The 71,854-nt window shown below is 41.9% G+C and overlaps 3 protein-coding genes and 1 pseudogene across 3 annotated transcripts; 1 reads left to right on the top strand and 3 right to left on the bottom strand.

Annotated features, from left to right (window-relative positions):
- Nucleotides 1-1,372: 1,372 nt before the first annotated feature.
- LOC149320993 (vomeronasal type-2 receptor 26-like) lies at nt 1,373-13,833 on the bottom strand. The gene is made up of 4 exons (XM_089488989.1): nt 13,552-13,833; nt 5,838-6,065; nt 4,619-4,745; nt 1,373-2,283 (listed from the first exon to the last, which is right to left on the bottom strand). The coding sequence occupies exons 1-4, from the start codon at nt 13,831-13,833 to the stop codon at nt 1,373-1,375; spliced, it is 1,548 nt and encodes a 515-aa protein (XP_089345115.1).
- Nucleotides 13,834-19,877: 6,044 nt separating this feature from the next.
- Nucleotides 19,878-31,973, bottom strand: LOC149320992 (vomeronasal type-2 receptor 26-like; annotated as a pseudogene).
- A 5,790-nt stretch (nt 31,974-37,763) lies between these two features.
- Nucleotides 37,764-48,013, bottom strand: LOC149320991 (vomeronasal type-2 receptor 26-like). The gene is made up of 7 exons (XM_089488726.1): nt 47,985-48,013; nt 46,201-46,492; nt 42,627-43,132; nt 42,350-42,521; nt 40,803-41,030; nt 39,305-39,431; nt 37,764-38,662 (listed from the first exon to the last, which is right to left on the bottom strand). Exons 1-7 carry the CDS (start codon nt 48,011-48,013, stop codon nt 37,764-37,766), a joined length of 2,253 nt encoding a protein of 750 aa, XP_089344852.1.
- A 7,196-nt stretch (nt 48,014-55,209) lies between these two features.
- Nucleotides 55,210-71,322, top strand: LOC149320990 (vomeronasal type-2 receptor 26-like). Its single transcript, XM_089488595.1, has 6 exons — nt 55,210-55,500; nt 63,909-64,241; nt 64,578-64,736; nt 66,286-66,513; nt 68,749-68,875; nt 70,415-71,322. Exons 1-6 carry the CDS (start codon nt 55,210-55,212, stop codon nt 71,320-71,322), a joined length of 2,046 nt encoding a protein of 681 aa, XP_089344721.1.
- Nucleotides 71,323-71,854: the final 532 nt, after the last annotated feature.

Here is a 71,854-nt window from a genome sequence, read left to right as displayed (position 1 = left end):
TGTCCTTGGCATTTAGGACTTGCTAATTGTATTACCTTTTACACCTGTGTGGCTTCTATTTACTTCTGCTGAGTCATCCTGACTCTCACATACAAGTTTTATTTCATTCACTGTATATCCCATGTTGCTTTTTCCTTAACATAACACGCATCCTGATTCGGGTCTGCCCTGCTATTGTAATTGATTGCAAAAGGCCATGCGTTCCCACTATAAAAATGGGGCCTCTATGGAATTTATTCTTTGGGAGGGTGCGCTTGTCATTCCCACTGGAGCTGGAGAAAACAGGCAGCCCTCCACTGGACCCTTTCTCTCCCTTCTCTCTTCTTTCGCTGCCCTGCCCTGCCCTGCCCTGCCCTGCCCTTCCTTCCTTCTTCTCCCATCCTACCTTCTTCTTCTTCCTACTTCCTCCGCTGGGCACCTGCAGCTTCCCTGGGGCTGGCGAGGCTGTTGGTACTGCTGCTGCTGCACTGCCACTGTTTGCCCTGTGCTGGCCGGTGTGGCAGCCCCGGAAAAGCAGCAGGTGCGCGGCTGAAGCGCTGGTGGTTTGCCAGCCCCAGGGAAGCGGTGGGTGCCCGATGGAGGAAGTAAGAAGAAGGTGGTAGGATGGGAGAAGGAGGAGGGAGGGAGGGAGGGAGGGAGGGGAGGGGAGGGGAGGGGAGGGGAAGAAGAGAGAAAGGGACAAAAGCACCGGCGATAGGAAGAAAGGGAGCTGGGAAAAGGAAAAGAATCCATCCCAATCTGACTTTCCCACATGTTGGACGCAGGTTGGAATAGATTCTTACCAAAAGGAGCATAAAATAACTGCTAACAAAATACCCCGGCTTTTTTGTGTTTACTCAGTTTTTTCCCCACTGGAATTGATGAGATGAAGATCTGAATTGATTTTCAGTGGAAACTGGAGCCTTTTAACTCGATTTTGGATTCGAGGCTTTAGGTAGTGGGAATGGGTTCTAAGAATCATAAAAATGTACAGCCTTGCTTTGGCAGATCAGTTTTTAAAGCTGTAACTCTGTGGCTGCCTATTTAGAGATCACGTCTTATTGGATCAGAGATCAAATTACTTCAGTTGGGAGCCTTTCTAGACAATTCATAGTTTGGGATGTATGCAAGTAAATACAGAATTGTTATTCATTTTCATGAGCACCAATGATCTTGCCTTAAGATATCACTTCGATTGCATCTCAGTTGAATTTCTCATTATTCTAATTTGTAGTATTTTATCACTGGAAATGGTCACTCCTCAGGCCTTTTCCTCTTCTCTGAAGCAATGAGTATTGAGTAGTATAGGAAAATAAAACAAAAGAAAAACCTATACAACAGACATGCTGGACCAAGAAGTGTCAAATTAAAATGACCAAATTAAGATGAATTATCAAGTGCCATCTTTTGTTTTCCACATCAGAAGATTCTTCGTATTCAAGTCAGGCCTAAACAATATAATGTAGCATTTGGGAATGGAAATGCAGCCCAGTAACCCCAGACTGGAGGACAAAATGGAGAAGACCTGCACAGCTGCCATGTATTTCCCTTTGGTGCTCAGATAGGTGGGCACAAAGGACACCCAAACACTGCAAAACACCAACATGCTGAAGGTGATCAACTTGGTTTCATTGAAGGCCCCTGGCAGCTTCCTGGCAAAGAAAGCCAGAGTGAAACAGATGGTGGCCAGAAAGCCCATGTAGCCAAGGGCAGTATAAAACATGGCTGCAGATCCTTCATTACATTGTAGTATGGTCTGCCCATGATGGGAGTGCATGTCAGCATCTGGGAAAGGGGGAGAGATTCCCAGCCAGATCGTACAAATGGCCACCTGAACACCAGAACAAGAAATGACAATGGAGTTGGAAAAGGTCTTCCCCAGCCATTTCCTCATCCTGCTCCCTGGCTTTGTGGCCATAAAAGCCACCACCACCATGACGGTTTTTGCCAACAAGGAAGAGACAGCGACTGAGAAGATGATGCTGAAGGCAGTTTGTCGGAGAAGGCAAGTCACCATGTGTGGTCGACCAATGAATAGAAATGAGGATAGAAACGAAAGCAGGAGGGAGACAAGGAACATGTAGGTGAGATCACGGTTGTTGGCTTTGACCATGGCAGTCTCTCGATATTTCAGGAAAGTTCTTAAAACAAGCCCTGTGGTCAGTGATAGGAACAGGGCAAGGGAAGCTAGGGCAATCCCCAAAGATTCTCCATAAGATAGGAAGCTGACAACCTTGGCAACACATTGGTCATGGTCCTTATATGAATATTGATCATCTGTACACTCATGGCAATGGTCAGCATCTGAAAAGAAGAAGAGCTGTGGCATTGGTATTGTTTTAAACAACCTCTAGATTCTGGTTTTACCCTACCATCTTTGTGGTCTCTTAAACTGGGGAGAAGGGAAGGGCATAAAGGGGAGGCATAGCACAGGAGAAGTTGGGGCAAGCTGGGGAGAAGGGATGGATAAGACATGCAATATGTGAGTGCAGTTTGGTATCAGCTCTCCTTGGGCTCATTCCCACTGGCATTATAATCCGATTTCCAATTTGGCTTGGCTCCGTGTTGTGGTGGAAATTCCTTGTTGAAATAAAATAGCTATAGAAAGATGGAGTCACCTTTGTCAGCCAGAGAGATGGTTTTTGAAATAAAGGCTTGGAGTTTAGAAAAACTAGAGCAAAGGAATAATGAGTGCATCTTGACCTGGATGGAAGCTGGCACCAGTAAAAAAGACATAACATAAACTACTGAGATAAGGACACATAGTTGACATTCAGAAGCAAGGTTAGAAGGAAGGCTACAGGAGGGGGTAAGGAGTGATGGTGCAGTTTTAATGTATGCATGTATTTCTGTTCTGATTGTAAGAATTCTGTATGTTTAAATTGTAATTAGCCAATCAGGTGTATTGAAGAAGCTTCTTTGTCTTCAATAATATAAAAAGAGCCATTTTGTCTTGTTCGGGGCCTCAGCTTTTTGGAACTTGAATTCCACTGAGTTCATTGTTTTCCTTTGTCGACAATTGGAAATAAACTTGTGGATTTTCAATTACTAGGTCCTCTTGCCAATTCTTTTGCTCTGTCAGTCCTAGATTTTTAAGTTTCCTGAAATTTCTGTTACAGTGTCAGTAATTGATTCTAAATGGTCCCTTGTTCCCACTACAAAAAAATATCTTTTTGTGGAATCACTTTTTGGGGGCATGATTGTTGTCACCATTAGGTTGCACATTTCAAAATAGAAAGTACTGTCAGGAAAACTCGTTTTTTTGTGTTTACCCCGCTTTATCGTCACTAAAATCGATTGAATAAGGATTGAAATTGATTTCAAGTGGGAACGAGGGTCATATACCCCGATCTGCTATTCGCTGCAAATTGTAGTGGGATAGAGCCCCTTGTATTCAGTGGCAATGCAGAAAGTCACAGTTCAGTATAACCATCTCCTCCCTCTTGGCTAAAAAGACTGCAACAGAGACTTTTCTGCCATCTAGGTGGGCAATACTGACCTAATGATAACAGCAGTAAGTAACAAAAGAACTGTAGTGAGCTCAAACTTACCCCTATTCTGTTTTGCCATCATTCAGCATGACTGATAGCTCCCTATTCTTCTTACTAAACTGTTTGATTTTATATATTTCTAGTCTGTCATCCACCATAGGACTCTAGAAAGCATGAAATGCAGCTATTTCCTTTTAATCCTCCCATCTGTGTGGTCTCTTAAATTGAGAACCTATTAGCAAGTCCATCAACAGTAAAGCAGTACATCTAACAGCTAAACAAGATTTGAACACTGGCCTCCCTATGCAAGAAACCCTTCTGTGCACTGGCTAGTTCCAAGTAGCTTGTGTGTAGTTAAATTCAAATTATCTGCCAAAAGCTGAAATAATCCTACATGAACCCCTGACACAGTGTCTCCCATTCTATGTGCAGCTGACAATGTGTAGGTGACTGAAAGGCCCCAAAGGGGAAGACATGTGGCTCAACCTAGACAGCTATAAAAAAGCTGTCAAGACAGATTTCTTCAGGCAGGCCTTTCCTGAATAGAATCCCTCAGCCAAATAAAAACATAAATGAACCCCCCTTCCTATCACGTATCGTGTATCACTCAGCCATTTTGATTACCTTGTTTACTGTTTATTATTTGATTTTAATAGACTAATTTCAGTTGTACTATATTTAATTCCTTTTTAGCAGGATATGGGGATATTATATATACAATGTATTGTGTATTAGACTGATTTTTAGATGTAAGCTGTTTTGATTCTTTGGCAACACAAAAGTGGGATACAATAAATAATAATAATAATTATTATTATTATTATTATTATTATTATTATTATTATTATTATTATTATTATTATTATTATCCTCTCTCTGGACTACATGCCCTGAGGCAATTTCTTTCCATTTGCTTACTATTTGATCACATGGACACCCATTGCAATGGTCAGCATCTGAAAATAACAGCTATGGCATTGGTATAGTCAGTAGTATTTTTAATTATAGTCAGTTAATTAAGTACTGTAAATGCACAACCAAGAAGGGGTCCATGTTCAAAAGGATCTTTTACAAACCTTCCTGGGCCTCATGAGTCTGAATGTTTGTCCCACTCCTCAAGAGCAGTTCTTTGCTCCAGGGTTACCTACCTTCCTGAGTGGAGACTGTTCCTTCTGGACATGGAGCACAGTCATAGCAGCAGACAGGCTCTCCTTCCTTGGCCAGCTTGGAATATCCAGGGCGACAGCTTTCAGTACATCTAGAAATGGGCACAGTCTAGCCATAAAAAGAAGGAACAGCCAAGGAAATGTGCTAACTGGGAGGTTTTTGGGATAGAATGGGATGTCTGATGAGAAAGAGGATTCTGGACAGTACTGCCTGAGAGTTTGTGTGGATATTGTGCAGTGTCTTTCAACCATGAAAAGGGCTCAAGGGTGTCTAGATTCAGCTAAGCACATTTATAACACTGGCAATGCACGTTCACCATATATTTGTAGTAGGATTCCAGTCTAGTTCTTATCCCTCAGATCCAGAAAGGCTGAAGCTGGATTAGTAAACTTGCCTGGTGGAAGATGTTTTGTACCACAGAGGGAAGCCTTGTCCCATCCACCACATGAGTCTAATTCTCAGGGTATTCTGTCCATCTTGTCTGGACTGAACTTCAGTCCTTTATCCATTACTGATCCATTAGTGCATCACTAATCACTGGTGGCACAGTGGTTAAATGCCTGCACTGCAGCCATTCACTCAAAAACACCCCACAAGTTTGCGAGTTCAAGACCAGCAAAAGGGCCCAAGCTCGACTCAGGCTTGCATCCTTCCAAGGTCGCTAAAATGAGTACCCAGACTGTTGGGGGCAAATTAGCTTACTTGCTGTTCACTGCTATGATCTTTGGAATAGCGGTATATAAATAAAACAAATTATTATTATTATTATTAATTACTAATCCCATTAACTCACTTCTTCTTTTTCATTTGCCCCCTCCCTTCTTTCCAAAACTTAATTGTTCTTCTCACTTGACTATTTTTGTATGACTTGATGTCCAGAAAGTTAACTCTCCTTCTGGATGTCTTCTCAAAGATATGAAACTGATTATTCTGCCTAAGAACAAAGGAATCATTCTACACTAATATTTCTTCTCCTGAGACAGTAGGGCTTTCTATGTTGCTGACAGTAAAATAGCACTCAACTCTCTTTAGAGGTAAAGCTGACTAAAACAAGGATGTCATGCGTTGGCTATATCACCACATAATGTGACCAAGTGGAAAAGACAATAAACATTTGGTAAAATAGAAGGTAGTAGTGGATAAAGTGGAAATTGCTTCTGTGGACAAATAGAATGAATGGATAGATTTTGTTATCCTCACCCGATTAAACCACTTGGACCATGCAACAGCATTCTGGTCAATGGTGAATTTGATCTCGGAGGAGGTCTGTCTCTCTATGCTTCCAACTTCCACACCACCAGTAGATTTGTTGGGAAAAACGACCCAGTTCATGATACTGAAGTCAGCTACCAGAACTCCATGCTCATCCAAATAAACTCCATCCATGGAAGTATTATACAGCTGGAAGTTCATCAGGAAAGAGTGAAACTGAAAGGAAACAGGAACATGTTTGCACCTTACAGACAAGAAATCCTGTTTTACATCTCACCTCTCCCTATTTGGAGTTCGCATTTCCACTGATCATCCTAGATTCATGGAAGCCATTTAAATTTCAAAAAGATAAGCTGCTTAGAAAGATATTGGCAACCAATGCAGCTGTTTCAGAATAGGCATACAGTGAGCCCTTGGTATCCACTGGGGATTGACTCTAGGACCTGCAGTGGATACGAAACTCTATGGATGCTAAAGTCCCATTAAATACTATGAACAGTAAAATGGTGTCCCTGATATAAAATAGTAGAATCAAGTTCGTGTGTGTGTGTGTGTGTGTGTGTGTGTGTGTGTTCAAGCTGTGGATTCTTGAATCCATGGATAAATAATCTGTGGATATGGAAGGCCGACTGTACTTTAAATAATATTATGGGTGAATGAGCACCAATACCTAATTGCTGTTTCACCTACCAAGTGATCTTTCCAGCCTTACTAGAGCATATTGCCATCAATTGATATGCTTCGTAGATACCAGCTTGACCATTCAGGAATGGTGATGGGTGGTGTGCTAGTCTTAACTGAGATAATGCACATCAACTAAAATGATCCATTTAATCAAAGAAAAGATGGGCACTCATAGCCATGGAGCATCTGGGGCAGAGCTTGCTTTAGATAGTTGGCCACCCTAGGCGAGAAATATTTTGGCGTGCCCCCCCCCCCCCGGTAACCCCTCAAAATGTAGGAAAAATGTAGGACATGATGTACGACAAAATGTTGGACAAATTGTAGGACGTTCAAAAATGAAGAACACAACCAACTAAAAGCCAAAAACATTAATAGAAAAGAATATAAATTCATGTTTCTCAGTCATGCTCAAAATGGAGAACATTTTGACATTCTTCCTGGATAGGAGGTTGGGATATAGCTTAGTTTGTTAGACTAGGAGGAACTTCCTGACAGTAAGGGCTGTTCAACAGTGGAAGATAGTCCTTCCTCGGAGAGTGGTGGAGTCTCCTTCTTTGGAGGTCTTTAAGCAGAGGCTGGATGTCCATCTGTTGGGGATGCTTTGATTGAGAGTTCCTGTATGGCAGAATGGGGTTGGACTGGATGGTCCTTGCAGTCTCTTCCAACTCTACGATTCTATGACTCTGGAGACCAGGATTCAATGAAAATCTGATTCTCTCCAACAGAGAAGGCTAAACATCTTACATGGGGCACTTGTCGATGACATGGCTCATGTACCATGCCCAAATGGTGCGGCACACAAGGTACGTCACAGTGCTTGTCATACTCTCTCAGCCTTAAGGGAAGGTGAAGGCAAATCCCCTCTGAACAAATCTTCCAAGAAAACCATTGGGCAAGTCACACTCTCTCAGCCTCAGAGGATGGCAAAGTCAAACCCTCTCTGAACAAAGCTCCCAAGAAAACCTCTTGAAGGCGCACACTCGCACACACCCAAGTCACCAAAGGCAGACTCTCTGAACAAACCAAGAAGACCCACTAGGCAAGTAAGTCACACACTCTCAGCCTCAAGGAAAGGCTGGCAAAGGCAAACTTCTGAACAAATCAAGAAAACCCACTAGGCAACTAAATCACACACTCTCAGCTTCAAGGAAAGGCTGGCAAAGGCAAACTCTCTGAACAAACCAGGATGTTTTGAAATTCCTCCTGGGCAGAAATGTAGGACGTGTCCCAGATAAAGGATGACGTCTGGTCACCCTGGTAAAATGGAGGACGTTTTGACATTGCTCCTGGGCAGGGCTGAAATGTGTGCCGTATCCTAGATAAAGGAGGACGTGTGGTCATCCTACCAAAAATGGAAGACATTTTTACATTCATCCTAGCCAGAAGGTTGAAACATAGGACACGTCCTAGAAAAGGAGGACATCTGCTCATCTTACAAAAAATGAGGACGTTTTGAAATTCCTTCTGGGTAGACGTCTGAAATGTAGAATGTGTCCTATAAAAGGAGACCAGAAAAGAGTCAAGCCTTGATATCTGGGCCCCAGAACATACTCCAACTCCCAGAATTGCATAGCCATGAGCCAGAAAAGAGTCAAGCCTTGATATCTGGACCCCAGAACAAACTCCAGCTCCCAGAATTCCATAGCCTTGAGCCAGAAAAGACTCAAACCTTGATATCTGGACCCCAGAACATACTCCTACTCCCAGAATTCCATAGCCATGAGCCAGAAAAGAGTCAAGCCTTGATATCTGGACCCCAGAACATACTCTAACTCCCAGAATCCCATAGCCATGAGCCAGAAAAGAGTCAAGCCTTGATATCTGGACCCCAGAACATACTCTAACTCCCAGAATCCCATAGCCTTGAACCAGAAACGAGTTAAAACGTGCCAAACCTGGTTATTTCTTCAGTGTGGATGCAGCTTGATGCAGCCTCTCGTCCCTCCCTCCCTCTCCTCCAGGGCTTTTGGCTCCTCCCCCTTGGGCCCCACAAAAAGTTTAGGGGCGGCACTTGCGCTCCTCCTGACTTTGCCAGGGCCAGTAGGAGAGGAAAGGGCGCTTGTTGGAGCTCACACATGCACGCGTGGAGCCCCAAACAAATGCCAGGGTGCCAGTTGCACTCCTCCTGAAGCCTAGAGGAGTGCAAGTGGCGCCCTGGCGTTTGTTTGGGGCTGCGTGCGTGAATGCGCGCACTCCAACAAGCGCCCTTTCCTCTCTTCCTGGGGGTCCACAGTCCAGCAAAGCCAGGAGGAGTGCTTTCAGTGCCCTGGGGCTGGAGTTGTGTGTGTGCGCGCACGCTCACGCGCATGCTCCAAAAGGAGCGGAAATTCCGCCCTTGATCTTTTTGGGCCCCTAGGCGACTGCCTATGTCACCTATATGCTAGAGCCGGCCCTGATCTGGAGGCTTTCCCCACCTCATTATTTCCAGGATTTTTGTTTTCAACAGGGACCTCACATCCCTCTGAAAGCAACGTGGGACTATACCTTCTTTTAAGGTTTCATTGACCCCTCCCCTTGCCCAGTCTTCTCTAGACACTTGAAGCCAGCAGGATGGGGAGAGATCAAGGGTAATAAGGGGGAAAATTGAATTTTCAAGGATCTTCAGCACATGTTTGGCTACACAGACTGATGTGAGTTTTCATGGGAGAAAATGCAGGTACCAAAAAGTACTTTATTATGGCCTCCTGTCTTTATGGCATCAATGGCAAATAACTTTTTCTAGAAAAATATCCTCCTCAAATTAATCAATTTTGAGAAACAATTCCCTTCAGTACTTGGCAAAGCTTTGCTGGATAATTCAGGACCAATGCAAACACTACTTAGCTATCATCATCATCATCATCATCATCATCATCATCATCACCACCACCACCATCATTATCGACAACAAACAGTACTTAACAGTGTCTTCCACTTATGTATGGTTGCAATTGGACTGGGGAGTGCCTCTCCTTGCCATTTTATCACCTGAATCATTACAGAAAACTAAAGAGATCTCTTAGCAGACAGAAGACACCCATAGATAATTGGATCAACCACCTGGGCAAATTCCCTCTTCCAAACATTATCCAGGGCTTCACCGGAAGAACAGCAGGCAACCTGTCAAGAGTAAACCATTTGAGGGCTGATGGGAGAATGGAGTTGGCAGACAATTCCCTGCTCACTTCCAATCCAGAAAGTAATGACTGAGGGTCTGTCAGTGGGACTGCATATGAAGGCAAAGGAATACCTGCCATGGCTGGAGCCTTCGAGAAGCCAGTCTGCCTCTACCCTTCGTCTGCATCTGTTTTGATCGGGAGAAGTATGCATCATGCAGGGTCCATGCCACAGCCTGGATGGTATTGTAAATACTGTAAGTATCTTGGGAAAGGATCCTCTTCATCATATCCTGATGCAGATGCATCAAAGTGTCTTTTTCTGTGCATCTCTTCCAGAGTTTAACAGAAAGCATTGGCGCTAAATATGAACAATGAAATGCTGCTCGCCCAAACTGCTCAAGATCAATTAGAAATTGATCCAAATTGTCATATTGTGTCCTTTTGTTTGTCTGGATTGAGAAAGACAAAGAAATGTGGGTGTCCTGGAGATCCACCAGTTTGTACAAAAGTCTTAGACTGAGATCCTGCAAAGCTGTTGCTATCAGCACTTTCCCCACTGCTTGTTTATTAGCATTTTCGAATGTTCTTATTATTAATCCTAGTGTAAGTATGGTCTGAGTGTCCAACTGACAAACAATTACACTGACTTTCCTGTCCTTAAGATACAGAAATATGCTGAATGCCCTGCCTTTTGAGTTCATCACAGGAATTGTCTCAGAGAAAGCAATGCAAATCCCATTTGTTCTGGCCAGAGAAGTGAAGGTGCTCCTGAACTTTTCCCCACTGTCATTCTCTAGAGCAAGTAGACCAATCCAAGTCCATCTGAAATGCAGGAGCAGTTTGACAACCGCTTGGTATGGAGGCTCTTGCTTTGGGATCATCCGGTGGAAAAAAGGGAACAGACTTTTCCCACTGAGCGCATGGGTAAAAAAGCTGTAATTGATCTAGTCAAGAAAAGAAGGGATAGGTGATGAGTTTTGCATTCAGGGTGAATCTCAGATATTTTAAATGTAACTTGGGTCTATGGGTCTATGAAGCCAATGCCTTAGGCTTTTACTGTGTTATTATATTGTTACTGGAAGCTTTTGTGGACACCACTTTAGCAAACTCTTTCAAACCTCTTTAGCATCCTTCAGTCATCCTTTAGAGGCACATTCTATTTTCTCTTACAATCTGTTCAGCGCATACAAGTGAATGAATCAAAAGCACAATATTCCCTCAGCCTGCCGCCACTTGGCCCAGATTAATATGTCTCCTAAAATCCTCTAGAACAGCAGTTCTCAAATTGTGGGGTGGGAACTCCCAGGGGGGCAGAAGAGTTAGAGGCTCTGATCCCTCCTGGTCCTCAGCCCCCAGGTTTTTATGTGTAACATTTACGCATTTGCTAAGTTGAATATTGAATATATTTAAATAAAACTATTCTAATTTGAATTATGTTAAAATATGAATATACATGAGTGTGCAAATAAAAATATGCATACTAAATAAACAAAATATTTTTATTCAGATGCTATATCGAGAGAAGCATGCAATCTCCAACTCTATGATTCTATGATTCTAAAGAGGGGATTCTATGGGGAAAAATCTGCATGCCATTTCTCTAGAAGGTTTGCTGAAGTCAAGAATGGAGTCCAAGGCCAGATGTATTCGAAAAAGAAGTTCTACAAAGTCCATCCCCAAAGACTTAAAGGGAAAACCCAAACTATCACTGCATCCTTCCCCCATTCATTCCTACAGAAATTAAAGCAGAGACATCAGAAATATGTCTGTCAGCAAGGAGTTACACAAACAGAATAATGACAAGGAAGAAAGACAACCACAGCATTTTTAAAAGTAGCATTCATACGAGGAAGAAAGAGGAAAGAGGGGTCTTAAACCGAAGCGGAGATGGGGACATTGAATACATTCCAATGCTTGACTATCCAGATTGCTTCTCTCCCCTCCCTCTAAGATATTTACTCATGTGCCTCAATACATGAATTCCCGATATCTCTTCTAACCCTTGTCTCCCCTTTCTGAACCTCATCCAAATTTTCTATATCCTTGATAAATAAGATGCCCAGAAATTAATGCAGGACTCCAGTTCTGGGTGCCTCCTTTAAGGTAACTATATGAGACAAAGAATGCTGGGAAATCAGAGTCCTAAAGTAAGAAATAGCATCCAGACATCTCAAAGTTGCAGACAAGCATTTGCAATCTGTGTTGCCTCCCAATAGTATCAACTCGGATTGTGATCAGTTCAGTAGATAGCAGAAATTGGCTTTGAAAAAGGATAGGGCATCATGGGAAATGAGGGGGGAAGTGGAGAGGTCTGAAATACTGGGAAAGAGTTGCAGGGAAACTCAACAAAATGAAGAAACTATGTCCCAGAAAACGTAATGGCTAAGTGCACACAAATGGAGGCAGTCAGCTGCTTGGGAAATAGAAAGAGAATGGAGATCTGAAGTACTGGAAGAGGATTAAAGATTACAGTTCAAAAGTGAAGATACCAAGTCCCAGAAAAATTTACTGGCTAGATGCACACAAAGGGAGGCAATCAACTACACTCCCGCACCTGGTTACACCTGATGCCAGGAGCAAGACTTCTGGGGTAGGGTGGGACTTCTGGTGCCGAGACGTCCGGTGCCATTTCTGGGGTGAGGCCTGCATGGAAGTGCATGTGTGGACTGCTCTGCCCCGAGGAGCACCCACATGGCCCTGAGAAGCTGCCACAGGGGCAGAGCAGTGCCCACGATCCCAAAGAGTGCCCATGTGGCCCTAAAGAGCTTCCACAGGGGTGCAAGCAGCACCCGAAGGGGGCAGGAAGCTGACCAGATCGGGGTCTAGGAGGATGCAGGGGATGATGTGACAAGAGGATAGCTATAGATATATGTAGCTGAAATAGATGAGGGGAATGACAAGAGGATAGATATAGATGTGGATGAAATGGATGGGGGCTCTGACATGGAGGACCCTTTGAATTTGGCTGCCAGGGATGGGAAAATAGAAGGGAGGAAGAAAGGTGCAGCTGTCATTCCCGTGAAAGTGGAGCCAGGCTCCCTTCTTCACCCCAAAGGTTCAGGATGCCTTCAGGGCCCCACTGAGCATGCACAAGGGTCCCAATTCGAATAGTTGAATTCCCATGATATGCACTGGTGTGGAAATACAATTTGCACTCACTCCGCTTTGCCTGAATCTGCATCACGGGACTCCTGGGATTCGATTCCCCCTCAGTTCAGAAGGGTAACGGAAGGGCAACCAGGTTGATAAAACAGTCACGTTATAACGTCAATTTGAATCATTCGACCTGCACTCACCCCTGATCTTAGCTCCAATAACCTCAGTGTGATACGGTCCATTGCAAAAATATAGCAGGGGGAATGGAGACTGTGGGTAGTAATGACTGACATTAACTCTGAGTTGTATGGGATTCTCAGACAGGATTGAGATGGAGGGAACAACAATCCACCTCATGTAGTGAAATTAAAAGTTTTGGTTAGTACTGGAAAAATCACAGAAAACACAGCAGGATAATGAAAATGTCACATGTATTTCAGGGGAAAATAGCAGTAAGTGCAGCTATAAAGCCCATCAAATCTTGGGACTTTTGATAAGTCTAGATTTGCCTTATGTCTTCATCCAGAAATACCTTTCTCATCATCGTTGCTGTTTTTGTATCTGTCGTAGTTGTTGTTATTAATTTACTACCAGAGAGAGATGCCTGGGTGGCTTTCTGCCTTAGAAGTAAGAGTGTTTCAGGCAGAGCCAGGTTTGGAGTACACCTTGAATTAGGGTTGGTGGAATCATGCTATTTGCTCTCTCCTTTGTTGTTCAGTTTGCAAAATGCCTTGAGCAAGTTCTGGGTGCAGTGCCTGAATCTGAACTTCTCTATATATAGATTGCAAAGTGATTCAGCCTACACTCCATTGCTTTATTCTTACCTGTGGGGTTTTGTAGATGCCCAACACAGAGGAAATAAGGCCAGATATTTCAGAGTTGGTCCCTTCAAGAACTGCCAAGAGGTTATTTTGTCCTCCACAGCTGTAGTTTGGAATGTTCTCCCGTCCAAAAGACAGCAGGTCGATCATGGCCTCATAAGTCATTCTTTCATTGAAAGAGTTCTCGTAGATGTTGTAGCCCAAGGTGATGTTGGGCAAGAGCCTTGGATCCTGGTTGATCTCATGAATGGCAAATAAGAAGGGCAGAATCTGCCAGTAGTACATACTCTCAATACTGTAGGAAAATAGAAGATGTCAGACATTCACCCTCTGATTAATGAAAACATATGCTATTTCTGCCTGCTTTATGATAATAGGATTCTCAGGATTTTACCGTGATAACTACTGAACAATTTTATGCTGCCTGTACTTAATTCTTCACTCTCAGATTTAAAGCATCTGAACAGAATCCCAACATTATCTGTGAGTAGTAAATGGGGACTCCTTGTCACAAAAAGAGGAAGGGAGGATAACAGAAAAAGGAATGAGGGTACACCGTTAAGACTACTTGGTTGTTATTTTGGCTTTAGTTTGCATGGATATAAACCCATTTCTTGAGATGAAGTACAGAGTGATATTAAGCCTCAGGTTATAAAACATATTTGTACACTTGTGAGAGTGTGATGGAATATAGTAGGATTCAGAAAGATACAAATCATGTCACTTGCACTAAATTTTCAAAGGGCTGAGCAAGGTGATACAGGTCTTTCAGATCTTTACAGAGGTCAGTTAGTGTTGATGTGTGAAAACAATAGATCTGCTTTCACGCAACAACCTTATGTGTAAGGAGGTGAGACCTTTTTCTCAAAGGAGGAAAAGAAAAGGGTTTTGGTGGGATAGATGAGAAATTAAGTTTTGAAAACAATTATTCAGCCATTTCCATTGCTCTAAGGCACAAAGCATGGGCAGAGGATGTTCGAGTCAAAACATGGGTGGCATTGTTCAGCATAATCCTGGTATGGCCTTCAGTTTAGATGGCAATATATCATCTCCTTGTTGTTCAGTTTTTAAATGTAAGTGGTGGAGGGATTATGAACAATTAACTAAATACATTAACCTCTTTCTACTAACTTTATTATCTTGAAAAGGATAAAATCAATAAAGACTTACGAGACAAAGTGAGTATAAGGTGGCTCAACAAAAACGAATGGGTAAAACACAGCATTTGCTGTAGACGTGATCCCACTAATGACATAATCTCCTGGTCTGTAGTAGTTAAGTGGGGTGATTCGATCCGTCCTTTGTTTCAGGAGACATTTTCTCTTCAGCTGCCTATAGAGTCCACAGTGCAGCAGCAGCAGCACTAACAGCAGCCACAATATCATGATGGAGATGAACACTGCAGCCACTTTCCTATGCTCTGATTCTCTCAGTATTCTCCTGCACCTTCACAGACAGACATCCATATTCTTTGGGTCTAGTCAGGGAGACAAATACTTTCCCAAGGAGAGGACTGCAGTGATTGACTTTACTAATACAGACAGAATGCTGCCTGGGTCCCACTCCTGAAGGCGGCAATATTACTGATCCTCACACTGGCACAGTCCCTCCCTTCCCTCAGTCTTAGCCCTGGCATCTCAGGGTTGCAAGAGGTATTTAAAACTTGTCAGATTCCATATGGGCAACATTACCAAGTGTTGTTCTTGAGGTATAGGCTTTCACAGTAAATTCAAAGGGGAACCTGGGGAGGAAAATATTCCTTGAGTTTTGGTGAGAGGTTGAATAAATTACCATGATTTTGATAACTGGCAGGGGACAAAAATCACTTGAACAATATCATTAGCTTTCTGTGTGGCTCCATGTGCAGGTGCATAGCTGGCAAAAACATGTTTACACCACTCTCTGGTGCAGTTCTGTTTCATGGGTGAGAGATGGAACAGTTCAGGCAAAGTTTGGCTGAACTTTAGTCAAGAAAGAAACTCATTGGTTGGTGCCATTGGTTCTATCACTAATATGAGCACTTTAGCAGACTGAAATGGAGCATGGGATGAAGGTGTTTTAAGTTTTAGGCAAAACCAGTTCTGCAGTCACTTCATTTGCAAGTCTTTTAACAACAAATGGTCCCATATATTTTGGCACAAGTTGTTTGGATGACTGGTGGCTTTTTAAAAGGTTTGCAGACAAACATACTGCACTTTTTGTCACACTTTGAAATCTCAGCTGGCCTCCAGTTTTTGACTGCATTTTCCTTATAAATGTCTTTTGCATAATCCAGAACAGAAGAATATAGGACCAGGCAGTGCTGACCCGCTGTGCCCATTCTGCCCAACTCACCAGGAAGAATTTGACCTCAACTTAATTTTCATTTCATTTCTGCCTTTCTCCCAGAAAGGGACATTTCTAAAGTACGCATCCCATATAAAAGCCTCCTTAAATGATTATATATTAAAAGTCAGTATTCTATATAGTTAGCTAAATAATATTTTTAACTTAAGAAACTCTCCTGGATTGGCTCCTTTCCTAAACCTGACCAAAACATCATTCATCTATGCTCCAACTGCTGGCAGAATGGACCTCTTTTTCCTCATGCAGCTGATGCCCAGTAAAATAAGTTTGGAGGGATGAATTGCAACTGTGACAAGATTGTCACAATAGTGATTAAATAGCAGTTGTGGACATGAGTTACCTAGATTAACTCATCGTAACTGTTATGTATTTATGATTACTACTTAGTTATCACTGTGACAATGTTGGCACGAGTGTAGCTCCTGTCTGAAACCTAGGCCCAGAACAGATGGGCCAACAGAAGCAGCTTCCAGACACTTTGGAGCAATGATGTTTAAATTATGCATGCCTCCAATGTAGGGTTGCCATAACTGTCAACCTCCAAACCAGGACAAATGTAAAAAAATGTAGGGCAAATGTAGGACAAAATTTAGCCCCAAATCTAGGACATATTTTTAGAATGGAGGACATGCGAAAAATTTTAATAATTTAAAAAAGTATTAATATAGACGCATGTTTCTTAGGCATGCTCAAAATGGAGGACATTTTGGCATTATTCCTAGACAGATGGCAGAAATGTACTTCCCTTTCTGGCCAAACACTCCCCTCCATTTCAAAACACACACGAAGCACATATGGGCACTGAACATGACTTTATTTAACATGGCCTCTTGCATATTTCAGATGCTTATTCCATAACCAAACTCTTTGGGTTTCACACTGAACATGGGTTCACATGTCTATGCATACTGAATATGTCAAGGTAGTTTAACAAGAAGTGGATTTGCTCTCGGTTTCAGGTGTCTTGCACCAACTATACTTCTCAGAAGTGTGTACTTGGTCAAGGGACTTTAGTTTTTCTTCACTGTGCATGAGTTTGTAAAAATTCGAGCAACTTACCTTGGCCATGTTTCAGAAGCTGGCTGATATCAATATCACCATCATCATCATCACTATCATTGTTAAAACAAGGCAGACCTGTTAGCATTAAAAGGACCAAAATACACAGAAAAGGCACTTTGGAAAGTCACACTGTCTCGGCTTCAGAAAGAGTGAGTGCATGCCTCAGAAGCTGGCTGATATCAATATCATCATCATCATCATCATCATCATCATTGTTAAAACAAGGCAGACCTGTTAGCATTAAAAGCACCAAAAATACACAAAAAAGGTACTTTGGGAAAAAAAAACTTAGGAAATGGACACCCACCTCTTCCTCCTGCTCCTGCTCCTCCTCCTCCTCTTCCTCATCCTCCTCCACCTCCTCTTCTTCTCCTCCTCTTCCTCCTCCTCTTCCTCTTCTTCCCCCTCCTCTTCCTCTTCCTCCTCCTCCTCCCCCTCCTGCTACTCTTCCTCCTCCTCGTCCCCTCCTCCTCCTCCTCCTGCTACTCTTCCTCCTGCTACTCTTCCTCCTCTTGCTCTTCCCCCCTCCTCTTCCTCCGCTGGCCGCTGCTGCCTCGCTGGGCCTGGGCCAGCCCACGTGGGGACCAGAGGAGGAGCTCCTCCTCTTGCGCTGGCCAATAGGGGCAGACTGGAGCTACAACAGCCCCGCCCCCTGCCAGCAGCCACTGGCCAGCCAGCCTCAGGAAGAGGAACTCCTCCTGCTTAGCCCTGTGTGTGGCCCTGCAAGAGTGTGCAGGGCAAGCGGAAGTGCCGCGCGCGCCACTGCTGTCGCACTGCATGCTGCGGCAAGGCCGTGGTGATAGTGGTTGCAGTGGCGGTGGCGCTGTCAGCGCAACTGCTGGGGTCCAACAACCACTATCAGCAACTCAAATGAGTCCTGGGGTTAAATCAGACCCTTGGAGCAGAGCTGGCAAATTTCCAGAAGCCGAAGTGTGGCTCCGAAGTCCAATTGGGATGACAGCAACTGGATGTCTTCCAGGAACTGCAGCAATGCAGGAACCTCCGGGGACACACAGCAAACCGATGCTGTAGCTTCTTCTGATAAACCACCAGAGAAACAAAGTCCCCAAAGTGCTCTTTATTAACAGTGCTATAATACAAAACTAGATCTCTAAAACTCCAAACCATACCAATCCAACTCCTTCTACAAACTCACAAGCTACCCCTTGCAACCCCTGGGTTTATATAGTCTCCAGACCATGTGGTCTCCCAAACCCAGTGAGTTCAGGTGTGTAACCATGTCATCTGTCTCCTGTGCAATCCAGACACATGTTTCATCATCCATGGCTACGTGCACTTAGACACTGAAGTATCCTTGAGCCAATGAGCTTCAGCTGTGCTGATCAGCCTTGTCACTCTGCTGAATGCTCATGGCCAAACACACACACATGAAGCATTTCCCTGTGTGCTGTGTTTTAACCCTTCAAATCCCTGACAGGCGCACGGCATGGCGGTGCGCAGCGGCCACATGGAGCGGCAGCCGCAGCAGCTGTCATTGCCACCCGCAGCGGCAGCTGACTCAGGGCAAACCCGGGTCACTGAAGGAACTGGGACGGGACAACCCCGCCCAGTTGAAAAGCGGGATTGTCTCGCCCCCAGGTGGGACATAGCAACCCTACTCCAATGTAGCCAGGACTGGAGTGAAAAGGAGCCAACATTATCTGGCTACTGGCAGCACAGGTTGGGTCCTATGGCTGCAGCCCGCTTTGGAGCAGGCCATGCAGTTGGTACACACCTGATCCACTTGCAGCCAGAGAGGACTTGGGTCACTCTTTCTTGCCAGTCTGCTCCAGCCCTTACTTTACCAGGCATCAGCTCCATGGAGATAAGGAGGTCCAGTCTGCCAGTGATCAGAACATTGCTATACAATGTGCATGTAAGAAATTTTACGTGGCATGGACCACAAGATCAGTAAAATGCAGAATAGGGAAACACCTCTCTAATTAAAAAATAGCAAAGTGGGGGCTCCTTTAGTTGGTCATTTTGAAGAAATGCAACATTTTGCAGCTGATTCCTGATTTTGGGTTATAGAAAGAATTTATAATACAGTGTGCCCACACCATACACGGGCTTGATGCTTGTGGATTTGAGCTTATACATATGGCAAGCCACGGAGGACAAAACAGCGTGGGCGGGAATGCGCCGCCCTAGCATATAAAGAGATTTAATTTTACACTGTTTTTCCCATATGCGTGGAGTGTGTGTGTCTGGAACAGATCCCCCACATATAGGAAGGGGCCACTGTAATAAAGAACATTTTTTAAAGAAAAAAGAGATTTTAAAGCTGAACTCCTTGGTGCCTGCAGGTTCAAATGAAGATTTGGACCTACAAACTCTAATTTGAATATACCAGAGAAATTATACATGAGAACACATGTATGGGTATGAACGTAATATAATTATTTAATGACATAAATTTGTCCCTGTGTTCCACCCATAAGACATATCTGGAATATGTATATATTCAGAAATGCTACACTGCTGGATCCCTTTATCTCTAAATTCCTGTAATTTTGAGAGTGGTTATAACTGCAATGATTTCTGTCAAAAGGTATGTATGACTTTGACAAGATCTATAAGAATATTTTTGTATCATAGCTTGCTGAGTGTTGTTCTATCATTTTAAATGTTATATTTTAACTGTATTTATATTTGTTTTCAGCTCCTGAAGAAGGCCTAGTGTGGCTGAAATGAGGTGGGCTTTTTAAATACTGAATAAACACTCTGGATAAACAGCTGCCCATCTTCTGTGGTACTTCTCATATAGCAATACATTGATCCAGCCCATCACACTTGCTTTATTTCACAATGCCTGTGCAAAGATGACACCTAGACTTTAATATCAATTTAGATAAACTGGAATATGTCAGATTCATTGCAGCCACATGGGACAAAGCAGAAATGCAATAATAAAAGGAGAATCAGAACTCATCTCAAGTTTTCGTCATCAGATGTTCCTTTGTATTCAAGTCTGGCCTAAATAATATAATGTAACATTTGGGGATGAAAATGCAACCCAGTAACCCCAGACTGGAGGACAAGATGGAGAAGACCTGCACAGCTACCATGTATTTCCCTTTGGTGCTCAGGTAGGTGGGCACAAAGGACACCCAAACACTGCAAAACACCAACATGCTGAAGGTGATCAACTTGGCTTCATTGAAGGCACCTGGCAACTTCCTTGCAAAGAAAGCCAGAGTGAAACAGATAGTGGCAAGAAAACCCATGTAGCCAAGAGCAATATAAAACATGGCTGCAGATCCCTCATAACATTGCAATACAATCTGCCCTGGTTGGGAGTGCATGTCGGCATCTGGGAAAGGGGGAGAGATTCCCAGCCAGATCATACAAATGGCCACCTGAACACCAGAACATGAAATGACAATGGAGTTGGCCAAGGTCTTCCCCAGCCATTTCCTCATCCTGCTCCCTGGCTTTGTGGCCATAAAGGCCACCACCACCATGACGGTTTTTGCCAACAAGGAAGAGACAGCAACTGAGAAGATGATGCTGAAGACAGTTTGTTGGAGAAGGCAGGTCACCATGTGTGGCCGCCCAATGAATAGAAGGGAGCATAGAAAGGAAAGGAAGAGGGAGACAAGGATCATGTAGGTGAGGTCACGGTTGTTGGCTTTGACCATGGGTGTTGCTTGGTATTTCAGGAAAATTCCTAACACAACACCTGCGTTCAGGGATAGGAATATGGCAAAGAAAACTATGATGATTCCCAGAGCTTCTCCATTGGATAGGAAGGTGACAACCTTGGCCACACATTGATAATGGTCCTTATCTGAATATTGATCATCTGGACACTCCTGGCAATGGTCAGCATCTGAAAAGAACAGTTATGGCATTAGTATTATCTTAAATAACTGTTGTCTGTGGTCCATTAAAATAACTAAAAAGGAGGTATGAAATGTGTGACCTTTCATTTGTTTTTGCACTGCAAGTGCATTAGCCATTAGAACCAAAGGTGAGGTAGTATTGTCTAACAATAACTGGAGGACTGCACATTCTGCATCCTTCAGGTTCAGAGGCAGTGTGGCATTGGAGTCCTCCTCCTGAGAATAACATCAGGAGAGAGCGATAGCCTTGCCGGTCCAGTTTACGGGCTTCCAAGAAACAGTAGACCTTTAGTATCTGCTGAAGTTTGGTTCCAGGATCCCCTCCCCCATGGATATCATATTCTGTGGATGCTCAATTACCATTAAATCTAACAGAGCAGGAAAATTGCATCACTCATATAGAAAGGTAAAATCAAGGTCTGCTTTTTGAATTTAGACTTTTTTGGAATATATTGAAGGTGTGGATAATTAAATCTATGGATAATAATTCTGGTGATACAGAGGTCCAAGTGTGTACAATCAGTCCTCCCCACCACACTCAACCTGTCTCTCATGGCAGCAAAAATACATGCTGCAAAAATAGTTTTAAAGCCTCTTATGGCCTTTCTCTTTCCAGATAAGGCCCACCGGACTCCAGGGGTTGCAGAGTTTGTGTGCATGTGCTCACACACAACTTCAAGTAGCAATGCTTCTATGATCTGGATGTTATTAGACTGTAGCTCTTCTCAGCATTGGCCACATGTGTCCTAAAGACTATATTATATTTAACAAAATATTAATATGAGGAGAAACATAGTGGTAGGGTAGATAAAGAGCAATGGCTAGAATGCAAACAGTGCTCTTAGTGCTCACCGCTTTTTTTCTAGATATTCAGCCAGATATTCCCTAGGGCCAAATATACCCCCCCCCCGGCTCTTGGGCCTGCAGAGATTATACTGTGTGTGTGTGGGGGGGGGGCTTTGCTGGTTCTTTCCTCTGAAAGTACTAACCAGGGCTCACTGACCATGCATATCACTCAACATCTGGACATTGTTGGACTGCAGCCTCCAGCATTCCTCAGCAATGGGTACACCAGCTAAGAGCTGCTGGAATGTGCTAGAGGGCTATATGTTACAACATAGCAACACAGTGGTCCAAAAGTTGCTAATAAGTCCCATTTGGCTTTAAAAAAGGAAAAGCTGTATACTTAATTGGACACTAATTTGCCTCACATTTGTATCTGCCATTGAGTTCAGTGCATGATAAAGGTAGTGAGGAGGAAGAGGGTGAGGGAGAGAGGAGGAAGTTGGGGAGAGAGAGAGAGAGCTTGGAAAAGTTTTGGATTTCTTCTCTGAAGATGCCAGTCATGTTGCTGGTGAAACATCAGGTAACCAAATGCAAAGCCAAGAAAGGGTCCAAGTTTAAAAGTACACCTTAGGGGCAGTTCTCACTCTGGAGTCACCTACCTTCCTCAGTGGAGATTGTTCCTTCTGGACAAGGGACACAGTCATAGCAGCAAACAGGCACTCCTTTCTTAGCCAGCCTGATATATCCAGGGTGACAACTTTCAGTACATCTAGAGATGGGCACAGTCTAACCATAAAGAGAAGGAACATCCAGGGAAACGTGTTAATTAGCAGGGTTTTGGGGATGAAAATGAGTTCTAGAGATAGAATGGAATGTTTGGGGAGAAAGAGGCTTCAGGACCTTTGCTGCAAATGACTCTTCACTTGTATTTTCCCCCTCCAGAACAGAAGAGGTTTGGGAAGAGGATGAGGAAGGAGGGACAAGGGCCTTCAAGTCTTGTGCCCCCTTTGAGAAACTCTTGCATCTTTTGGGGGTCACACCCCACGGTTTGAGAACGGCTGGATTAGATCCAAGCTATCTGATTCTAGGTACTCCAGCACAACTCTATGGTCACCTTCAACCAAAAGTTTCACTGAAAGACCTAGCGATTCCTAGAGAGAACACTCCCGAGCAATTCTATAGTCAATGTCTGGCACATGTCCATTTCACAACAATACATCCCCATTCTATTCCTAGATTTCTTATTTTCATTTTGTCTTCTTCTCCCCAAATTTAAGCATTCTTCTACTCCACTGCCCCTGCTATTTTTGTCTTTGCAGCATTTCAGAAAGTTAGCTGTCCCCTTCATTTGCTGTCTTCCCATGGAAATCACACAGATTAACCTGCTGAACAACACAGCCACAGGATGCATTCAATTCTAGTGTTTCTTTTCCTGAGACAGTAGACTTTCCTATTTTACTGAATGTGACAGTCAAAAAAGCACTCATACTAATATATTCTAACTAACTCTAACCACCAAATTCATTCAAGCATATATTTTTTTAAAATAGAGAAGAGACTAAGGGGGTGCCACAGGGTTTTGAGCCCAGGCACCTGTGAATAAAATCCATTAAACTCAGTGGAAGTGATCCAGGAGGAGGCACGGCTAGGATTGCCTGATTACAGGCATTGAAGAGAATGAACCCAGTTTGGCACTGTCTTTTCATGATAGTGGAACTGCATGATCCAATGAGATAATAGGCCACGCTCAAGGTAGCATGACAGGCATTTGCTTAGTGGCTAGACCAAGTGTGCCAAATTGCCACGGGGCAGTGGCAGTAGTGGGTGCTAACACTGGCAGAAATTATTTAGTTAACTCTGAAGGGATTAGAAGTGTGCAGGAGCAGGCCATGGTAAACCCCTCCTGAGTGCCTTTTACTTTGCATGTGACAATCAAAAGAAACAAGAGGGGAAAAAAGAGTGTGCCCTAGAGCAAATCAAGTGTCAATTCTACCTAAATGCTAAGTTGACTAAAACCAAGGCTGTTATGCTTTGGACATATCACAAGACAATGTGACTCATTGGAAAAGACAAAAAAAGCTTGATAATGTAAAAAATAGTAGAGAATGAAAGAGATAGGTGGATTGAGTCAATCAATGAGGCCAAAAGGTCATCCTAAGTGAATGTTGTCTTGACAGGAAATAACATCAATGAGAATAAAGGAAGTGAATTGAAACATTTTTTCATCCTCACCTGATTAAACCACTTGGACCACACAACAGCATTCTGGTCAATGGTGAATTTGATCCCTGAGGAGGTCTGTCTTTCTATGGTTCCAACTTCTACACTGCCAGTGGACTTGTTCGGAAAAATTACCCAGTTATTGATATGGAAGTCAGCTACCAGATCCCCGTTTTCATCCAAATAAACACCATCCATGGAAGTATTGTAAAGCTGGAAGTTCCTCAGGAAAGGGTGAAGCTAAAAGGAAACAGGAACATATGTGCATCTTAGAGACAGGAAATCTTGTTTTAGATCTAATTGCTTTCATTTCCACTGACTTTTCAAGATCTGTGGAAGTCATTTAAATTTCAAAATGGTAGTCAACAGCACTTGGGATTCTACTCAGAAAGATACTGGCAATCAAAGCAGCTGTTTCAGGGTAAGCATGCTATTAATTAAATTATTGCTGAATGAGCATTAATAGCTAACGGTCACCTCCTCTACCAATATGTGAAGCGATCTTGTAGTACCTTTGAAACTAACTGAAATAAAGAAATTGGCAACATGAGACTACTTCCTCAGATGCATTTGGTGGAGTGGAAAGCCTGGGCCAGACCTATATATGCCATTAGTGTGTGAGAATGTCAGTTCAAATTCAAAATGCTTTGTGTATGGGAATGAAGTGGTAAGTCCAATTTTAATTATGGTCATTGGTAGATTTGAGCCCGAATAGACAGGTCAAAATAAAGCTGCTTCTGGTCACTTTGCAGGTTTGCTGTTTAAATGTTGCATGTGTCCTAAGAAGCCAGAAACCACGCCAAAGCCACACTCCACTCCTAAGGACTGGAGCACAGCTTTGGCACAGCTTCTGGCCTCTTTGGATGTGTGTGTCATTTAAACAACATACCTCCAAAGTGATCCAAAGCAGCTTTATTTTGACCTATCTGTTTGGGCCCAAAGACAGTGGAAGCTGTAGCCTATGGGTGAGAAGAATGAATGAGTGTGGAAAATAGAGTGTGATGTGATGAGGAGATCAAGGGCACGCTCATAGTGATGGGGGTTACATACTGTTGAAATGTGTTTAATGTGTCAGGAAACATTATCTTTATGCAACCCCTTGTCAATGGACTGTAGTCTGTGCATAAATCCCAATTCTGCCGTTTCTCTTTCCAATCTATCTTTGTAGTTCTTTTGTTCAAGGGCCACTGTTCTGAGGTCTGAGATGGAATGCCCAGGAAGACTGAAATGTTCTGCCAGCAGTTTTTGTGTATTCCCATTCCTAATGTCTAATTTATGTCCATTTATACTCTGCTACAGGGACTGGCTTGTTTGCTCAATGTAGAGTGCTGAAGGACATTGCTGACGTAGTATAGTATAAATTACATTGAAGGATGAGCACGTAAACGTTCCCCTAATATTGTGGGTGATGTCATTAGGTCTTGTGATGGCATTTCTGGAGTCTCCACAACTGTGCCCAGACCAGGCAATACTCTAAGGAGAGGGTCACACCGCTGCTCCTCAAACATCTGTCTTTGGGCAGAAATGGGCTGTGATGTTTGCCTGTGCCTCTTTAAACTACTGGAACTCAACAAAAGAGAGTGGGGTGAGATTCAGTGGAAGGACAGAGAGATCTCAGAGTTTTTTAATTATTAGTTTTTTAAATTTATTTTAAAAATTTTATTCTTTTTAAACATTTTGCAAAAAAAAACCACAACACCCCACAACCATCACATCTTATCAAATTTTCACTTTAACCACATCAAACTATGTAAAGGAAAATACATTTAGTCTGTGTGTAAGAAGATATTGTAATTTAAAAAGTATAATTTTTATTGTGCTCGTTGTTTATTTCACAACTATTGCCATAACAGTCAGAGATATATGGGTAAGATGATTTATGAGTAACATTAGTACAAAAACCATTACTAAAAGTTCTGTATGGTGCAATATGGGAAGAGATAAATGGGGTGGGGTGACACCATGAGTTACTAGACCAGGTGACACCCATCCTAATGATGCCACTGAATCCATGTGATGTGAGAAGAGAGTGGCTGTGAACAAACACATACAGAAAGTTACCACAAACATGTTGTGCCAAAACCCCTAGCCGAATCTAACTACCAGTGAATACAGACATGCAAAGCTTGCCAACTCCAAGAGAAACTGGCTTGGAGAGTTCCTCCACTGACACTCTGCTCCCTGTCCTTGTCATCTCATCAGTTCAGCCAAACTAGTTCCCTCAGTCTAGCTTCCTCAGAAGGCAGAAGACACCCATAAGCGCCTGAGTATATTCCCATAAATCAGCCAGGGCTTAATCTGAAGAAGAGCAGATTATCATTCCAGAGTAAACAATTTGAAGGCTGCTGAGAGAATGGATCTGGAAGACAATTCCCTGCTCCTTTCTGATCCAGAAAATCATGGGTCAGTGATGAAGAAAAAGGAATACCTGCCATGACTGGACCCTTTGAGGTGCCAACCTGCTTACACCCTCCATCAACATCTGCTTAGATAGTGAAGAGTATGCAGCATGCAGGGTCCGTGTCACAGCCTGGATGGCACTGTAAATACTGTAGGCGTCTTGAGAAAGGATCCTCTCAATCACATCCTGAGGCGGGTGCTTCAAGGTGTCTTTTTCTGTGCATCTGTTCCAGATTTTAACAGACAGCGTTGGCCTTGAATTTGAACAATGAAATGCTGCTTCCCCAAACTGCTCCAGATCAACTAGAAACTGCTTAAAATTGTCATACTGTGTCCTTCTGTTTGTCTGAATTGAGAAGGACAAAGAAACGTGGGTGTGCTGGAGATCTACCAGTCTGTATAACAGTCTTACACTGAGGTCCTGCAAAGCTGTTGCTATCCATACTTTCCCCACAGCTGGTGTTTTAGCCCTTTCAGCTTCTTTTATTAGTATTGATAGAGTAAATATGGCCTGAGAGTCCACCTGATAAACAACTACACTGATTTTCATATCTGTAAGATACATAATCACTGTCCACTCTAACCTATGTGTTTTTTCCATGTTCATGTTGGGAATCCTTTGTGAGAAGGCAATGCAAACTCCATTCTTTGTAGCCACAGAAGTGAAGGAGTTCCTGAACTTTTCCCCATTGTCATTATCTGGAGCAAAAAGGCCAATCCAAGTCCATTGGAAATGCAGGAGAAGTTTGACAATCCCCAGATATGGAGGCTCTTTCTTTGGGACCATCCGATGGAGAAAAGGGAACAGACTTTTCTCACTCAGTGCATGGGTAAGAAAGCTGTAATTGACCTAGATGAGAAAAGAGAGGATAAGTGACATGGTTTGCTTTCAAGGTGAATCTCAAATATTTTATTTATAATTTATTTATTTACTTCATTTATATGCCTCCTTTCTTCCAAGATGGGACCCAAGGCAGCCTCCAAAAATAATAAATTAAAAAAAATGTTTACAATAACATTTAAATAACATTATTTGAAATCTCCACATTAAACATCATAAAATTATTTTAAAGCCATACAAAAGTGTTTTTTTTGTTTTTTTAAAAAAGATTTTATTTATGATTATAACATTTAACAACATATAAAACACACACACACAAAAAGTCACAACATTAACAACATCAAATCTCTAAACACTAAACTTACACATATACGATAAAAAGATATATATATATATATATATATATATATATATATATGTATAATAAAAAATAAAACTTACTAAGCCTAATCTAAATGAATTTAACAAATAACATATCTCATAATACATTCTCCCACATTAATAACTAAACATAAACTACACATGACGAAAACGATCCTTCCGTTCTTGTGCACTAAGATACTATAGTTTATAATTTCATTTGTGATCCCAAGAGTATCATGGAGCCCTGGTGGCGCAGTGGTTAAATGCCTGTACTGCAGCCATTCACTCGAAACCAACAAGGTTGCAAGTTCAAGACCAGCAAAAGGGCCCAATCTCGACTCAGGCTTGCATCCTTCCGAGGTCGCTAAAATGAGTACCCAGACTGTTGGGGGCAAATTAGCTTACTTGCTACTTAGCTTACTTGCTGTTCACCGCTATGATCTTTGGAATAGCGGTATATAAATAAAACAAATTATTATTATTAAATTATCCTTATTTATCATCGTTCTATTTTACTTTACCTGCTACTTCTTCATCTAATTCAATTCCTAATGAACTCTAAGATTTGTATTTATTTTCTTAGCTATTTTAACTAATATTCTATATACATGTCATGATCTCATAGATTTAATACATTTGTTACTGTTTCTTTAATTCTACTTAATCTTTAAAACCTTCTATAAAAAGTTCATTTCTTTCTTGTTGTAAAAAGATCATCACATCTCTCCAATCCTTGTAGAATTGTAGCCATACAAAAGTTAAAAACAAATAAAACACAGAAGTAAATATAAACCTTTCCTGCTTAACCATTAAAAGACAACGGGATTGTCTCCTCCTATGTAACCCACACTGTATGCTCAGGTCCTCTAGGGGAAAATGTGCTCTGGTCAGCCAGGACTAGGTTGGTAACTGTCAGCCAGAGGACTTTTTCTTCAGTTGCCCCTAAACTGTGGAAGAGATTGGGCAGCTGAATATGCTCTCTGAATTCAAAGGAGCATAAAAGACTCTTCCAGCAGGCTTATCCAGATGATTTTAAACTGTGAATTTTAAATGTAGATTGTTTTAATAGGAGTGCATTTTTTGTTCTTTTAACTGATATGTGTTTTAACAAATGTCTTTTAAACTGATGTTTGTCTGTTAATTGTTATTGTTCCCTGCTTCGATCCTTAGGGAGAGTCAGGTAAGAAATAAATGTTGTACCTGAACTGGATGAGCCACCCCCTCAAGCAAATGTTGCCATGTATCAAAGACTGCCTTAATAGGCAACAGCTCCTTCTCCCAGATTGTGTAGTTACATTCTGGAGGAGACAGCTGTTGGGAATAAAAGGCACAGGCAGCAGGTGCCCCTTGGTCCCCGTTGGCTGATCCAGCTCATCCAAGTCAGGGTCAGCCAAGCCCCAATGAGATCGGGCCTGGAAAGCACTCTGGTTCCAAGTAAGGTCCTGAACTATTAAGCAAAACCCTTCCTCTGGGACTGAGAGAATGTGACCTGCCACACTCACCCAGTGGATTTCCAAGCCCAAGTCAAGTTTATTGCTTTTTTTTCCTGGCTGCTAGGGCATACAAGGCTACTCTCCAAATCTCATATTTGTCCACAAGGAGTCCACAAGGAGGTAGAAGACTACATCTTGTGGGCTCTGACCATAGCTAGATTCAATTAAGGGTGTCACAAAATGTTATCTTGGTTCTCTATTAAGTGGGCAAAACAATATGTAGTGGACAAGGTCCTCTATTTCCAGGCATCCATAAATGCATAAATGATCCGTTATTGGAATGCCTCTGTGCCTCCCATCTCTGTATGCTGTGTCCATCATATTCAATATCTTAGTTCTGTGAAGGCTTTCTGCAGTTGTACAAATGTTAAATTATTAAAGTAATTTGCGTAATCACAAGCCTCCTTGACTTTATAGTATAGAGGAGCACATGGGGAAAGATGGACAATATACAAGTCCCTTTGTGTAACTACTTCCCTTATTGTGTTCTGAATAACCTTTTTCTGTGCGGCTGGTTGAAGTCCTTTAAACTCATCTGTTAAAAGTCCATATTTGATATTCAGTTGGGCAGCATGATGCACCCAGTTTTTAATAGGTAAACCATTAGATAGTTCTATCAAACATTTTTTGGGAGGTCTAGTGTTATCCATCCCCTGAACCTTGAGCCAATAACATATAATTCTTATGTCTATTTGGCTCTCTATGCATAATGTGCCGGTTTCCAGTCTAATCATGGCAGTTAAAATATCTTTAGGAAGACCTCACAAGGTCCTCAAGAAATAATTCTGGGTGGGTTCCAAACTTGAAATATTTGAGGTGCTTGAGGTGCCCCAGACTTCAGCCCCATAAAGGAATTGTGCCATTGTTTTGGCTTTGTACACAGTCATGGCAGGGTTTACTAAATTACCTCCTTTAGTTGCAGCAGACTGCAGTGGCTTTCCATGCCCAAGTGTGGATTTGAACCCTGGTTGTTGTCCAAGGCTCAAACCATGTTGTTGGTTTGAGCCTTGGACAAGGCTCAAACCAGGCAGGATCTGCTTGAGGTGGGAGGAGCGAACAACCAGAGAACAGCAGTCATGGGTCTTGTGACCCACAAGTCAGCAGAAAACTACCATGGCAAAAGACAGCTCTCTTTTCAAAACAGCATTAGTGTGAGCACCCAAAAATACAGCAAGGGGAAGGGAAACAATGAATACAGATGAGTGACATTAATCCTGGCCTGTACTGGAAAATCCCAGGAAAGGGATAAGAAGAACAGCCAGAGTGAAATAAAATGTTAGAATTACTACTGGAAAGTGAGTCAAAAGAGCCATAGGTACAACAGCTATAACAACATCAAATACCATGAATTTTGGCATGTCTGGATTTGCCTTAAGTCTTCATCCAGAGCCCAGTGTCAAAGGTGGTGCATTCTGACAATCCTCTCATTTGCTCCCAAACCCACATAATTCCTTTGTGAAAAATGGACAGCATAGCAAGCAAAAGCACAGAGCAGTTGGGGCTGTATGAAAAGCAAAAACTCTCTCAGGGGTCGTTCCCACTATGATAAGCTCTGAATCCTGATGTGAGGTATATGTCCCTCGTTCCAACTGGAACTCAATTCTGATCCTCATTTGATCGATTCCAGTGAGAAAAATGCAAGGCAAATGCCAAAAGCCTGGAGTATTTTGGTAGCTGTTTTTTGGAGGTTCTTTTGGGTAAAATTGATTCTGCCGTGGTTCCAACAAGTGGGAATGCCAGATCAGAATTGATTCTTTTCCCGTGGGAGGGACAAATGGCAGAGGGCTGTCACCATCCCTCCCCAGAGAAAACCTTGGTGCTGTTTTTTTCCCCTGTTTAAAAGATTTTGTTGAAAAACCACCATATTGTTGAAGCAGCCACTTGCAAAGTGGTTGCTTTAGCAATCAAGTGATTTTTTTGATTAGTTTTTAAAAAAAGAGGAAGAAGAAGGGGGGGTTCCGTCCACATCCACCTCCTCCCATGTCCCTCGACCTTGCCTTCATCTTCTCCAGTTTCGTCCTCCTTCTCGTCCACCACCTCCTCCCCCACTTCCACCTCCTCCTTTCCGCTCCCTTCCCCAGCCTCTGTGCTCCCTCCTCCTCTTCACCCACTCCACCGCTGCCCCCAAGGCCCTGGGTAGCCACTCAAACACACTCATCCCATCGCCACTTCCTGCAAGACCCTAGGTAGACCAGGGCACCCGCAGGTGAGAGGCATAAAGGGAGGGAGGGACTTCCCATACCCATGGGGCTGCAGCCTTGCAAAGGGGAGAGGACACCAGCTGAAAGGACTCTCTGCCTCCCCCTGATCCAATGGGAATGACAAGTGTGCCAATGGAAAAAAAATCTATTCTCAAAGGATCCCTTTTCATAGTGAGAACAAGGGACCTTTTGGAATTGATTGCTATAGCGGGGCAGAGCTGAATTGGAATGCAGGGTATTCTGCCAGTGGAAATGAGCCTACAGATTATTTTTGGCTCCTTTGTTATCCACCAGCGATGAAAGTCATGACATCAGATACTGAGTATCACAAATGGGCAGAAAGCTGCTGCTGCTCTTATTGTTGCTGCTGTCCTCCTTTACTTTGAGCAGAGGGTGACTAATTGGACTTTCTTCCTCAGTGGCGATTATAAATCAGCTATGCCTGTGTGATAAGACCTTGAATGAAGACTGAGGGAAGGATGCCATTTGTTATTTATTTTGTTGTTTAGGATGCAAGATGCCTTCAACCAGTCCTGGACAAGGGCCACCTTCCAGACTGCTATGTGTAAAGAATACAAAGTCACTCAGCCTACACTCCCCCGCCCATTCATACCTGTGGGATTTTGTGGATGGCCAACAGAGATGAAATTTTACCAGAGATTTCAGGGTTGGTCCCTTCTAGAACAGCCAGGAGGTTATTTTGTCTTCCACAGCTATAGTTTGGAATGTTCTCTTGCCCAAAAGACAACAGGTCAATCATGGCCTCATAAGTCATTCTTTCATTGAAAAAGTTCTCATACAGATTGTAGCCCAGGGTGATGTTGGGCAAGAGCCTTGGATCCTCGTTGATCTCATGAATGGCAAACATGAAGGGCAGGATCTGTGAGTAGGACATACTCTTGATGCTGTAGTAAAATAGAAGCCATCAGATGTACACCCTCTACTTAATGAAAACATATGACATTTCTACCCCATTTAAAATGATAGGATTATCCGGATTTTACTGTGAAAGCTACATTCCCAATGAACTGTTGCTAAGGCATCATTTGCCTAATGCAAACAGCAGCATTGGTGAGCAGGTTTTCTTAAGTCTGTGGAAGTAAAGGAAAGGTCCCCAATTCTGGACCCAGGAATCCTGAGCTTCCTTGGCCTCCTGCATTCCTACCCTGCCTGGTATCTTCTAGAAAATGGTACTTTAACTTTTCCCCTCCTCATCAGATCTAAAACACTGGATCTAAACACTAAAATTGAATCCCAACATCATCTGCTGTGTGGTAGATGGAAGATCTATTGCCTGTAAACAAGAAAACTGATGTTGTGCAGAACAGAATTGCTCCCTTACTAGCATTTAACTGCACATTCTGGCATTTGAAAAAACTGGAGGGGGAGCAACATTTCAATTTTATGTAGCATAAGCTTAGTTGTTACATGCTTTTTTATGCTGCCATTTACTACATCACACAATGAAGTGGGATGCAGTCCATGTGCTGGATAAAACTGAATATTTTGGTTTTTCTGCAAGAAATCTTAAATGGAAAAGTCATATCATGCAGAATTTATACTGTTTAGAAATGTGTTTCAAGTAATTAGGATCCTTTTCATGACACGAAGAGAAGTGGAATCTGATAGACATTGATCTACGAAATGGTAGGCATTGATCTACACCTTTTTAATCTATCTAAGGCCTGTTACAGACTGCCAAAATAAAGCTGCTTCAGGTCTCTTTGGAGGCATGCTATTTAAATGATGCATGGGTCCTAAGAGTCCGGAGGTTGTACCAAAGCTACACTTCATTCCTAAGCACTGGAGTGCAGCTTTGGTGCAGCTTCCGGATTCTTAGGACCCATGCATCATTTAAACAGCATACCTCCAAAGAGACCCAAAGCAGCTTTATTTTGGCAGTCTGTAACAGGCCTCAATGATAATCTCTGACCTGCATCTTGATATCAAAAAGTGCATCTTAACCTGAGTAGCCAAATGGCCCTAGCATGTGATCTCGAACTGAAACAGGGAAAGCCATGAGTTTTTGATATGTAAACGAATTTCCTTTCCCAGCTTGGATGAGATTATGCAAGGAGCTGCTAAGTGCTATCAGGAAAGATGCTATCAAATGTCTTAAGGAAGTGTCTCTCTTTGTGATTGAGGGGGGACCATTTGAATCAAAGGAATGGCATTTGTAGCCATTCAGGTCCCTACTCTGGCAGAAACATTTGGGTTAGATCAAAACATTTGGATGTGAAATACACTTCAAACAGTTTCCTTTGATTACCCTTTGTCTAGAGACCCTGTTAAACCCTTAAAAAGGTCTCCTAAATTTAGAGAGGGGCCGCAGCCAGCCACTCGCTGCTGCCAGCCACTCGCTGGGGCCAGTCATTCACTGCTGGCAGCCACAGCTATCTATGTCAGTTTAAAAGTCAGTCTTTCTCTCTGACTTGTCTGCTTAACCAGACCTGCAAACCCACACACACAAATTGGAAGATAGAACGTCTACATAAGGTGAGTATTTCCGTTAGAAAGCCTAATATCTATTCCACATTTACCACGTTATTTCCTGAGTCTTGTATGAATGTGTGAGCATATGTGCCTGTATGTTTGAATCCTTGTTTCCAATAAAAGAGACATTGATTGTACTTAGAGCCTCTGCCTCATTTCTGGATTTCTAGTTCCTGGTATAAAGATTGAAGGGGCGATCCCATCTGAGGTGTAGTAACAGGCCTCCTCTCGTGACCTTGAGCTAATTAGATTCCCCATTGATAATTTGGTCACTGTTCACTGTTACAAATCCTTCCTCCAGATTAGCATCAATATGTGTTAGACAGCAGAGTAAAAAGTTACACTTAGATTTAAGAGACATGAATTCTAGGTAAAAAAAATTAAATGATGGCACAATCTCACTTAACCCAAATATTTAGTATAAAAAGAGGTGTTCCAGAAATGATGGGCTCCTTCAAATGGAGCAGATGTATTTGAATGGTTGCACAATTATTAAAGTTTGTATGCTTTCTTAATTATTCAAATTAGGTTTCTGTTGTCCCAGACTATTTTTTGTGATTTCTGGCACTATTTTATTCACAACCACAAGGGTATTTCTTTTTCTTCCAAGACACATTGAAACAATCTCTCTCTCTCTCTCTATTTTTATTTTTTAAAAAAGAGTTATGGTCTCATAGGGCATCAGTGCAGGATGATGAAACATTCTAAGAAGTGAACAGTTGCCCTCCTATCATGGGAACACCCCAGGAAAGCATGCCCCAATTTAAAACCAAGAACAACCATTTTCGGAAGGGGGAACTATTCCTAAACCTCACACTGTCAGAGTCCCTGCCTTCCCTCAATCTCAGCTTCAGGCCTCGGGGTTGCAGGGTATCTATAGTTTGTCAGATTCCATATATATGCAGCATTACCGAATGTTGTTTGTGATCTAAAGTTTCATCCTGATAAAGCCTTCAATTTAAATAGCAATACATCATCTTCTTGATGGTCAATTTTAAAAAGTTAATGTATAAAGGATACTTTTTTTTACTTATTAATAATTAACGAAATACATTAACCTCTTTCTACTAACTTTCCTATCTTGCAAAGAGGGAGAGTTGAAAAAGATGAAATCAGTCAGTAATTACTTACGCATGAAACCGGGTATGAGGTGGCTGAAAGAAAACAGATTGGTAAAATGTAGCATGTGTTGTAGATGTGATCCCACTAATCACATAATCTCCTGGTCTGAAGTAATTAAGTGGAGTTTTTCTATCAGTAATTTGTTTCAGGGGGCATTCTCTCTTCAGCTGCCTAGAAAGACCACAGTGTGGCAGCAGCAGCAGCACTAACAGCAGCCGCAATGGCATGATGGCAATGCCTATTCTGGCACTCTCCTACTCTCAATCTCTCTCTGTCTCTCCCACCTCTCTCACAATATCCACGTCCATGTGCATCTACACACACGCACTCTCTCTCTCTCTCTCTTTGGGTATAATCTGGGAACACAATGTATAGTTGCCGAACCCTCTCTAGAGAAGATGACTGCAGTGACTGCCTTTACTAATGAATACAAAGTCCAGCCTGAGCCTCACATCTGAAGAGGTCAATATGACTAAACCTCACACTGGTAGTGTTCCTTCCTTCCTTCCATCTCAGTCCTGGGGTCTTGATGTTGCTAGAGGTATTTATAACTTGTCAGATTCCATACAGGCAGCATTACCAAGTGTTGTTCTTGATATGAAGTTTTTCATAGTAGTTTCAAAGATGAACTTGGGGAGGGAACAAAATCCTTGTGTTTGGGTAGGAAATAGAATAAATTACCATGATTTTGATAATTACCAGGAGACAAAAATCACTCCAACAACATCATTCCACGTAAAGGTACGCAGCTGGGAAAACCCTGTTTACACCACTTTGTGGTGCAGCTCTGCTTCATGGGTGAAACAGATGAAAGAGTTCAGGGAGAGTTTATCTAATCTTTAGTCAAGAAGAACACTCTGCTTCTATTCAAGTTTATTGTATATTAGCAAATCTAGACAATTCTTCAAGAGAAGGAAAAGGCCCTCCCCACCCAAAAAAAGTTTTCCTGGTAAAGATGCTCCATACTGTTTCCTTCAGAGAGATCTCCGCTAGCCTTTGAAACACCTGCCACAAAATCTTCTGCTGTCTTCTGGACTGGAAGAGATGACATCAGAGTAGCCAGGGTCAGTACTGCTGGCCTGTGATCATGATGAGGCCTGTACCTATCCTGCATGCCTTTCTGTAAATGGTGCAATATGTTATGAGGTGGTGTGCCTTTTTGCCTAGTGTGCCTAGTTTGCCTGTGCTGGGTGTGAGTCCATGCACAGCACTGCTTTCCCCATAACTTTGGTGGCTGAAGTGACTTATCATATATACCTAGGTGAAGGAGTCAATAGATAACTAAAGTAGAAAGGATTCAAACCTGTTTACACTGGACCCATCATGTGTGAAAACCTATAGCTCATGCCACACCTTGACCTTACAGGATCAGACCAAGGGTTCATGTACATTTCCTACAGTGGCCCACCCCAGGTTTCCAGGAACTTACATGCATCCAAAGTATGAAGAGATGAGCTTTTCTTTGTTGCGAATCCTCAACACTACATGTTCTGTGATATGCTACCCTAAAGATAAAGGTTTCACTCAGTGAATTGTCAGCCCCACCCAAAAAACTTTTCCAAGCTATGGCACCATGATTTCCATGTTGTAGAGAGGTGGTCCTCTGCTGACAGACAAATGGGTTTTGAGTCTTTGTTAGCATCATACACAAACATTAACAGCAGTTCTGTGGCATGAGAGGGTTCACCTGTATAAATGACCTTGTTGGGTACTTTTGCACTTACTTTGAAGTTTGAGATTGAGCAAAGATATGAAGACTGGGAATTGATGGTGCAGTTAACTTTCTATGGACCTTATCACACTAGACGAATCCTGCACATAAACAGGATTTAAAAGTAGAAAAACCCCACAAATGCAGGTTGTTTTTCAGATGACATTTCTTCTAAAGAGTAATAACACGAAAATAAAGCAAATGGAAAAGTCAACAAAAATAACATATTTTTACTTTTGGGAACTTCGGAAAGTAAAAAGGTGTCATTTTTGTTGACTTTTCATTTACGTTATTTTCACATTATTACTCTTTGGGGCAATCTCGTCTGAAAAACTTCCTGCATTTGCGGGGTTTTTTTCTACTTTTAAAATCCTGTTTATGTGCGGGATTTGTCTAGTGTGATAAGGTCCTATGTTGGTAATCTCTCTGCACAGTTTTCATAGTTATTAGAGAGGAGATAGGTCATATGTGCACACTTTGATTTTCTTTGTTTTTACACTATATAATGCTTGAGAGTCCATCTTCCATTTGTCTCAAACTGGGAGTATACGCTGATCCAAGTGCTCTGTTTGTCCAGTGACTGGGCTCTGGTTTTTGAAAAGCATCCGGATAAGTGCAGCTGGGACTCAGGCTGCAGAAGGGTTGCAATAGCCCAGTGGCAGCAGCAGTGATTTGAGTGTGGTAAAATCAGCAAATAATCTGAAACGTGACTGTGTCCAGTCAGGGATCAGTTGCGTTATTTGTAATGTGATAATCTCCAATGTATTTCTTTAAATGAGACAACCGACTGTTTTCCACTTGGCAAATTCAACATCATAAAAAAACAGTGATATATAAGCACAGATCTTAAAACAAACAAACAAATAATTTCCATCCTGACTTGTGTAACAAGACAATTTTTATGAATCTTGCCTTGGCTTTATATCTTATGTAGACATTCAAAACTAAAGCTTGGTACCTTCACATCCTGATTTAGAGAAGGAAATCTTAAAATGAATTCTCATCAGGAGTAACTGACCCCTTAATCCAGATTGCACTCCCCTCCACTTTGGATGGTCTTACTGATTTATATGTTTTGTTTCTTTCAATAAAATAAAAAATTAAGAGTTTGAAATCAATTTTTCTATTTCCTGTGGTATTTCTCATATAGCAATACATTGATCCAGCCCATCACACTTCCTTTTTTTCATAATACCTGTGCAAAGAAGAGACCTATGCTATAATGTCAGCTTGGGTAACACATTCAAATTGGAAGATGTCTGGTTCATTGTAGCTACATGGGACAAAGCAGAAGCACAATAATAAAAAGAATATGCAGAATCAGAACACATCTCAAGCTTTCGTCATCAGATGTTCCTTTGTATTCAAGTCAGGCCTAATTAATATAATGTAGCATTTGGGGATGAAAATGCAACCCAGTAATCCCAGACTGGAGGACAAGATGGAGAAGACCTGCACAGCTACCATGTATTTCCCTTTGGTGCTCAGGTAGGTGGGCGCAAAGGACACCCAAACACTGCAAAACACCAACATGCTGAAGGTGATCAACTTGGCTTCATTGAAGGCCCCTGGCAGCTTCCTGGCAAGGAAAGCCAGAGTGAAGCAGATGGTGGCCAGAAAGCCCATGTAGCCAAGGGCAGTATAAAACATGACCACAGATCCTTCATTACATCGCAGTATGATCTGCCCAGGTTGGGAGTGCATGTCAGTATCTGGGAATGGGGGAGAGCTTGCTAGCCAGATTATACAGATGGCTAGCTGAACACCAGAACAAGAGATTACAATGGAGTTGGCTAAAGTCTTCCCCAGCCATTTCCTCATCCTGCTCCCTGGCTTTGTTGCCATAAATGCCGCCACCACCATGATGGTTTTTGCCAACAAGGAAGAGACAGCAACTGAGAAGATAGTGCTGAAGGCAGTTTGTTGGAGAAGGCAGGTCACCACCTGTGGCTGCCCAATGAATAAAAAGGAGCATAAGAAGGCAAGGAGGAGGGAAACAAGGAGCATGTAGGTGAGGTCACAGTTGTTGGCTTTGACCATGGCAGTTTCTCGATATTTAAGGAAAATTCCAAAGACAAGCCCTGTGTTCAGGGATAGGAATAGAGCAAAGAAAGCTAGGGCAACCCCCAAAGGTTCTTCATAGGATAGGAAGCTGACAGCCTTGGCAACACATTGGTAATGGTTCTTATTGGAATATTGATAATCTGGGCACTCCTTGCAATGGTCAGCATCTGAAAAGAAGAACAGTAGTGGTATTAGTATTGTCTTAATAACTTCTAGGCTGTCATCTTTTACAATAACTAAAAGGGAGATATGAAATGTGGGACCTTTCATATGTTGTTAGACGGCAACTTTCTTACCCATTAGAACCAATGGTCAGGCAGTTTTGTCTAACAACAACTGGAGGGCTACATGTTCTCTAGTCCTGCATCTTTCAGGTTCAGAGACAGAATGCCCTTGGATTCTCACTCTCAAGAACAACAAAAATTATCCTGTCTGACCATCATTCAGTATGATTGGCAGTTGTACATTCTTCTAAATGCATCTGAGGAAATAGACTGAAGTCTACAAAAGCTCACGCTGCCAACATCTTTACTTCCATTGTATGTGCAGCAGACAATGAGTGGGTGATTGAAAGGCTCAAAGTGGGAACAAATGTGGCTTATGCTTAATGTTTACCACCCAAACCCCTTTCTCTCTGGATTCTATGACCTGAAGCAATTTCTTTTCACTTGCTAGCTGTTCCAATAATTAACCAAACACAAAACCAAGAAAGGGTCCAGTTTCAAATCTACTTTGACACAGCTTCCCAGATTTCATGAGTCTGAATTGTTTCTCCACACTTCAAGGGCAGTTCTTCTGGGATCACCTACCTTCCACAGCAGACATTGTTCCTTCTGGACATGGAGCACAGTCATAGCAGCAGACAGGCTCTCCTTCCTTGGCCAACTTGGAATATCCAGGGTGACAGCTTTCAGTACATCTAGAGATGGGCACAGTCTAACCATAAAGAGAGAAGGAGCATCCAGGGAAATGTGTTAAGTGGGGTGTTTTGGGGTGGATACGCTGTATAGAACTAGAATGGGATGTCTGTGGAGAAAGCAGCATCAGGACAGTACTGCTTGAGAGATCACCAAAAGATAACTCAATGGCTTTCAACAATCAAAAGGGCCTAAACTTGTCTGATTCAGTGAAGCACATTTATAACCTCATGAATCTGTTGAACTAACTTTCAGCAGTATTCTGTCCATCTTGTCTGGACTAAACGTCAGTCCTTTATCCATTACTAATCCATTAGTCCATTACAAAGCCCAGGCACAGACTCAGCATGTCCAGAATCTCAGGGAAGCCCTGCAAGCAGAGCCAGAGCTCTCTCCTAAGCTGGGAAGAGCTTCACTTGTACAATGTGTAAAGGCAGATGAAAAGGAAATCTGTTAAAACCCTATGCGGGGTTTCTGTCCAAACAGTCTAACAAACTATATTTTCCTGTAGGAGCCTCCCAAGACTCTGAGATCTGCAGGAGAGCCCCTTCCTTCAGTCCCACCAGCTGTGAAGCTATACATGGTGGGACTAAAAGATATAGTCTCCTCAGTGGTTCTACAAGTCTCTGGAACCCCCTCCCAAGGGATGCTAGAATTCTTGCCTCTTTGATCTCTCCCCATCAGGCTAAGATGTTTGTCAGGCTGCTATTGCTTCATCACAAACATATCCTTAAGGGAATGAAAACCATGACACTGTACATGGATACCACCAAACAGTCAATATAGAAATTCAGTAACACTTTAATTAACTCTAAAAACATTAGTGCTGTGCAGAAGAAAGCCATGGTAAACCACTCCTGAATAGCTTTTATTTTGAAAACCTCATGATGAGACAATTCAAACATAATAATAATAAAATAAAAAATAAATTTTTTATTTCTATCCCGCTTTTTGCCAGGCAATCAAAGCGGCTTACAACAGGTTAAAATACATCCATATATACATAATGCCCCCCTTTAAAACAAGATTAAACAGTGTAAGATTAAAACTACATATTAAAACCGGCTAAGCTAAATAAAATCATCATGGGCAGAGTTCACTAGGTGAGAAGTCTTATTTGTGGCTGAGCATTTTATTCCGGGAAGGAATAAAAAGAAATGAGAGAAAGTGCTAGAAGATGAGATAATGCCATGGATTTCTAAAAACACAAATGAATGGGTCCTAGAGCAAATCAAGCCTCAAATCTCCCTAGATCCTAACTAAAATAAGTCTGTCGTGTTTGGACATATCAAGACACAGTGTGACTCACTGGAAAATACAAAAATGCTTGATAATGTGGAAAGTGATTTTTGGAACAAAAGGAGGAATGGAAACGTTTTGTTATCCTCACCTGATTAAACCACTTGGACCACGCAACAGCATCCTGGTCAATGGTGAATTCGATCTCTGTGGAGGTCTGTCTCTCTATGCTCCCAACTTCCACACTGTCAATGGACTTGTTGGGGGAAACCACCCAGTTTACAATACGAAAGTCAGTTACCAGATCCCCATTCTGATCCAAATAAACTCCATCCATGGAAGTATTATACAACTGGAAGTTTCTCAGGAAAGGGTGAAGCTAAAAGGAAACAGGGGCATATGTGTGTCTTGGAGACAGAAAATCCCATTTTACGTATCACTTGTCCCTATTTGAAGTTCTCATTTCCACTGATCCACCTAGATTCATGGAAGCAGTTTAAATTTCAAAAGGGTTGTCACCAGTACTACTCTACTCAGAAAGATATTGGCAACCAATGCAGCTGTTTCAGAACTGACATACTTTTAATGATATTATAAGTGAATGAGCACTAATATTTAATTGCCACCTCACCTACCAAGTGATCTTTCTAGCCTTAGAGTACATTGTAATCTGTGCCACAGATTCCAACCTGACCTTTCAGGAATGGCAATGAGTTGTGCACTAGTCTTAATTGGAATAATGCACAATTATTGTTTAATTTATCATTTTTAATGTATTTATGTCCCACCTTGTCCCCAATATAGGGACTCAAGGTATCTAAATAATCCATCTAATCAAAGGAAAGTTAGGCACTCATAGCTGTGGAGCATCTGCCACTCCCATTACTTCCAGGATTTTTGTTTTCAGCAGATGCCTCACACAACTTCTATATGAAGGCATCATGGAACTACATCTTCTGCTAAGCCATTGACTCTCTCCACCTACCCATTAGCCAAGTTTTCTCTAGATACTTTAAGCCACCAGGATGGGTGGCTTAAGGTGAAAAGAGTGTGTGTGTGTGTGTGTGTGTGTGTGTGTGTGTGTGTGTGTCATTTCCAAGGATCTTCAGCACATCCCTGAGCTGCACTGACTGAAGTGTATCTATACAGCAGAACATGTAGGTGCCACAAAGTACCTTACCATGGCCTGCTAACTTTATGGCATGAATGGTGGAGTTGAATGCAAATAACATTTTCTAGCAAAATATTCTCTCCAAAAATGTGAACTCTGCCAAACAATTTTCTTCAGTGTTTGACAATGGATTGATGGATGATTCGGGATCAATGAAAGGTGGCAAAAATATATTATTTAGGTATCATCATAAAAAAAAAAAAAACAGCAGTTAACAGGGGCTTCCATCTATATTTGGTTGCAATTGGTCTGGACATCTTCTTCACTGACACTCCAATTCCTCTCTTTGCCATTTCACCACCTCAAGTATTCCAGAAACCACCCTAAGCAACTGGATCAACCACTCGGGCAAATTCCTTCTACCATATCAGGGCTTCATTAACAGAATAGCAGATAACCTGTCAAGAGTAAGTAATTTGAAGACCAATGGGGAAGTAGGTCTGGAAGACAATTCTTTGCTCCCCTCCAACCCAGAACAGATGAATGAGTGCCCTTCAGTGGGACTGCTTATGAAGGCAAAGGAATACCTGCCAGGACTGGACCCTTTGAGGTGCCAGGTACTTTAACTGGGAGGAGTGCATAGCATGCAGGGTCCGTGCCACAGCCTGGATGGCATTGTAAATACTGTAGGTGTCTTGAGAAAGTATTGTCTCAATCACATCCTGAGGCAGATGCATCAAGGTGTCTTTTTCTGTGCATCTTTTCCACATTTTAACAGACAGCATTGGCCTTGAATATGAACAATAAAATGCTGCTTCTCCAAACTGCTCAAGATCAAACAGAAACTGCATAAAATTGTCATACCGTGTCCTTTTGTTTGTTGGGATTGAGAAGGACAAAGAAACATGGATGTGCTGGAGATCCACCAGTTTTTGTAAATGTTTCAGACTGAGGTCCTGCAAAGCTGTTGCTATTAGTACTTTCCCCACAACTAGATTGTTAGCCAGTTCATAAACTCTTAGTACTGATCCTAGTGTAAGCATGGACTGTGTGTCCAATTGACAAACAAGTACACTGACTTTCTTGTCCATAAGATGCAGAAACATTTGCAACATCTTGCTGTCCACTGCAGGAATTCTTATAGAGTAAGCAGCACAAATCCCATTCTTTCTGGCCAGAGAGGTGAAAGTGCTCCTGAACTTTTCCCCAGTGTCATTCTCTGGAGCAAGGAGACCGATCCAAGTCCATCTGAAATGTAGGAGCAGTTTGATAATCCCCAGATATGGAGGCTCTTTCTTTGGGACCAACCGGTGGAGAAAAGGAAACAGACTTTTTCCACTCAGTGCGTAGGTAAGAAAGCTGAAATTAATCTAGTTAAGAAAAGAAGTGATATGTGGTGTTGTTTGCTTTTTAGGTGAATCTCAAATATTTGTAATGTAACTTAGTAATAAGTGAAGAGTGTGAAGATATTCAAATGAGCACCAAAGTTAGAATTGTCCAAACCATTATATTCCACATCACCATGTATGGATGCGAGAGCTGAACAGTGAAGAAAGCAGGTAGGGAAGAAATAAACTCATTTGAGATGTGGTGCTGAAAAAGAGTGCCAAGGAACTGTGGCTAGCCAAAAGACAAACAAATGGGTCCTAGAACAGATCAAGCCAGAACTTCTCTAGAAGCTAAGATGATGAAACTGAGGCAGTCATACTTTGACCACATCAGGCAGAACTTACTGGAAAGGGCAATATTGCTAGAAAAGGTATAGGGGAGTAGAAGAAGAGCAAGACCACATACCAGATGAATGGGCTCAATCAGGAAAACGACGGCCCTAGGACTGGAGGACCTGAGCACAACAGTTGAGGACAGGAGGTCTTAGAGATGTCTCATCCACAGGGTCACCATGAGTTGTGGTTGACTCGAGGTCTGTTAACTACAACAACAAAGTAATAACTAGCTTTAATAACTAACTCCTCTCCTCATTGTTATGACAGGCTGTGGGTTATGAGGCCATAGGCTTAGGATCTTGCTTTATTATTGTTATATATTGTTATTGAAAGCTTTCATGGGTACCTCTTTAGCAAGCTCTTTCAAACCTCTTTAGCATGCTTCAGAGTTCTCCTTTGAAAGTACATTCTCTTTTTCCTTCCACAATCTCTACACCACACAGAGGTGAATTGAATCAAAAAGATAGTATTCCTCTAGGCTGTCCTCACCCGGCCTAGATTACTATGGTTCCTAAAAGCCTCTAGAAAGTTTGCTAATGTTAAAACAGGGATCCAAGTCCGAATGTATTTTATTGTACGATGGACTTAGAATTTTAGAAAGTGATGTGAGTTACAGGCTCTCAAAGGGCTTTAGATAAATAAATCTCAGGAACAGATGGCACACCAGTAGAGCTGTTTTAAACAATAAAAAGATTCCACCTAAACATTCAGAAAAAAATTGTGACAATAAAAGCTGTTCAATGATGGAACAAGCTGCCTTGGAGTGTGTTGGACTCTCCTTCTTTGGATGTTTTCAAACAGAGGCTAGATGGCCATCTGTCAGGAATGCTTTGATTGTGTCTTCCTTGATGGCAGAGTTTTGGAATGAATGGCTCTTGGAGTTTCTTCTATGATTCCTTTGTTTTGTGATTGTATAATAGAGACAAAATCCTACCAAGAAACACAGAAGGCTTGATCTACTCTAGGACCCATTTGTTTGTCTTTTGCCTATCCATGGGATTCTCAGCACTCTTCTACAGCACCACATCTCAAATGAGTTTATTTTCTTTCTATCCTCTTTCTTCACTGTCCAGCACTCACATCCATACGTGGTAATAGGAAATAAAATGGTTTGTATGATTCTAACGTTTGTGCTGAGTTCTATATTTTCGCATTTTAGAATCTTTTCTAGTTCTTTTACAGCTGCCCTCCCCATTCTTAATCTTCTTCTGATTTCTTGGCTGCAGCCCCCATTTCTATCAGTATTTGATCCCAGGTATGAGAACTCTTTCACCACTTCTATTTTTCATTATCTACATTGAATTTGTCAAAATTCCTCATTTTCATTATTTTTATACAGAGGAAAAATCCCAGTCAGTAGTAGAGAAAGGAAACTACATCCTGTTGAAGGAAATCCATACTTCAGAGGAACTTCAGATAATTTTCAAAACATAGTATTAATTTTTAAAAAATACAAGCTAGAGGGCCCCCTCATTAAAATATATACAATATACAGTATATATTATCTGACGTGTAATTTTTATTTGGGGTATTTTAACGTTTTCCTAAAAGGTGCCCATCTGCACAGGAACAGTGATGTCTAGGTGATCATAGAATAATAGAATCTATGAGTTGGAAGGAACCTCATAGGCTTTTGAGTCCGGTACCATCCCCACCCACATTCAATGCAGCAACTCCAGCAAGAGCATTCCCAGAAGGACCTCAGCACCTCTCTAGGTTATTGGTTTCATTGCTGAACCGCTCTTACTGTTAAGAAGTCTCAAACTTGCAATCTGGCCTTACCTTCTGGGGAAGGAGAAAAAAAACCTGCAGCCGCCTCTCTGTGACAGCCTTTCAGATATTTGAACAGTGCAATCATATCACCTCAGTCTCCTTTTCAATAGCCTAAACATGTCCAACTCCCTCAACCCTTCCCCATGTGTTTTATTCTTCATGCTGCTTGTCATCCTTGCCACATGTTTCTGAACCTACTCCAACTGGAAAATAGTAGTCAAGGATCAGATGACTCATTTGTTTGCCCCCCTCTCTTTTCCCATGAACGCTATAGTCCTAAAGTAATATAAGGCTGTTGTATTTTGGCACTGTAACTCTACAAAGAAGGCAGGGGAAAGAAAGTAACATTCAGTATGATTAAATTATAGCAGGGAGAATGGAGACTGTGGATACAGACGAGTGACATTTACCTGGATTGTATTGGACATTCATAGGAAAGCAATGGAAAAAGAAAACACACACACACACACACTGCAGTGAAATTAAAGGTATTGGATACTACAGGAAAATCACAGAAAACACACCAGAAGAGGGAAATGTCACATGGATTTCAGGGGGAAATAGCAATAAGTACAGCTACAATGCCCATCATATCTTGGGACTTTTGGCAAATCTGGATTTGCCTTACATCTTCATACAGAAGTACCTTTTCTCATCGTCGTTATTGTTGCTGCTATTATTATTATTATTATTATTATTATCATCATTCTCCCAGAGAGAGAGGATTTAAGCACTTTCTGCTTCTAGAGTAAGAATAATCCAGCTAGGCCTGCATTTGGAGTGTACCTTGAGTAAGTGCTGGAGGAAGGATGCCATTTGCAATTGGTTTTGCTGTTCAATTTGCAAAACGCCTTTGGCCCATTGTTCAGTGATCACTTCTGAACTTCTCTATGTAGACAGTGCAAAGTGATTCAGCCTATATTCTCTCCCTCTATTCATACCTGTGGGGTTTTGTGGATGCCCAACACAGAGGCAATCTGAGTAGAGATTTCAGAGTCAGCCCCTTCAAGAACTGCCAAAAGGTTATTCTGCCTTCCACAGCTGTAGTTTGGAATGTTCTCCTGCCCAAAAGACAGCAAGTCGATCATGGCTTCATAAGTCATCCTTTCATTGAAATAGTTCTCATAGATGTTGTAGCCCAGAGTGATGTTGGGCAAAAGCCTTGGGTCCTGGTTGATCTCATGAATAGCAAATAAGAAGGGCAGGATCTTCCAGTAGTGCAGACTCTCAATACTACAGGAAAATAGAAATAGTCAGATATTCACCATCTGATTAATAAAACACACATGCTATTTCTTTCTTGTTTATAATAATAGGATTCTTGGGATTTTACAGTGAAGGCTATTGAACTGTTGCCAAAGGGAGCCTTCTGCCTAAAGCAAATAGTAGCATTGGGGAGCAAGTTTCCTTGGGTCCACGGCAAGGAAGGTCCTCAATTCCAGATCTAGTTATCCCAAGCCTTTTTGGCCTCCTGCACTCCTATCCTGCCAGACATCTGCTAACAAAAGCAAAAGGAGATATTTTATTCTACCTTTACTTAATGCTTCACCTTCATATCTAAAGCACCTAAACTGAATCCCTAGATTATCTATTGTGCAGTAGATGGGAGACTCCTTGTGCCAAAAAGGAGAAAGGAGGGGAAAAGAAAAAGGAATGTAAAAGCACAATTAAGGCTGCTTTTTTATTTTAGCATGAGTTTTTATGGACAGAAAATTTTAATATTAAATATTTAATATTAATGCCTCAGGTTGTATGATGTATTTACTCACTTGTAGGAGTGGGACCGAATGTGATAGGATCCAAAAAGTTGCAAATCTTGCCACTTGCCTTATGTTTACAAAGGGCTGAGAAAGGTGATGCAGCCCTTCCAGATCTTTACAGTGATAAGTTAGTGTTGGGGTGTGAAAACAAGATATCTGCTTTCACGCATCAGCACTATGTGCAGGAATATGCAATCATAAGGGAGGAAAAGAAAAAGAAGGCTTTTGTTGGGATACATGAGAAATTAATTTTTCAAGAATTTATGGATTCATTTCCATTCTCCAAAGCACAATGCATGGATGGAGGATGGTGGAAATAAATCATGAGTGGCATTTTTCAGCATCATTCTGGTAAGGCCTTCAGTTTAGATGACAACTTATCATCTCTTTGATGGTCAATTTTTAAATGTAAATGTAGGAGATTTTTTTGGCACCTTATTAACAATGAACTAAATAAATTAATTTCTTTCTATTAGCTTTTCCATCTTAACAAAAAGGAATAGTTGAAGAGCATGAAATCAATCCATAATTACTTACCATAAAAACCGCGTACTAGGTGGCTGATCGAAAACAAATGAGTAAAACATAATATGTGTTGTAGATGTGATCCCACTAACTATATAATCTCCTGGACTGTAGTAATTAAGTGGGGTTATTCTATCTGTCATTTGTTTCAAGGAGCATTTTCTCTTCATCTGCTCACAGAGATCACAGTGTGGCAGCATCAGCACTAACAGCATGCGGGACAATATCATGCGGGACATGACTAATGTGGCTCTCACCTACTCTCTCTCTCACACACACACACAATCTCCCTGCACATGCAGATATACATACAGAACAATGCAGAAATATACTTTGGGCCTAGTCTTAGCACAGTTATTAGATGCCAAATCTTTTCCCGAAGAGAGGACTGCAGTGACTGACTTTACTAATAAAGACAGAATCCAACCCAAGTCTCACACCTGAAGGGGGCAATATTACTAAGCCTCATGTTGGCAGAGTCCCTGCCTTCCCTCAGTCTCAGCCCCTGGGTCTCAAGGTTGCAGGAGGTATTTATAACTTGTCAGATGCCACATAGGCAACAGTACCAAGTGTTGTTCTTGATGTTAGGTTTCTCATAACAACTTTAAAGATAAACTTGGAGAGGAAAAGATTCCTTGTGTTTTTGTGGGAAGTAGAATAAATCACCATGATTCTGATAATTACCAGGGGAGAAAAATTACTCTTACAACACCACTAGCTTTCTATGTGTTTCCGTATGCAGGTGCGCATCTAAGAAAAACATGTTTACACCACTCTGTGATGGAGCTCTGTTTCTTGGGTCTGAAATAGGGGAGTTCAGGGAAAGTTTATCTGAGTTTTAGCCAAGAAAGAAACTCAGGATATGCTCAAGTTTATGAATTGTTTGCAAAGGTTGTTTGCAATACTTCAAGTGAAGGCACAGGCCTCTATTTTCTTTTGCTCACTAAAGATGCTCCACATTGACTCCTTCAGAGAGACCATGCCTCATCTCAGCTAGCCATTGAAACACATACAATCTTCTGCTATCTTCTTGGTCGGAAGAGAGGACATCAGGGTAGTCGGGGTCAGTATGGCCTGTGCTTATGGTAAGACCTCCATACACAACTGTGGAGACTGTTGAATTCAGTATTACATTATGGCAGAAAGACTCAAGAGATTTTCAAGAGTTGTGGGGAAGTGTTTAAGTCATCTCTCCCCATCTTGCTCATGATGTGTGGACAAAGAGGTTGGGACCCCAGGAATGTTAGTAATGTGGGTCAGGTTCAAGACGTTAGAGAAATCATTATGAATGTTGCCTAATGGCAGGTACAATGTTGCAAAACAATGAAAATAAAAATATATTGTATTCAAACAATGAAACTACCACTACCACTGCCCTTTGAAACAATCATCTTCTGACTACCTTGCAAGCAATGGTCAGATAACATCCAGTTATTTGTAATGGTCAAATAACATCCAATCCAACCCCTTCTGCCATACAGAAGCTCAAAGTTTTTTCTAGAGATAAAGTCTATTCAACAACACTACTACAACTCCCATCAATATAGTTGATTTCAGACATTCTCTCCTCCATTAGGTCAGAGGCAGAACATTGCCCTCCTCCGAGGCTGAGAGAGTGCTCCAGGGTCACCCATATTATAAATCCCAGGCCCACCTCTGACCAGGTGAGAGTTGATATTTTGAGCTGCATCTCTGGCTAGATCTATGGACACAAGATTATGGGAGATGCAGTAAAAAAGAGGGAATCCATCAAAAGAAACTACACTCATCCTTCCATATTTGCGGCTTTGATATTTGCGGATTTGATTATTCACGGATTTGATTAATATATTCTCTCTAGGAATATCAGTGCAACTCTATGGTTAACTTTAACTAAAATTTCCATCGAAAGACCTAGAGATTCATAGAGAGAATTCTTTACTAGACATTTGTAGCTTCTCCAGGGCAGTTCTAAGGTCAGTGTCAGTTGTACTGGAGGACCAAGAGATTCCTAGAGAGGTGTCCTTCAGGTAAAAACATGAGTTATTTTGTTATTTGCGGTTTGTCCATATTCATGGGGGTCTTGTGCCCCTAACCCTTGTGAATATGGAGGGACAAGTGTATTATAAATACCTCCTGCAACTGAGATTCCAAGGCTGAGACTGAGGGAAGGCAGGGACTCTGCCAGTGTGAAGCTTAGTAATATTGCTCCCTTTAGGTCTGAGGCCCAGACTGGACTCTGTCTTTATTAGTAAAGTCACTCATTGCAGTCCTCTTCTTAGGAGAGGGTCTGGCATCTACTAAGTATGCTCTCAGACTAGACCCAAAGTGTACTTGTTTGTATGTATGTGTGTATGTCTGCCTGTGCAGGGGGATTTTGAGAGAGAGAGAGAGAGAGAGGGAGAGAAAGAGTAGGAGACTGGGTACAATAGGCATCTCCAGCGTGATATTGTGGCTGCTGCTAGTGCTTATGCTGCCACACTGTGGTCTCTGTGAGCAGCTGAAGAGAAAATGCCCCCTGAAACAAATGAACGATTTGTACAACCCATTCAGTTTACTATAGACCAGGAGATTATGTGATTAGTGGAATCGTGTCTACAACATTTACTGTCTTTCACCCACAAGTTTTCTTTCAGCCTCCCTCTTCTCTTTTTTTTTTTTTTTTTTTTTTTTTTGGTAAGTAATTATTGATTTCTGCTCCCCAGATGACTTTTTTTTTTTTGCAAAGATAAGAAAGTTTGTATGAAAGGATTAAGGCAATTACTTAATCAGCCAAAAAGTTTCATGCATACATTTACCTTTTAAAATTTACATTAAGTAGATGACATATTGCTATCTGAATTGAAGGTCTTACCAGAAAGATGGTGAAAAATGATAGCCGTGATTTGACTCTGTCACCCTCCATCCATACTTTGTGCTTCAAAGAGAGGGAAAGGACTGTATACATTTTTAAAAACTTAGGCCCCATTCAGACTGGCATCAAAAATCTGGAAGGAACTGGGCTGATTCAGATGCCCCTCCCCCAAATCTCTCCGTTAGCAAGTGCCCACTAACGATTGAGGGGCATTTTAACCCGCATGCCTTATTGGGTTTAACTTGAGGGCGCCTGCTGTCAATCAAGCAATCGTCATAGGTGACATTTGCAGGAGCATCGGAAGTGTCCTCCCCCTCCTTTTTTTTAAAGAGCCATGCACAAGATGCCCCAAAGTGCGCACCTTTTGTCAAATAAACCTCTTTGTGTGTGTGTGTGGGGGTGCAGGTTATGATCTCCCCCGGCCCCATTTTCAACCCCAAAATGCAAGTTAATGCATCCAGTATCCCCCATTCCTTGCCACCCCAGAATGCCTCATACACAGGTAATAATAATAATAATAATAATAATATCAATAATATTAATTCCTCACCTCAGAATGCCAGAAAAGGATGCTTTTTTTGGCTCTCCCTAGACTACCCTTGAATTCCTAGCAAAAGCTGTATCAATTTGTCAGTTTACATAATTGGAAAGAGAAGCATTACATTCAGTTGGTAACATTCATCCAGCAGTCATTCCAAAGGAAGTAATAGCCTGCCCTAGCAAAAGCTGTATCAATTTGCCAAGTTGCAACATTACATTCAGTTTGTAACATTCATTCGCAATCCAGCTGTCATTCCAAAGGAAAGACTATGTGCATAGAATAGACAGAGAAAAATAATTTAAAAAGAATACACATCAAAGGGAAAAGGTCCCTGATGGATAAGAGAGGCTGGTCTTGCTCTGCCCCCCTCACCTGCCCTGAAATGACCCTTGCTCCTGCTCACCATCTATCTATATATCTATATATATATCTATTGCCAAGAACATGCACATTTTTTGCCAAAAATAATTTTAAAAAAACACACATCAAAGGGAAATTATCAGAAATAGAAGAGGCTGCTTCTGCTGCAGCTGGATTTCCCTACATGCCCCAGCGTAGCCTCGTAAGCCAATTCCCCCTGGAAAGCCTCCTCCTACTCCTCCTCCTTCCTTCAGACCCTCTCCTTCCTCGAGGATGCCCATTGAGTTATGTAGATGTAAAGAGCTTTGTGATTATCAGATGGAAATGTATAGAGGCTTAGATATCTGCCCCTTTCCTTTGGGTCAGTCTGCTAGTCACTAGACTACTGACACCTATTCACTGCAGCAAATAAAACTATAGCTTCTCCTCTTGTTTGTGCCAAAGTTTGGTTTATTCATACCAGGGCTAGTATGAATAAAGAACTCCCATTTTTTGTGGATTACACAGTGGTTACTCTCCATGACCGACTCCCCAGAGACTTGGCTGAAGTTCCGACAAGTGTCCATTGCCTTCTTGGAAGGCTCTTTACCAGATGAGCAGGTGATGAAATGCATGTATCACAATAGGTGTACTCAAAGTATGACCTATCATAACATTGGATACGGCACGACTTTTTCTTCTTCTTCTTTTTTTACCAAAAGTCAACAAAACTTTCCTGACAAGTAAAAAAGATATACACTACTGAGCTCCTCAAACATGTTTTCCTTGGCTGCACATCTCCACCTGGAATAATTAATTACTAATCTGCTTCTTATGTCACAGGAGTGATTTTTGCTGCCTGGGAATTATCAAAATGATCATGATTTATTCTAATTCTTAGTTGTAGGTTGGTTGGTTAGTTACAGATTTGGTGCTGTTGTTATTGGTTATTATATTAGTTTCAAAGGTGAGCTTTGGACCAAAAAAAGAAGATGTTTTTCCAAATATCACCTTTAAAACTCATGTTAGCAACCTCAAAACAAGAGCAACACTTGGTAATTCTGCATCTATGGAATCTGACAATTTAGAGAGTGTATATGCCTCCTGTCCTATTGAGAGGTCAGAGCTGAGGACGGCTAAATGAAGACAGGGTGATCTTTCTGTATGAGGCTGAACAGTGATCCCTCCCTTCACATCTGAGGCTAGGACTGGACTTTACTTATTTTAGTACAGTCGCTGGTTGCAACCTTGATCTTCTGAAAGGGTTCAGCATCTAATGATTCAGCTCTGAGACTTGATCCAAAGTATTTGTGTGTGTGCTGGTGAAAGAGAGAGAGAAGGTGAATGGGGAACCTTAAATGGGTAAGAGTCTCCAGCATGATATGGTGGATGCTGCTAATGTTCATGGTGCCACACGGAGATGTCTATGGGAGGCTGAAGAGAAAATGCCCAGTGAAATGGATAGCTGATAAAACAACCCCACTTAATTATTACAGGCCTGGAGGCTACATGATCGGTGGGATCACAGCTACAACAGATATTATCCTTCGTCCATATGTTTTCTTCCAATCTCCTCACACAAATTTTATTAGGTAAGAAATTGTGAGTCTGATTTCATACTCTTCAGTTGTTCTTTTTGTGGCTGAGAGAGGCTATTATTTTCCTGGGGAAAGAACTGCTAAGGTGCTGAAGGTGGGGCACTGCCTGCCACTTCAAGCACTGCAGCTGTGAAGCTGACTGCTTCAAGGAGAGTTGGAATCAGGATCTGGCATCCTTGAACAGCTGCCAGTCTCCCACCATCTGGGCCATACCTCCTGCTCATGTGCATCCCTTATTGTTATAACACATCAAGCAGTGAGTTTGGCAGCTTGATCTAGATTCTCTTGTACTTCTTCCAAGCTGATGCCTTCAGTACGCTTCTGATAACTCCCTCAATCCTCCCAGTATACTCAATGATTTCAGCCAGTTAATTTCACCCAGCCTTACCAAATACGCTGGGCTGTTATGACAATAAGAACATGGCCTGGGTGAAGTTTTTTAAAATTTAAAGTTTAATATATTAAGTTTTTATTGGGGGGAGGGGGGAGGTTAGGTTTTTTCAAACCACCGGATTTGTAGTATGTTAAAAACAAACAAGGTTGAATTGAGGGAAGAAGTCCCACAGTTGCTGAATAAGACATCTATATAGTTTACAGCCTAGTTTCATAGCTTTCTAAAGATGAACAAGGTTTATTTGGCACAAGGGTGTTTTTTTTTTGGCACAGACTGTTTTCTCTGCTGATAATTTCATTATCCATCCTTCTTTGCACAAAAACATACAGCTTATAGCTTATTGTTACTGCAGAGAAAACTAGTTCTTCCTCCCCTGAAGTTTACTGTTGGGGTTCAGAGGCAAAACTGTATGACAGCACCTTCTCAGAAAGGATTCTCCATGCAAACCATGGGATTTTTGCTGTTAGCAGACAAATGCCAATATGTCTTTTCACAAGGAAAAGGTCCCATCTTCTACATACCAAAGAATGCTGGGATTCACTTCTGATGTTTTAGTCTCAGGACATGAGTTTGAATTTCATATCAAACTAAAGATGATATGAAGAAAAGATATTGTCGTTGTTTTGTTTTTTGGAATTTAAAATTCATAGACATAAAAGAGAAACAGATGCTGGGCATAGTGGGGACTGAAGGAGTGTGATTAGGCTCAAAGCTTCTAGCCAGTAGGTTGGGGAACTTTATTCTATTCTCTCTGTGTCATTGCCCAAACCAAAGGTGCCTCTTGGTACTGCAATCTGCACCAAAGTACTTTTTTTTTTTATTAAATGCTATTAGTTAAGGAACTAATTAGTTCATAATCAGAGGAGTAGATCTCTCCTAGCCGTGTCATCCTGCTGGGGTAAATGAATCCTTCAAGGCATACTGGGAGAAAATAGAAAACAAGTATAAGACACCAGTATGGAAATATCATACCAATATGAATAGAAAACTGTATGTGTGTTTCCCTTCTCCTCCTATAAGTCTATGAGAGTATAGCTAATGATCCTGGATAGTGTCAGTTTGACAAAGAAGGAGGGATTGGAATGCTGCCCATGGCTGATAGTGTGTGAAATATAAGGCCTAATGGAAGATTAATGGAAGATTATTGCTACCGAAACCAACATTGTTTGATACCATCCCCTCTCCTCTAGAGGAAGATTCATTTCTTCTGCTAATCTGACCAAATTTTTAACGTATTCCTACTGGATAGTTTTAAATTTTTGGATGTTTAATCTCTTTTTATGGGTTGATCACTGTTTTTATGATTGGGGGGAGGGTTGGGATTTGGGGTTTTTAAATTGTAACATTTAATTGTTTGATGTTTTATTTATACTGTTGGAATCCACTTTGATTCTTTTGTGAAAAAGCAGAATACAAATTATTATTATTATTATTATTATTATTATTATTATTATTATCATTGTCAGGTTAATTTTGGCATAAACTTTAACAGATAGCAGTGAAATTTATCAGTACTATAACTTTCCACAATGCATTTCAGAACAGTTAATATGTGAAATGCTAATTCTTAAAAACTACCGAATACTAACAAATTTGCCCCCTTTTGATTTGATTCTCTGGGTTGTTGCTGCTAGCCAACAAATGTGTATTTTCACAAAGAGAAGATCCCAGCCTCCACACACCAAAGAATGCTGGGATTCAGTTCTGGTGCTTTAGTTTGAGAGACAAAATAAAGGTGACATGAAATAAAGTTATTGCCATTGTTATTCTTTGGAATTCATAATTCATAAAAATAAAAGAGAACTAGGACATTGTGGTGACTGAAAGAGTGTGATTAAGCTCAAGGCTACTGCAATCTGCACTGAAGTACAGATCTTCTTTTTTATTAAATGAAGCAGGGATTTCATACCTTTGCACTAAACAGAGGGTGAATATCTGATGACTTCTATTTTCCTGTAGTATGAAGACTCTGTACTACTGGCAGATCCTGCCCTTCTTGTTTGCCATTCATGAGATCAACAAGGATCTGAGGCTCTTGCCCAACATCACCCTGGGCTACAATGTCTATGAGAGCTATTTCAATGAAAGAATGACTTATGAGGCTATGATCGACCTACTATCGCCTGGACAAGAGAAGGTTCCAAATTATAGCTGCGGAAGGCAGAGTAATCTCTTGGCAGTTCTTGAAGGGGGCAACTCTGATATTTCCAGCCAGATTTCAAGCATGTTGGGCATCTACAAAACCCCACAGGTATGAATGGGTTTGGGTGGTTCTAGACTACGTCTCTCTATAAAGAGGTCCAGAAGTTAGCTCTGGACCCAGGGCCAATTGAAGGCATGCTGCTTTATAGGTGTCAAAAGCAAAAGCAAAGAGCATCCATATCTGGCCCCCACTCAAGGTACAAATTATCTATAGCTCTCTGAATTATTTCCACCCTGAGAGAAAAAGTCTGCAAGCATCTTTCCCCTGAAGAAGTAGGTATAATTTCTTGTTGTTATTTGCTGTTAAGCAGGCTTCATGTTATGGTAAGCCCATGAATGAAAGGCTTTTGAGAGACCCCCTTCCCATCTACAGCCCTGCTCAGCTCTTGCAAACTCCTGCCCATGATTTCCTTTATTGAACTAATCTGTAATGTGGCCTTCCTTTTTTTCTACTGCCTTCCACTTTACTGAGCATTACACTCTTTCAATGAGTCGTGTTGATTTATGATAGATCTGAAGTATGGTCTCTTAAAGTTTAGCTATTTTGGCCTCAAGTAAGAGTCCTAGTAGATTCAGACTAATTTATTTGACTTTTTAACAATCCACGGTATCCATAGACCTCTCCTCCAGCACCACATTTCAAATGAGTTAATTTTCAGCCTTATTCACTTCCCAACTTTTACAATCATACATAGAAATGGGAAATACTATGGTACAGATTATTCCAACTTTGGGATTTAATGCTATATTTTTAACTCGAGGATCAGATCTAGTTGCTCCATAGCTGCCCTTCTAAGGAGATTAGCACACTCTATTTTAGTCACCTTATCCTTGACAGGATAAAGTTGAATTTAAATTTAAAAGTGGGTGTTATCAGTGTAGAAACAAAGGAGAGTGAGGAAGAAGGAGAAGAAGGGAAAGTAGGCAAAAGGGAACAACTGAGAAAGGAAAATGAAAGGGAACAAGTGGAAGGAATTGAAAGAATGTAGATATCAGAGGGCCATCTTTGCCAGATATATAGAAGAACTATAGGCTGGTATAGATTAAATTGTAGATAAGCTGAATTAGAGTAGGTAGCAACTATGTGTAAGTGTATGGAAGTTTAATATGATGAAATCCTTTTCTTGACAATGTATGATGTGCAGTTTTTATTCTTGTAATGATTTTAATGACTTGATAAAAAAAATTAAAAAATTAAATTAAAAGGGGGTGTTATCGCACTCAGCCATGCCAAGGCGAGTGCAACCCATTTGCAGCCCAGACCCCAGCTGCACTTATCCAGAGGCTTTTCAAAAATGGAAGCTTGCCTTTTTGAAAGCTGCTGGATAAGTGTGGCTGGGGTCCAGGCTGCAGATGGGTTGCACTTGCCCAGGCATGGCTGAGTGCAATAACAGACACTTTTACATTTAAATTCAATACATTTAAATTTATCCCATCAGGGATAAGGAGGGTTAAATAGAGTGTGTTAATCTCCTAAATCTTACACTTCTTATTTCTTGATTACAATGTCCATTTTGATTATTGACTGAAGCAAGGTATAAAAAAAATCTTTCAGTATTTTGATGTCATCATCGCCCACTTTAATGTTATGTAAATTATCTGTGGTTATTATTTTTCCATTTAATATTCAATTTAGTGTAGCTATAAATTTTATGTAGCTGAAAATTTAGCAACTATGAAAGAGTACAAAGCTCCAGCTTTAAACAAAAAAACAGGCACAGTGATTCAGTGCTGAAGGTAATTATCATACCCAACATATTCTACATTATATTTGGGGCTCCCAATTTTCATTTTTTAATATCTAGAGCTAGGTATGCTTTTAAGAGATCATGATGACCTTTGAAATACCAGGAGAGTTTCCTATGGAAAGGGCCCATAGACCCAAAGACATGTATCTTGAGCCAGGCATGCTTTTAAGAGGCCATGATGTCCTTTGAATACCAGGAGATTTTCCCATAGGAAGGACACATAGACCCAAAGACATGAGGAGGACCCAAGTAATACCAAGATAAAAGCTGAATGGGTTTGCTAATCTTCCCCCATATCCTCTTCAACCCAAAACAAATGCTTCCTACCTATCCCCTGTCATATTCCCAGCCGATGTCCCTATCCATCTATCCTATGGTCATCCGAAATCCAATCACTGTTTTTATTATTCCAAAGTTAAAGTCATCAGCAATTCCAGAATCCCATTGCCAATTCCTGGAAAGACCATTAGGTCTTTGTTAGAGTGCAACATAGCATTCCTTGAGGCTAGGATCCTAAATATAAATATCAATTCCAAAAACTAGCCTCCTTGGACGATATCACACAATGGGTTTTGCAGTTCTGAAGTCACTCCTGGTCCAACCATGCAAATTCACATTAAAACGTGATAGATTATCACACATGATTGCTTTCTATGGGGAGTAGTTCCGAGCCAGATCCAAAGTCAGTCCAAAGTGACTCCTGATGTAGGTGAATTCAGTAAAAAGCGATTTCACAAAAATTGTTTCCAAGCTCACTTCGATTTCAATCCAAACTGGTCTGGTGTGCAATGCAACTTTGCTTCAATCCTGGTACACCTCCCCAAACCTCCAAGGTGGCAAATTCCCCATGATGCAGAGCTGCAATTTTGCTCAATTTGCTTCTGGTACTCGTTCAAGAATGGAGGACACGTTTGGATGTAGCTGACAGATTTAGATGTTGCATGAAGGGATGGATAGACTGGGGACACATTCGGATGTTACATGAAGGGATGGATAGACTGAGGACACGTTTGGATGTTGTATGAAGGGAAAGATAGACTGAGGACACATTTGGATGTTGCATGAAAAGATGGATAGACTGGGGACACGTTTGGATGTTGCGTGAAGGGATGGATACACTGAGGACGTTTGGATGTTGCATGAAGGGATGAATAGACTGAGGACACGTTTGGATGTTGCATGAAGGGATGGATAGATTGGGGACACATTTGGATGTTGCATGAAGGGATGGATAGATTGAGGACACGTTTGGATGTTGCATGAAGGGATGGATAGACTGAGGACACGTTTGAATGTTGCATGAAGGGATGGATAGACTGAGGACACGTTTGGATGTTTCATGAAAGGATGGATAGACTGGGGACACATTCAAATGTTGCATGAAGGGATGGATAGACTGAGGACATGTTTGGATGTTGCATGAAGGGATGGATAGACTGAGGACACGTTTGGATGTTGCATGAAGAGATAGATAGACTGAGGACACGTTTGGATGTTGCATGAAGAGATAAATAGACTGTGGACACGTTTGGATGTTGCATGAAGGGATGGATAGACTGAGGACACGTTTGGATGTTGCATGAAGAGATAGATAGACTGAGGACACGTTTGGATGTTGCATGAAGGGATGGATAGACTGAGGACATGTTTGGATGTTGCATGAAGGGATGGATAGACCGAGGACACGTTTAGATGTTGCATGAAGGGATGGATAGACTGAGGACATGTTTGGATGTTGCATGAAGGGATAGCATGAATGACAGGGAGGACACATTGGGATGTGGCTGTATGTATACTCGAGGCCACACATGGCGGGAGTTGCGGGCATTGCTAAATTGTTGAAATAGTGTAAATAGAGTAAAAATAGAATAAAATAGAAAGGAAGAAGAAACATGAAGTAATCATTCACATGAGGCTAGCATTCACTTGAAACTGGAATTAGGAAGTGGCCTCCTTCTTCACCCAGGAAGTGCAAAGGTTCACGATGCATTCAGAGCCTTAGTGAGCATGCACAAGGGCGCCAATTTGAATTGGTGACTCTGCATGGTATGTACTGGTGTGATAATTTATTTTGCAGTCACTTCGCTTTGCCTCAGGAATGACCACAATTCCGCTCTTCAAGTGAGATAATTAATCACGTGAATTGCCTTGGATTTGAATTGACCCTGCTTCCCCTTCCCTTCGGATTTGCTTTGGATTGCAGTTCAAACTTCATGTGTGATAAACTCCCTTGAGACACCATGTATATGGAGAACAACCTACTGTGTATCCCTTATACTCTGTCTGACCCACTCCTTGATTTCCATGGCCTATTCTCCAGGACAAAGAATATTTTCCTCTCTTCACCCCTAAAACTCTGCTATCTGGTTTCCATATGTCTACTTCAGTTAGCTCCATGTGGTCTGTTTGAACTACTACTGTGTGTATGTTTGCACTGAGAGGGGCAGCAGGGAAGGCTGGGGAACTATATGGGGTTAGCTAGAGGGCAATGCTTCTGCACTTAAAATGTCCCACACATAGGATAGGATCATTGAGACTTGCTTCCAAGTAAGTGTGATTAGGGTGACAGCACTAAGAGCTTTAGAAAGTTTGTCAACAAAAGCAGTAAGTCAAAAACAGTAATTCCCAAAGTGGGTGATACACCCCCGTGGGGTTGGTAGAAGATCTGAGTGGGGGGTGTGTGTGTGTGAAGGGGAAATGGGGAAACAGAGTGCAGTGAAGGAGAAGAGAAGGTTAAGAGGTGATATGAGAGCCCAGTTTAAATATTTGAAGGAATATCATAATGAAGAGGGAGCAAGCTTGTTTTCTGCTGCTCCTGAAAACAGGACCTGGAGCAATGGATGCAAGCTACAGGAAAAGAGATTCCACCTAAACGTTAGGAGGAACTTCCTGACAGTAAGGGCTATTCGACAGTGGAACACACTCCCTTGAAAAGTGGTGGAGTCTCTTTCCTTGGAGGTTTTTAAACAGAGGCTGGATGGCCATCTGTCTGGGAGGCTTTGATTTAGATTTCCTGCATGGCAGGGGGTTGGACTGGATGGCCCTTGTGGTTTCTTCCAACTCTACCATTCTATAATTTTATGATTCTATGAAGGAAGAAGGGGGCAGCTAGGTGGCTTTCACTCAAAGTAGTGCAAGAAAGACAAGAGAACCGGTGGCTTTTAGGGCCATGGTGGGAATGAGCATTATATGAAACATTTTTTCATAGTCCCTTAAAACCACAACACAGCCTCGCTGATTGTTTTGTGTGATGGTGTCTCCCACTCTTCACCTCCCCACATGACCTCACTCCCTTAGCTGTATCTTTCATTAGTAGTGGGGGTTGGGAAATTCTTGTGAGATTTGGGTGCAGGGCATCGCTTCTGTGGCTTGGGGTTACACCATTTTGGGACAGACTGACTGAGTGGAGTTAGTGATAGAGCACGTGGCAGTGGGAAGAAGTGGCAGCAAAAAGGAGCTTTCACATTTGGGACCATGCTTAAGTTTTGTGAGCTTTGCCAGGACTTAGTTGGCCGGCTGGAGTTGCACTGTTGTTTCTGTTTCCTTTCATTGGACAGACTGAGAGAAGAGGTAGTAAAAGAAGCAATGTGGTGTGTTGAGGGGGGGATACTTGAAGCTGTGTGGAGAAGGCACATCTCTGGAGAAGGAGGGGATGAGTATTTGGGGTCAATTCTTGGAAAACATCCTTTGCCTTGGAGTGGCTCCAGAAGTTAAAATTTCTCCCTTTCCATGCCAGCCTCTGTAAACCACCTACACACATGCCCGCTGCACCCCTGTCCACCAAAACAAAGAAGGATTGAAAGTCCTTCTTCACAGGGGAGAAGCTTTGCCCTTTGCTTCTGGTCACAATGGGAGCAACAACCAAGCAGCTGGCTGAGCAGCAACCAAGAGGCCTCCTACCTGCACTGGCCTTTTTTGCAAGGCAGTGGTATCACTAGGATTGGTGTCACCTGATGTGATCACTCATAGTGTCAACCTTCTCCCAGACCAGACCAGACCAGACAGAATCCTTAGTAATGTTTTTTGTACTAATGTTACACCTTAATAATTCCAGATATCACTGAGTGTAAAGGAAATAGGTGTGACAGAAACAACTCCTAAACAACTTCTTTGTCCTCCTAACTGCTTAGGCTGGAGGCTGCTGTCTCTCATTTGCACAAAAGACTCCAGCTTCACGAATGGGGTACAGGATGAATCCAGGGATACTTCCTTCTTTTTATTCCTAAAGCAGAAGTCTGCTGTGTCAATGGGAGACATCAGCTTTAGCTTCAAGGAGCGAGGTGCAAGAGGAATCCAGGGTTTCTTCCTCTTCATAACTCCCAAAGCAGGAAGTTGGTGTACCAGTGGGAGACAGCAGACTCCAGCTCCCAAAGCAATAAGGAGAATTGACACAACAACCTTTTGCTTTGGGAGTTAAGAAGAGGAAGAATCCCTGGAATCCTATTGTATCCATCTCCCTAAACCGGATTCCTCTTCCTCCAGCATCTCATCCCTGAAGCTGGAGGCTGCTGTCTCTCATTCTAACAACAGCCTTCTGCTTCATGAGTTGAGGAGGAAGAATCCCTAGATTCCACCCGCACCGCACTCCCAAAGCTGGAGTCTCCTGTCTTCCATTCTAACAACACCCTTCTGCTTTGGGAGTGAAGATAATGAAGAAACCCTGGATTCCTCCTCCACTCTCAGAGCTGGAGGCTCTGGTAGATTGCTCCCTGATTCTCCTGCCTCCTTCACCCTCTCTCACAGATTGGGCCAGGCTATAACAAGAAGACAGAGGAACCAAGAAAGTCCCGCTCTGTCTCCTCCTCTTCTCCCAGAGGCAGTTTAAAGCTCTGTGGTCAGAGAAAGGAGAGGTCTCACGTGGCCCACTTTCTGACCACACCTTCTCTTTTGCTGAGCTCCTCATATCTTACAAGTTATGTCAGTGATGGCGAACCTATGGCACGCGTGCCAGAGGTGGCACTCAGAGCCCTCTCTGTGGGCATACATGCTGTCGTCCTAGCACAGAGTTTGCCAGAGTTTCTTACTAGAAAGCCAGTGGGATGTGGCACTTTGCAATAAATAAGTGGGGTCTGGGTTGCAGTTTGGGCACTTGGTCTGTAAAAGGTTCACCATCACTGAGTTATGTTAATGCTATGCCCCATTTCTTCCCAAAGGCAAATGTTTAGGGAGAAACAGTGGTGTTGATAGGGTGGTAGTTGTGGTGTCACCCCACTTATGCTGTCTCCCAGTGTGGTCCACACCCCACATGCCCCCTTGTGACACCTCTACCACAAGGCTGGCACAAGTGAGAGGATTCTCAGTTACTGTTCTGCCAACTACTCGTTTTTGCTCTCAGAGTGATCGGCTGGCAAAGGGACAAGGAACTGAGATTGGCTATTGTGAATGCACAGTGAAATACATGGGCGGGGGGCTCTTGGGTTGACATCCAAGAGGAAAGGGGTCAATAGCCAAAAAAAGGTTTGGAGACCACTGACATAGATCTACCAGACTTTTTGTTCTTTACTGTTGCAGTAATTGTACCTTTAACAATACAAAAATGTTTTGGTGACATATATTCCATGGGACAACCACAGACTGCTGACTCAGGAGCATATGGCATGAGTTAAAGTTACTTCACGGTTGCATCATGCTATTTGGCACAGAGTAATGACTCAGAGCCAACTCTCTATATAACTGGACCAAGAGACTGATCACATGAGGGTAGTTGTGGGTTAGTTGGAGAGTTGTTTAGAACAGACACCAGTGTGGTTAACTGGAAGTTCTTGGAGAGTCAGTGTGTGTATACATTGTATTATACTGTACACATCGCAACTGAAGATAAAAGCCTCCAAAACCTTGGATGAATCAACTACGCCTATGAGTGTTTCATTTGAGTGTGAACAGTAGTCAGCGCATTGCCAGTACCAATAGCTGTATGTTTTTGTTTTTGAACTCTGCTACATTATTGTTTGGCTGCATCTGGGAGACTTGTTCCCAGGGTGTACCGGGAGTTGTATTTCCCCTCACCAACAGCATTCATACTTATTATTTTATAGCATATTGGCTTAATTTTATAAATATCAATTATGAGTGAGGGGAATGTCCGGTCATGGACTTCCAATAGCAGAACTGAGTGGAGTGAATCCATTCCTTATTGCAGACCCCTCTTTGCCCTTAAATGAGTTCTAGACAGATGAGAAGCTCTCTGAAGCTGCTTTTCAGGAGTACAGAGAACTGTAAGGTGGTAAAGGAAGAGAACATATTCCTGTGGAAGCTGCCAGCAGAACTCTCGGTTAAGCATTACAGTGGACTCTTATTATACGCTGGGGTTTGTCTCCAAGATCCCCGCGTATAACAAAATCCGTGTATGCTCAAGTCCCATTAAATATAATGACATAGCAAAATTGTGTCCGTTATAAAAAATGGAAAATCAAGGTTTGATATTTGAAATTTATACTTTTTTTGAACATTTTCAAACCGTGTATGCTTGAATCCATGTATAAAAAATCCGTGTATAAGAAGGGCCAACTGTACTTCATTTAATGATCATCTTGAATTAACAAATAATTTAGTTTTATATTTGAAAGCAAGAGACAGCACCAAGTCTAGCTTTGCATAAAGATTCTTATGCCCAGCTAACATTAAAAAAGGGCAAAAGTGTTACATTACAAATATTTGAGATTCATCTTAATATCAAATCAAAGCAGCAATCCTTTCCTCTCTTTACTAGGTCGCCTATGGCTTCCTTAGTCATGCATTTGGCAGGAAAGATCAGTTCCCTTTCCTCCACCGAATGGCCCCAAAGCAAGAACCTCCTTATCTGGGCATAGTCAAACTGCTCTTGCATTTCAGGTGGACTTGGATTGGTCTTTTTGCTCCAGAGAATGACAGTGGTGAAAAGTTCCTGAGCACCTTCATGTCTGTAGCCAAAAAGAATGGTGTTTGTGTTGCCTTCTCAGAAACAATTCCTGCATTGAATGTTCAAGAATCATATTTAAGCAATGACAAATTCAACATGGTTTTATATGTTATGGATACCAAAGCCAAAGTAATTGTTTATCAGGTAGACACTCATGCCATGCTTACTCTAGTGGTTATAATACAACTAGCTGAAAATATTAAAAAATCAACCTTGGGGAAAGTTTGGATTGCAACAGCTTTGCAGGACCTGGACATGAGATTGTTGTTCAAAGCGATGGATCTCCAGCACATACATGTTTCTTTGTCCTTCTCCATCCAGATGAATAAAAGGAGACACTATGACGACTTTGACCAATCTATGCTTTATCTTAAGCAATTTGGGGACACAGCATTTCATTGTTTCTATTCAAGGCCATTGAGGTCTGTGAAAGTCTGGAAGAGATGTTCAGAAAAAGACACCTTGAACAATCTCCCTCAGGATGCAATTGAGACGATCCTTTCTCAAGATGCCTACAATATTTACAATGCCATCAAGGCCATGGCACAGACCTTGCATGTTGCATCCTCCTCCCATTTGAAGTGGATGAGAACGACAGGTAGAGACAGGCAGACTCCTCTGAGGATCCAGTCATGGCAGGTATTCCTTTGCCTTCATACACAGTCCCATTGGAAATCACTCAGTCTTTCTGTTCTGGATTGGGAGCAGTGGGAATAGGATGACCGGATGTGATAACTAGTCTGCAAAGGAGGATGAGGAACTGTAAAATGTAGAACATTAAAAAAAAAAAAGCTAAAAATACTAATGTAAATATAAAATTCATGCTTCTTGGTCATGCTCAAAATGGAGGACAATTTAGAATTCTTCCTGGACAGAAGTCTGAAATGTATTTTTATATTATTATTATTATTATTATTCTCCCTCTTTCCCCAAAAGATGTAGATATGTCCAGGAAAGGGAAGACATCTGGTCACCCTGGGTGGGAATAAACTGTTGCAGCTGGTGCTGGAAACTGTTAGAACAACAGAATGCAACAGAAATGTTTGGATATTTAACAGGGCAATGAATACTGTACCATAACCTTCTGAAAGATTTGTCCCTTTTGGATGAGGTTTGAGATAGACCTGGCATTCTGTTGGTGTATTCGACAGTGTTCAGGCTGTTCGACAGTGGAATGCACTCCCTCGGAGGGTGATAGAGTCTCCTTCCTTGGAGGTCTTTAAACAGAGGCTGGATGGCCATCTGGCGGGGATGCTTTGATTTGGATTTCCTGCATGGCAGGGGGTTGGACTGGATGGCCCTTGTGGTCTCTTCCAACTCTACGATTCTATGATTCTATGATTCTATTATGCACTGATCATCATTCTCTCCTCCTGCAGTAGCAGAGTGCCCTGTGTAGGCATAGGGGAGCTTGTCACTCATCTTGTTTGGGTTCAAGGATGGAAGCATTAGTGAACTAATGTAGCCCCTACAGTGCCTTTAATCTCTGTCAGCTTTCAGACTTTTTCTTTCTGCTGCAACTGCCTATGCCAATGTCATTGTAACTGTGCAATGCAAATGCACCAAGAGGATTCCAATCATTAGTTTCACTGAAAGAGATATCCTAGTTCAAACCTGCACCAGTCATGGAGTCATAGAATCATAGAGTTGGAAGAGACCACAAGGGTCAACCACTCCAACCCTAATCTGCCATGCAGGAACTCTCAATCAAAGCACCCCAAACAGATGGCCATCCAGCCTCTGTTTAAAGACCTCTAAGGAAAGAGACTCCACCACACTCTGAGGCAGCATATTCCACAGTCGAACATCTCTGTCAGAAAGCTCTTCCTAATGTTGAGGTCTGGCCCATTCCTTGATAAGACACACCAGCAACTGTGACCCAATGTGGATTCTACAATATGCTCTACATAAGTCTAGTAATTAACTCTTTTCATAACATTCAATGAGTAGAGAATGTGGCAGTAGGATCATAATCGCCCAGGATCATATTACATCAATTCTGTAACAGGTGCATTGGTGGCCAAATTTTTTGGAGTACACTTTCAACTGCTGAGGATGACTTTTTCCCCATGAAAAATTATTAGTTTCTATCAGTCTAGAGGACATGAATGCTCCAAAAAGGCAGGGACAAGATGTACAACAGGATTTCCTGTCTGAAATATGCACATATTTTCCTGTCTCATTTTAGCTTCACCCTTTCCTGAGAAACGTTAAATTTTATAATACTTCTATGGATGGAGTTTATTTGGATGAGAATGGGGATCTGGCAGCTGACTTTCATATCATGAACTGGGTGGTTTTTCCCAACAAGTCCACTGGTGGCGTGGAAGTTGGGAGCATAGAGAGACAGACCCTTTCAGAGATCAAGATCACCATTGATCAGAATGCCATTGTATGGTCCAAGTGGTTTAATCGGGTGAGGAGATTTTCTTTTTATTCCCTTTAATATCTCTTATCATGAATTCCAAAGAGGGAGACTCCACTACACTCCGAGGAAGGAGTGTGTTCCACTGTCAAACAGCCCTTACTGAGGAGGGAGCAAGCTTGTTTTCTGCTGCTCCAGAGAACAGGACCTGGAACAATGGATGCAAGCTGCAGGAAAAGAGATTCCACCTCAACATTAGGAGGAACTTCCTGACAGTAAGGGCTGTTCGACAGTGGAACACACTCTTTCCTCAGAGTGTAGTGGAGTCTCCTTCCTTAGAGGTCCTTAAACAGAGACTGGATGGCCATCTGTCGATGATGCTTTGATTTAGATTTCCTGCATGGCAGGGGGTTGGACCAGCTGGCCCTTGTGGTCTCTTCCAACTCTATGATTCTATGATTCTATAAGGCAAGATGGGTGCAGAGAAGAATTGGCTCATTAAATACTTGATCATTAAAACCTGAGATGCCATAGATTGAATTTTGGAATCCCGACAAGTGAATGAAACATCAGAGCTCTGTCGCTTTCTCTTGATTGGGTGGGGAGATGCCCAAAACATTGTTCTACAGAATAATGTTCTCTATATGCTCAGAGGCTCTCAAGCCAATTTTGAATAACAATTCTCTACTCTCAGTTCACAGACTGATCTTCATAGCTATTCATTTACTGCTGTACATTAAAAACGATGCATTGCTGTAAAAAAAAAAAGAGTGCCACAGCATTTGATTGATCTGATTTATGTATTTATTTCATTTGTATTTCGCCTTTCTCCCATAGTGAGATCCAAGGCTGCTCCAAAAGAGAATGCATAACCTATTCTCAGGACAAGAATAATAATAATAAATAAATAATAAAATTTTTATTTATACCCCGCCCTTCCGAATGATCAGGGCGGCTAACAAAGTGCACCGAAGCGCAAACAGAGTACAAGGTTAAAAACAAACACAATATTAACAATCCATAAAAACAATAAAAAGCCCCTTAGCCCAACCTCACGGCCACGAGAGAGGAGGGAGGCCCACAGGATGTTTTAAACGGGGAATGCCTGATTAAATAGGAAGGTTTTTAAGCCCTTCCTAAATTGGGCCAGGGTGGTGGATGAGCGGAGCTCCGTGGGCAGCGTGTTCCAGAGGGCTGGGGCAGCTGTGGAAAAAGATCTTCTGGCCGTAGCAGCCAACCTAGCCCCAGGCACCTTCAGGAGTTGCTGCCCGGATGTTCTGAGGGTGCGAGGCGGAATGTACGGGGAGAGGCGGTCCTTCAGGAATCCTGGACCCAAGCCATTTAGGGCTTTATAGGTAATAACCAACGCCTTATATTGTGCTCGGAAGCGAATGGGCAGCCAATGGAGATCTTTAAGCACAGGAGCCACCATGAGAACAGACGATGGAGTTTATTTTTGTTTTTACCTATGCCCTTTGTCATTTTTTCTACCTTCTACTTCATTTCCCCCCAAATCTCTTTAATGGAAACTGTTCTGCCTCTCCATTTTCCATGCCCCTTCCCTATGGAAATTTTCTCACTACTACACCGGTTTAGAGGATCATTTATTTTAGACATGTAATTGATAATAGATTGTTGTTTTGCTGCTAGGAGAGAGTTGAGGGTTGTCATTTCAATTATTATGCTATGCCATGTATTTTGGATTTTTGTACCTTGTACTTTTAATGTATTTTTGACTTTTTGTATATTTAATTCATTGTATTATGTTTGCTGTGATGTAACTGGTGGTGTGTGTGTGTATTTTTGTATTTTGTTTCCTTTGCTTTGTAATCCACCTTGATTCCGCAAGGAAAAGGCAGAATATAAATAAATCATATTATTATTATTATTATTATTATTATTATTATTATTATTATGCTCAGCATGTTCTAGAGGGGTCATTCCCCCTAAATGGGCCAGACATGTATCCATGGCATGAAGGATTCTCTGCCAGGTAAAACCTATAATCCAGCTGCAGCATTTCCAGGATATGAGTGGTAAAATCTAAACTAGATTACCACAATGATACTGGGAGAGTATATATTGTTGGTGTTTTAAATGTCTGGACTTGGGACTTCATTTGGCCCTTTGTATGACTGAAAGATATCTGGCAGTCTTCAGATAATCATGTGTTGACAGCACTGAGGACCCTTTCTCCTCATACATTCAATTCTGTCCTTTTAATGTATTTCCTCTGATAAACCTCCTAACACATTTTTTGTGGGTGTTCCTTCTCTTTATATCTAGACGGTGCCCTTCTCTAGGTGTACTGAAAGTTGTCACCCTGGATATGCCAAGCTGATTAAGGAAGGAGAACCTGTCTGCTGCTATGATTGTGCCCCATGTACAGAAGGAACCATCTCTACACAGGAAGGTAGGTGACTCCAGAGCAAAGAATTGTCCTTGAGGAGTGGAGCAAAGATGGCATCTGGAAGCTTTGTAAAATATGTCTTTGAACTTGGATCCTTTCTTGCTTTTGTGTCTTGATATCAAGAGACAAAGGAAATCAAAGACAATTGCCTGTGGTCATAGTCTACAGGGGGAAAGTGTTCAGGAGGAGTGTGATGATCATATTTGTTATATCCTATTTTTCTCTCCCATCATCATCTGAGCCCTTTCCCCTTGAACAATTGGTTTTCAAAATCCTGTCTGAGCAAAATATCTTCATCTCACTAGAGGATCATCACAAGGAGGACACCAATCTAGTCTCCCTAGAAAGGACTTCCAGAGCCTGAGAGCAGGTCCTGAGATGTCCCTTTCTGTGTTCCCACCAGATGTACTTATGAATGTGATGAGACAAACGCCTTTCCAGAAGATATCAAAACTCTGGCAGGCTCAAAAGGGAAAACATTATTCTTTTGAATCATACTTTTTTGTTTAGCCAGAATAGTGAAGTGGCTGGAGGGTGGGGTCTCCAGTGGGGAGATCAGAGTTCAAATCTTGATCAGATAGACTTAGACTAACCATTGGTCACTTTGCAGAGTAAAGAAGATAAAATGGAAGAGTTGCATTTATGCTGCCCAGAGTCTTATGGATGAATGGCAGGATAGAAATAGATAAAATTAGGAAGCTATTAAATATGTTTCATAAGAAGAATAAGTAGCTACCAACCATGATGAATTATGTTATTTCACTGCAGTTCTTTTGCTCCTCTAATTCTTGTGTCATTGGATACTTATTGTCCACTTTGACTGGCATAGAGCCAGAGTGATGTAGTGGTTTGAGCATTGGACTAGGACTTTGGAGATCATGGTCTGAATCCTGGCTCAGCCATGGAAACCCACTGGGTGACCTTAGGCAAGTCACACACATTCAGCCTCAGAAGAAGGCAATGGCACACCTCCTCTGAACAAATATTGCCCCAAAAAAAACCCATGATAGGTTTGCCTTAGGGTCACTATAAGTTGGAAACAAAGGCACAGAACAACAGCAACTTTGACTGACAGAGGACTTTGTCTCAGGTAATGAGGTCTTCTAGCCCTTCTTGCTGAGAGGCTTGTTGGTACACAGGAGATGATCCCACTTGAGAATGTCATTGAACACAAGGAGAACTCTACCCTTTAGAGTTTCTTCCCCAGCACCCTGTTTCTTACTGTGGGCAACCTGGTATATCTAGGAAACCCAGAAGCAGAACCCAATGGCTACAGCCCTCTTAGGAACTAAAATCTATTGGCACAATGCCTCTGAACTTGAAGGAGGCAGGACTGGGGAATGTGTACCCTTGTAGATGTTGCTGGGCTGCAACAACTGCAACTCCCATAATTATTCCCCATTAGCTTCATTGGCCATGATAGTTGCAGTCCATCCACATCTGCAGTGCCCCATATTTCCTACCTTTACCTTATTGTATAGCCTACAGATCATAAGTGATATTAATGTAAAGTAATGCTGGATGTGCTCTTGTTCTTTTCAGATGCCGACTACTGCAATAAATGTCCAGATGAGAATTATTCAAATAAAGAACACACAAAATGTATTGCCAAGGTTGTCAGCTACCTCTCCTATAAAGAGCCTTTGGGAATCACCATAGCTTTCTTTGCCCTATTCTTGTCCCTCAGTACAGGGTTTGTCTTAGGAGTCTTCCTTAAAAATAAAGGAACAGCCATGGTCAAAGCCAACAACCGTGACCTCACATACATGCTCCTTGTATCCCTACTCCTTTCCTTTCTATCCTCCTTTCTCTTCATTGGTCGGCCAGAGATGGTGACCTGCCTTCTCCAACAGACTGCCTTCAGCACCATCTCAGTTGCTGTCTCTTCATTGTTAGCAAAAACTGTCATGGTGGTGGTCGCCTTTATGGCTACAAAACCAGGGAGCAGAATGAGGAACTTGTTGGGGAAGGCATTGGCCAACTCCATTGTAATTTCTTGTTCCGGTGTTCAGATGGCTATTTGTATGTTCTGGCTGGGAATCTCCCCCCCTTTCCCAGATGCTGACATGCACTCTCAACCTGGGCAGATCACACTGCAATGTAATGAAGGATCTGCAGCCATGTTTTACACTGCCCTTGGCTACATGGGTTTTCTGGCCACTATCTGTTTCACTCTGGCTTTCTTTGCGAGGAAGCTGCCAGGGGCCTTCAATGAAGCCAAGTTGATCACCTTCAGCATGTTGGTGTTTTGCAGTGTTTGGGTGTCCTTTGTGCCCACTTACCTGAGCACCAAAGGGAAATACATGGTAGCTGTGCAGGTCTTCTCCATCTTGTCCTCCAGTCTGGGGTTACTAGGTTTCATTTTCATCCCCAAATGCTACATTATATTATTTAGGCCAGACTTGAATAGAAAGGAATATCTGATTATGAAAATTCAAGATGATTCCTGATTCTGCATGGTTTTTTAATTATTTTGCCTCTGCTTTGTCCCATATGGCTACAATAAACCTGTCATCTTGGATTTCTGTAATGCGCTCTACATGGGGCAACCCTTGTACCAAACCCGGAAGCTACAGTTAGTGCAGAATATGGCAGCGAGACTGGTCTCTGGTTGTTCCAGGTCTGACCATATAACACCCATCTTGAAAGATCTTCATTGGCTGCCTATTCGCTTCCGGGCTCAATACAAGGTGTTGGTAATGACCTATAAAGCCCTAAATGGCTTGGGCCCAGAGTACTTGGAGCACCGCCTCTCCCCATATAATCTGCCCCGCACACTCAGATCAACAGGGATGAAATTGTTGGAGGTCCCAGCGACACGCTATGTGAGGACCTCACAGAGGGCATTTTCTATCGTGGCCCCAAGATCTTGGAATAGTCTCCCAGATGAGCTTCGCTCCACCACATCCTTAGCTCTTTTCAAAAAGAATCTGAAGACGTATTTCTTTTCCCAAGCCTTCCCACCGTGAAAAATCTTCTCTT

Source organism: Sceloporus occidentalis, unplaced genomic scaffold, assembly GCF_023333645.1.
Source record: "Sceloporus occidentalis isolate IW3139 unplaced genomic scaffold, rSceOcc1.0.p SCAF_1, whole genome shotgun sequence".
NCBI classification, from domain to species: Eukaryota; Metazoa; Chordata; class Lepidosauria; order Squamata; family Phrynosomatidae; genus Sceloporus; species Sceloporus occidentalis.
This window is presented reverse-complemented; position numbering and strand designations above follow the sequence as displayed.

Excerpts from the sequence above, each read along its gene's own strand:
- LOC149320990 (XM_089488595.1), top strand. The coding sequence starts at position 55,210 with ATGAAGACTCTGTACTACTGGCAGATCCTGCCCTTCTTGTTTGCCATT. Across the intron at positions 64,242-64,577 it reads CCAAAGTAATTGTTTATCAG|GATGCAATTGAGACGATCCT; the intron begins GTAGACACTCAT and ends AATCTCCCTCAG. Across the intron at positions 68,876-70,414 it reads AACCATCTCTACACAGGAAG|ATGCCGACTACTGCAATAAA; the intron begins GTAGGTGACTCC and ends TGTTCTTTTCAG.
- LOC149320993 (XM_089488989.1), bottom strand. The coding sequence starts at position 13,833 with ATGTACTACTGGCAGATTCTGCCCTTCTTATTTGCCATTCATGAGATC. Across the intron at positions 6,066-13,551 it reads GCATCTACAAAACCCCACAG|TTTCACTCTTTCCTGATGAA; the intron begins GTAAGAATAAAG and ends GTTTCCTTTCAG. Across the intron at positions 2,284-4,618 it reads AACAGTCTCCACTCAGGAAG|ATGCTGACCATTGCCATGAG; the intron begins GTAGGTAACCCT and ends TCTTCTTTTCAG.
- LOC149320991 (XM_089488726.1), bottom strand. The coding sequence starts at position 48,013 with ATGAGGCTTAGTAATATTGCCCCCTTCAG. Across the intron at positions 39,432-40,802 it reads GGTCCAAGTGGTTTAATCAG|ACTGTGCCCATCTCTAGATG; the intron begins GTGAGGATAACA and ends CTTTATGGTTAG. Across the intron at positions 38,663-39,304 it reads AACAATGTCTGCTGTGGAAG|ATGCTGACCATTGCAAGGAG; the intron begins GTAGGTGATCCC and ends TCTTCTTTTCAG.